Here is a 68,416-nt window from a genome sequence, read left to right as displayed (position 1 = left end):
TATTGATTGACAATTCGGCTATCCAATCTGAGACTGTGAGTCATCGCCTGTCTCCAAGTGTTCATTATTCCAGGTGATTGCCATGCTACTTAACTGAGCTGTGTCTCCCAGAACACTGCCAGACGTACATTCAGCTTGTGAGTTTTTTTTGCCGTTGACTTGAGTTCTGTATGCTTGATCTGTGGCCTGACCTTGGACCTCGTTTTCACCATCTGCCTGTTTAACCCCTTCAGCTCTGATCCGATATCCTCCTGGTAGTCTGACCTCGGAACGTTACCTTACTATGCTTTTGTCTCTTCCTCTGTTTACGACGTACCCTCCTGGCTTCGGACCTTGGACACCTTAACCATTCTGACTCACTGCTTGGCCATGAGACACACTCGTAGCATACAATATAGTATAGTGGTCAGAATGTATGTGTGGGTCTTATAAAGCTGGCAGTGTATTCACCGGACCAGACGTATGTCATTGCGGGGAGGTGGGGGCGTCCCTCAGGTGCAGACAAGCATTGCTGGTGACGTGGCAGGAAGTGGTTGTCAAGGTATTGGGGGAGCCCGTGCACCAGAAGTGCGTAGCTGTGGGCATCGTCATGATAACAGGGGACGCCTACGAATGGGTTGTGTTGTAAGGAAGAGGCGTAATGGGGGGGAACGTTACGTTGGTGACGGATGTTCGTCATAGCAATGTGAATCACACGTCTCTGAGTTGTAGAAGGGGAGCAGAGAAAAGCATATGGAGCAATGGCAGAGGGAGGAAGGGGTGGCAGGGTATGACACAGTGTGGTGTTTGGCCACGGAGGGTTTACATAAATAAGGTGTGATGTGTCTACTGGAGGGGGAGAAAAGGAGGATGGAGTAATAAAGGACGATACACTAGGGTGAGGGGTCTTAACGAGAGTGGGGGAGAAAGGGAGAGGAATAGAGCATGTGAAATTGTGGCAATGGGGTTACAATAAGGCATATGGAGGTGTATTAAGGGGAGGATTTATCAGGGTTGAACAAAATTTAAAGTTTGTACTATGATGAAGACCTCCAAGCATGGGAGAGGGAACTAGTGGATGAATTCCTAAAAAAGTGAAAACTAATGAATTAAGAAATAAAGACAATTTCGAATTGATGTGGAGGGAATTGTGACTTACCACATGATGCGGCGGCCATAGGGCGAATGGAGAGATGTCAACATGTCTAATGAAACCAAGAGAAATTATTGAGTTAACCAATCAATTTCCCTAGTTAGGCCTTCAGGAACTAAAGTTTGAAGTGTATGGATCCAGTAAGTTTCCCGTTATTTCAGTAGTTGTATGTGGTCACCTCCCCATCTTGGCCTTGGTACCTGTTTCAGTACCTGGAACCGCAGTTGTGAAACTGAGTGTTTAGCCTTGGTGAAGTGGTGTGGTAGTGGGAGCCAAGTTTTCCCACCACGGATGGTCGATTTGTGGCCTTCAATGCGATCCTTCACATGTTGTGTTGTCTACCCAACATATAGTAGGCCACAAGGGCATTTGACGACTTATATCACAAAAATTTGAGTCGCAAGTAAAGTAGTTTTTGATGGTAAATATTTTGCCTGTCCTTGGGCCAGTGACCTCACAGGCTTTGATTACGTTGGAACCGGAGGTCCAGTTGAGGCGCGGGAATGTGCCTGTCCTCCTGGTGGGAAGAGTTGGATAGGTAGTTTGTGTGCTGCCGATGTCAGCTCTTACTAGTTGGTCTTTGATGTTATGGGATCTTTTGGTGCACATGAGGGTTGGGATCCCCAGCAATCAGACATTTATCCCCTAGTCTGTGGGTAGGTAATACATGTTGCATATACGACAATCCCTTTAAATAAGTCTCATGTCCATCAATATTTTAATTTTTTTAAACCTTTTTTTTTTAGGATAGGACAATAGGCTGAGTGTTCTGGGTCTGTGAGAGTCATGGGTGGCGATGTATGAAATTCATCCACCATCGTGTGTCCTGTGTGACAGGATGGCTGACCGGCCTGAAGCGAAAGTGGGGAAAATTAATTCCCCGGTAAATAATCAGGGTTTTGGAGCGTGGACGGAACTGTCTACGTCATTAAATGGACTATAAAATATAATCCAGCTCCTGTGACCCAGCAGACGGGTTTTATTGTGCTGAAAGCAAATTTATGTTTTTTAAAAGTGGGCTGCCATCTTGTGTCCCTGAAAATTGCCATCATAGCTATGAATGGGACCCCCTAACTTCTTCATCAGACCCTTGCGTTCTCCCTAAAAATGCAGGTCTCTGCTTTCCCGCTCCTACTGACCGTAGCGTCCTTATAGTCCCAATCAGATACCATAAAGGGAAGCGATTAGTGAGTTCAAGCTGTTTATGGATCCATACCTCCCATACAACAGAACAGAGAAAATCACACATTCTTGAGACCAGCTCTTTATGTGGCTGACAACCAGCTCAACTTCCAGACTCCAAGAACCCCCAATCTTAACATAGGTGGGATCTCCCAGTCAAGACACATATCGATCAGACATCTATTTTTATGGTTTAGATGCGAATACACCTTTAAAGGAGACCTGTTACCAGATCAAAAGTGGCCAGATTTCGATCATATTTTATTCCTTCTGTTCCACTGAGTATTTTGCTTTTTTCCTTTTTAAAATCCATCATACGATTCCAGAGATATGGACCTTTTTATTTACAAATTTTTAGGGTCTTTATAAGTGGGCGTGGCTCACAGGTTGAGTTATGCAGAGCATACTAAAGACACGCCCCCGAGGAACAGACAAGAAATTTTAGCACTACATAAAAAGGTCCATATCTCTGGAACCGTATGACAGATTTTAAAAAGGAAAAAAGCAAAATACTCAGGGGAAAAGCGGGAAAAGCAAAACCTGAACATTTCTTATCTGGTGACAGGTCATCTTTTAATTACCAACTGGGCTTTTACAATGCCAGAGAAATGGCATTTCTTTATTTCTTTGATCACAGGCAGCTGATCCTATCACTTTATGTGAGAGACCCACCAGTGCTTGTGTGCTGTGCCCAGCTGTCCTCATATAGGAAAGGTAAGGGTTGAACAGGTCAGTGGGGCCAGAGGAATCAGCTGAGTTTCTTCCCCTTTGTTTCACTGATTGATTGTAGACTTTGGACCTGCCCCCCCCCCACTGATCAAAATTGGACTTCAAAAGTTTTCTTAACCTAGATTTACATCTCCAAAGCATCTTGGATCCGAAAGACTATGCCAAGATTTGGGGAGGTCAGCAGCATGTTCTGATCTCATCTCTATCTGCAATGGAGCCTTGTCCGGTGTCAGAATAATGTTTTATGGCTGATTGTGCACTATGTGGATATTATTCTGTCGTTGTTTGTTAATAATTACACTTCAGTGCTGCCCCCTAGTGGTTATTGTCAGGAATTAGGATTACAAAAATGTGTTTGGGAACAAGTGTTGTAAAGTGCTGCACTCTGCTGGTCTTAGTTAAGACCGTCAACCTAACTGCACTATTAGGAATGACTGCTATTTTCCTCAATATTCGACTATAGTGGTGTAACACAAAGCTTAGGCACCCCCATGTGACATTTATAACACTGGTGGAAAAACACCTGTAAACCAGGGTTGCATCTAGGTAAGCAGGTGGGGTATTTGCCCAAGCGAAGCCATCATGGGTGCACCTTTGGTCCTTCTGATGAGATGGTCCAAGGGATCTTCTCCAGTGGCTGCATTTTCCCGCCCCCCATAGTTGAATCACTCGTTACTGAGCCGGCTGTCAAGCTGACAGAAGGTGCAGTGCACCAGCATCCAGTGATCAATTATACCCGTCTCTTTCAGGCATGAGTACAATTGAAGCCCTGGCCCTGACTGCTGGCTCAGAGCGGCATCAGTAGCGTGATGAGGTCATGTGATCCCACTGCTGACGTGACTCCTCGGCGCTGCATAGGCGGCAGAAGTTTGGTTTGGTAAGTTCTCCAATGGAGCTGAAGACACCGCTGATTTATTGTAATTGAAATGGGGAAGAAATTTGAGCACACAGTATGGGGATAGATGGTGGTGGGAATGTGGGAATGTATGCGAACAGAGTATGGGGAGCGAGGGGGGAATGTACGTGGACACAGTATGGAGGCAAGCAGGGGAGAAATTTGAGGGCACAGTATGGGGAGTGATGTAGGATGGTTGTGGACACAGTATGGGAAGCTGGAGGGGGGATGGATGCAGACACAGTAATGGGGAGTGAGAGGGAGAGAAATTTGAGGACAGTATTGGGAGTGAGGGGGCAGGATGGTTGCGGAAACAGTATGGGGAGCAAGGGAAGAAAGGTGCGGACACAGTATGGGGATCATAAATAAAATGTTTGTTTTTTTATGCTAATTCTTGTCAGTACTGTGATTCCTGTATGGCCCACAGTATGATGATGATGACTGATAGCAACAACTCCCAGTATATCTTTACCATTGTTAAGGATGTACTGGAAGTTAGAATGCAATTTTGGTACACATGGTAAGTGAGAAAATAAGCTTACATACTGAGATAATACTCACAAATCAGCCCTGAACCATGGGAATGTAGGACATAAAAGGACAACTGCACTTAATGCAGAAAAAGCCAATACATGCGCAGTCAAGAAGTCCAATAAAAACACATTTTTATTCAAGATAATATAATAAAAGCATGGACACAGAAATGCATGGAAACAAGGGGAAGGGAAATACCGCATGCACAGATTGGCAAAGCGAAGCCGTGTAGAGCGCACAAACACACAGGCCCAGGTTAGCCCACCTGCACAAGATCACATAAAATATGTAGACAGTCAGGAAAAAATGTGTATAACACACAACCGGTAGTTCCAGAAAAAAATGACATATGTCATAGAGTAAAGAGCAAGTGCTCACATAAGAACCAGTTGCTGTGACCTATGACAAATGGTCACAGACAATCATACAACTCATACAACTAATGCTGGTGTTCAAGCAGTGCATAAGGGGGCCTTAGGCATGTAGACTTACCTTTTCATACTTGCGGTCACTTGACAACAAGCTTCTCTGTTTTTCACAAAACATTGAGGAAATTAAGAAGAGCAGCTCGTCGGCACGACTGTAAGCGTGCGGTCATCGGATTGGTCTTCTCATTCATATTTGGAGTGAGTAGTGGTCAATCCTGAGTGTGTAGTTTGAATTTGGAATGACTTTCACTTACCTAAATTTACTTTAGCCCTGCACCAGTTTGCACTTAAAGGGGAAGTTTAAAAGAAAAAAAGTATATATTTTACACACACATTCCTTTTTTCCCCAGAAATGGCATCACTACTGTTCAAGAACTGTGCATGGTATTGCAAAGAGCCCCATGGTTACATTGAGACTCAACATCTTTCTTCCATCAGATGGCCAACATCCATAAACCAAACTTAATGGCACTTCTGCTTAAAGGGATTGTTCACTTTTTGTTTCTTCTTAAATTTATCACATTCTCATCTTCAGGACCCAGTCAGACCACGGTATTGCTACCCTTGTTCCCCAGTGGTCTCCTTACATCCGCTTGTAGCAGGGGAAGTCACGTGTCCGAACTGGAAGAAACAACCTCCTAGCTACTACTTTTGGCTCAGATGGCACATAACTGCTGCAGCCAAAAACTAATCCTCAGTATAAAATCAGAGGCTGCAGAGATGAGGCGGTATTGAGGCTGCGCGCGAGACTAAAATGGAATTATACTTGGACACCAAAAAAAAAGGACAAGGTTTGGATTATAAAGCAGACATTAATGGAGACCTAATTAAATTTTGATAATGGTTTTAGGCAAGCCTGTCGTATGCCCCCCTATAATTGCCCATTACCGTGGCACAGACCCTTTCAAAGTAGCAAGTGTTTCTATAGGTAATTACAGTCCTGATCGTTCATGTAATCGCCTGCGCCCAAGTCACCTATTACCGGGTGCAGCAATGTACTTAACACGGACAGCTCGACATTCATCACTATGGCGGCTTCACCATTAGTCAGATTATCGGCACTTACTGTTGTTATAGGCATTAGCGAATTTACAAAAGAAGATGGCAGCAGGGAATGACAAGCGCAAATGGTTCCTATATCTATGGATATTACCTATTTTACACAAGGCGGGTATATAGGTCATTGAGAGACACTTCTAAAGGAGTTATTTATGAGCGTCTTAATAGGAAAACGTCTTAAAAGTAATTTATTGAAAATATCCTTTTCTGCTGTGTGCAGACACTTTAATGAGTTGGTCTCCTTCTCCCTCTGGAAGCTGACAATCCAGTCCCTGCTTTCTTCTCCACAGCTATACATATGCTACTTGAGGGGCTCGGCTCCTTTCCTAACAATCAGGCATAACATTGTCTCTTTTGCATGATCTGCAGCCAACAGCAGGATCACTATGCAGAGACTTTCCCGCAAAGAGCTTGATAACAGGCGGTCACACATGCTCAGGCAGCTGTGCACTTCTTTGTAGGCGGCTGCGTAGACTTCAGGAAGTCCTTGTCCTCTCGTTGTGATTTGTTTATTCCATAATACCAAGATCCTTTTTTTTTTTTTTTTTAAAGGATTACTTTCTAGTGCCCCAGGCTCTCTGCATATTTCTATGGTTTCGCCTCCTCCCTCACAGACTGCACAACTTTACTTTTCTCACAGTGGCTGCTGATTGAGGATCATGTGACCAGCCCTGCCCATCCGTCTCCTCCAATAGAAGAGCACCAAGCATAAGAACAGCTTTTTCCATTGGTGGAGAATGATGGGTGGGGCTGGTCACATGATTCTCCATCAGCAGCCACTGAGGAAGGAGGAGAACCTGTCAAACTTCTATATTCATATGTGCCACAAAAATCAACGTAACCCAACACATTTGTTAAAATAAAATGGACAACTCTTTAAAAAAAAATAAATAAAAAATAATTTGCATACATAAAACACTCCAAGTTTCAAAAATGTTGACACCCTGAAAATCAAAAACTTAATGACAACATCTGGACTCCTCTGTCCACTCACTGATGGTCCACCGATCAGAATATTGTCAAAGATTGGACAAACCACAGGAAAAAAAAAAAAAACAATAGTAACATAACATAGTAAGGCCGAAAAAAGACATTAGTCCATCCAGTTCAGCCTATAAAACTCTGTCAGAATAAATCCCCAGATCTACGTCCTTCTAAAGAACCTGACAATAACTGTAAGATACAATATTGTTACGCTCCAGGAAGACATCCAGGCCTCTCTTGAACCCTTCGACTGAGTTCGCCATCACCACCTCCTCAGGCAGGGAATTCCAGATTCTCACTGCCCTAACTAAAGAATCCTCTTCTATGTTGGTGGAAAAACCTTTTCTCCTCCAGACGCAGAGAATGCCCCCTTGTGACCATCACATTCCTTGGTATAAACAGATCCTCGGAGAGATATTTGTATTGTCCCCTTATATACTTATACATGGTAATTAGAACGCCCCTCAGTCGTCTTTTTTCTAGACTAAATAATCCTAATTTTGCTAATCTCTCTGGGTATTGTAGTTCCCCCATCCCCTTTATTAATTTTGTTGCCCTCCTTTGTACTCGCTCTAGTTCCATTATATCCTTCCTGAGCACCGGTGCCCAAAACTGTACACAGTACTCCATGTGCGGTCTAACCAGAGATTTGTACAGAGGCAGTATAATGCTCTCATCATGTGTATCCAGACCTCTTTTAATGCACCCCATGATCCTGTTTGCCTTGGCAGCCGCTGCCTGGCACTGGCTGCTCCAGGTAAGTTTATCATTAACTAGGATCCCCAAGTCCTTCTCCATGTCAGATTTACCCAGTGGTTTCCCGTTCAGTGTGTAATGGTCATATTGATTCCTTCTTCCCATGTGTATAACCTTACATTTATCATTATTAAACTGCATCTACCACCTTTCGGCCCAAGTTCCCAACTTATCCAGATCCATCTGTAGCAGAATACTATCTTCTCTTGTATTGACTGCTTTACATAGTTTTGTATCATCTGCAAATATCGATATTTTACTGTGCAAACCTTCTACCAGATCGTTAATAAATATGTTGAAGAGAATAGGTCCCAACACCGACCCCTGCGGTCCCCACTGGTCACAGCGACCCAGTTAGAGAATATACCATTTATAACCACCCTCTGCTTTCTATCACTAAGCCAGTTACTTACCCATTTACACCCATTTTCCCCCAGACCCAGCATTCTCATTTTGTGCACCAACCTCTTGTGTGGCACGGTATCAAACGCTTTGAAAAATCAAGATATACCACATCCAATGACTCACCTTGGTCCACATATTGCGAAAAAATTTTATTAGGAGTTTTTCTTTAAAAATTACAAAGGCAATGGCTGTACAAAGAGAAGACAACAAAGACATGGCAGCAGAGCAGGACGTAAGGAGATGCTGGTATGCACGCAATATACACGGCGGTAGCTCATAAATGGCAATAAAACTAAAAAAAGGAGGAAATAGTTTTACTTTCAAGACACAGGATTATTGGCTTCTAAACTGGAGGAAAAAAAAAATGAAAAAAAAAAAAACGACAATAGGAATGTGATCCAAGCAGCTCTTTATGAACTACAAATGTCAGCATGCAGCGTCGGTAGCTGCGGTTCCCTCCAAGGAGAGCGATGCCTTCTCCACTGACGACTTCTAGGTCATTCGCCTCCTATGGTCAATGTCTTTCTTGTGGAATATATTTATTGTCTTGTCATTTTATTCCATCTGTATCGTCCTTTCCTATCCAATGTACCCCACCCGGGGTTGTCCAAAATTACACAAAAAAAAAAATAAAAACATGGCTGCTTCCTTGTAAAAACCATGCTATTCCTTTCGAAACCTATACAGATTATATATAAACATGGATACACTGAAGGAAAATAACATTTAATCCCACATTTATTTCTTGTCGAGAGGTGTAATAGATAGTCCTTTCTTCACATTCCGGTCATATAAAATATAGGTTTATTATTTTAAATTATATTTAATTGATACACAATCTTAAAAAAATATTAATATATATTTGAAAAATATATAAATATATAATATTAAAAAATATATATACATTTTTTTTTTAAATATATGAATTTTTTTTATAATAAAAATTGTTTTCAATACAGTTCTAAAATATGAGTTAATTTTGTATATAATTCAATGTCTTCAAGACAAAACTACATGTGTATAAATAGATCATAGAAATTCACACATTTTATTACTTTAAAAAAGATGCTTAATTTCATAATTTAGATTTTTACATTTATTGAAAATATCTTTATTAAAAAATCCAGTATTTTAATAAGATTTGTATATATATATATATATATATATATATATATATATATATATATATATATATATATATATATTTTTTTATTTGATATTTTAGATATTTTTTAATGTTAAACAGGACTGTATCTATTACTGCTCCCAACAAGAAATCAAAATCAAATTGAAAGAAGCAGATTTTATATATACTGTATCTATATACCGTACATCTTTGTTATCAATTTCAATCCGTTTTGCTCATGTGAAGGCATGCTGAGAGTTGTAGTTCTACAATGGCTGGGGAGCCCTGCTTTACATTTGGGACAGGTAAGACAAGGACACACTGGAGAAAATGGTGACAATACCATTTCTGACCACATCAAATAATACATTGCATTCTTGACAAAAATAAATCTTTAAAAAAAAGGCTAAAAAAAAAAATACATATATTTTTTTACTTTTTTTTTTATATGGATGTAAAAAGAAACAGACCATGGCAGGATGTGCGGAGGCTGCACCATTCTGTGACCTGGGGGTGTTACTCTATAAATAAGAGTAATATGAGCGCACGCACGGGGAGACCCCGTGTATTTTCTATGGCCACTATGAATCCAATGACCAGTCAAATAACAGCTTGTATAATAAATATGAAAAAAACAAAATGTAAAAGCAGAGATTCGATTGGTCCTTACAGAAACAGGTGTATTAGATTCTTACAGGTGTTGTCTCCAAGCTGTGCCAAAAACTACAACTCCCAGCACCAGGTAATACATTGGAGTAAACTCATGGCAGACTTCAAAATGGGTTGTCTAGAGTTTAAAAAAAAATAAAAAATTCCCATAAGTTTGTGGCTGTAGATGGCAAGAGCCACCAAAGTCAGCGATTCGCTGCAGCGATTACACGAGCCAAATTCGTAAAGTCACCGCAGGCTTTGCCCCTACAGTCGGCTTTTCCACCAGTGTTTCTTCTCATAAGGGTGTAGTCAGACAGTTATTACTAATGAGAAGACGCCGCATCGAAATCCTCAGACTGGCCGACGGCTATTCTGACCTGAACGTGACGGCATGCATTTCTATGCAGCTGTCACGCTCGGGTCAGGTGAGGTGTGCCGACGGCCAGTCCGAGGATTTCGATGTGATCCTCGAGCGAGTAATACGGGCTTGAAGCTGGAAAAAAAAAAAAAAAAGGTCTACCACAGACCAGGTGTGCTGGGATTTGCAGTTTCTAGGATTAATTTTTTTCACAGTTTGGAGCTACACAAGCCACAGATTTCTATGACATGCGATACCCAAGTGAGGGGGGACGCGAGACACTGATGTTGTGATTTACTAGTCCATGTCTGGGATTGCCGTCATGTACGTCCCACATACGATGGGTCACATCGGCCCAGCGGTCTACCATTCATAAAGTGCTGACTGGGAGATCAGACCTGCGGGAGGCGCTGCACATAAATACGGCCGCTTCTTCAGTCTCCCAGCATACTATAAAATTGTCATTTTTGCCCCCCCCCCTCCCCCCCAAAAAAATGGCCTCATTAGGTCCCAAGTTAAAAGGATATCCATCGCCTCTCGCTTTCGCTAAGAGTTGCTGCCTTTGTAATGGGTATCGTTAGATTGGAACTAGAGAACAAGACCTGCCAAACGGCTGTCGACAGAACATCGGCAGCATTTCTCACCTCCCGACGCGGAAACTAGAGTAGCTGGCCAACGCCTTAAAGGGGGCGTTCTCCTCTATGAGCAGGACCTCCCTGTGGCTTTCCTGTCCTGGAGTATTGCTTCGTCTCTGGCTGACAACATGGCCAGTCAGCTGGAGTTTAGGTCACAGAATGGTAACATCCCTTATAAAAGGACTATTAGCTATAGAAGAAAACGTACACGCGACATCGGGAAAAACTGCACTTATTACACATTTTCTAGTCTTTTCTTGCCATACAGATTTTGTTATCAAAAATATATTGCGCAGTCTATACCTAGTTCAGAGATTCATATTTACACCTCGGTAAAGCAAGCGTCATCAAATACTTACAGAAATATGTTCAAAAAAAAAAAATATATTACTGAAATATCATTAAAGATAAAAATAGAAATGCGGCGAAACGTAAAGCTTCCACAAACTGACGAGATGACAACAGTTCTCAAGAGAAGAGGCTGATTACGTAGAAAATCCATCACTTTAGGTGACTCTGCGACATTCCACATCTGTACGGGGGAAAGGAGGAAAAAGAAAAACACGTCACACATGGGGTCATTGCCACGCAACAGATCAGCCACGTAGATGTGCATTGTGTGGGGACAAAACATGGCTGCTAACAGGTGATGTTTATGGGGGCAAAGTATTGATGCAAATAAAATCTAAAGGTTAAACGTTTGCAGCAGATGCAATAATAAATCACCTTCCCATCGGTGGGCATCAAACTGCTGGGATCTCCATATCTGCTGCGCTCCCAGGCGACATGTTTCAGACCTGCATGGTCCTTTGTCTTGACAAGAGACCATGCAGGTCTAAAACATGTTGACTGGGAGCGCAGAATGTCTTTCTTTTCTGCGCTGTTGTGTTCAACCATTTTCTTGTAACTTTTTTTTTTTACTACTGGATCAATAAAGCAATTCTTTTAAGAAGATGCGAATGCTGGCTAGAGTTTGGACTGTTGACCGATCTGCAGGACCCTGGTCTGACGTCCACATTGGTACGCTGTGGCAGTCGGATCTCAAATGTCGGAATCCTAGGAGGGGATCCCAGAGCCTCGTTCATGGGATCTTGAAGATCCCACTGGTCATATAATTCATCACCTAACTACTTTGCCTTTCACGCAATCCAACTTCGGTGGAATTTGTATTATTTTCTTGTTGATTTCCTCTGAGAACGCTGGTAAGGGAATCAAACTTCCTAGAAAATTTACACTATTGTGTGTGAACGTTGTCAGAGTAAATAAAACTAAAATAGTGAACCTCATTGGGCACAGGGCCCGATGTGTAGGACCACTACAATATATGATGGCGCTGTCTGAGGAGTATGAATGGAAGCAAATGGTCAGAAAAGCATCAGACTGATAAGAGTCTACGGAAAGAAAAAAAAAAAGATGCCGCCCTCAAACACCAGGGTATGGCAAAGGAGCAGCATCTAGAAGCTCAATCCTGTGTGTTGTGTCACTTGTATGCCTCATTTAGGCTCCTCCGTCTTATGAGACGACTCCGCTAAGCTGGACCCAATCTATAGCCAAGTGTAATGTGAGCTAGTAGGTAGACAGTGCCTGGACTAAAGCTCATCAGTAACTAATGAGGAAGACAATGAATGTCGTGAAGACAGAGGTCTCCAAGCTCTAAGAGCACTCATGTTTTCACTGGAGGCCCGTAAAGTAGTATTTCGGGAGTCGAGATATATAGAAAGGAGGAGCGGACAATGGTAATAGGATGCATAGACTGAGAAACCAGTACAAAATATGGGGAACCATTTCAAATTCATCATTAAAAAAAACAAAAAAAAAAAACACATCACTCCATTCCAAACTGATGCAAGATGGTGGCCATTTGCATATTTTAGACCTAAAGATGGTCAAGGGTTTGTCCTATTTGACTGGGACCACTAGATTAGCACATCAACCTAGATCACAGGGAACTATATTTCCTCCTTCAATTAAGTTGTCTGGGATTACCGCATCCTTAGGATAGGTCATCAATATCTGATCCGTGAAGGTCCGACTATGAGCACCCCCCCACTGACCAGCTGTTGTAAAAGGTCATGAAGAGGTCTACACCGCTCGTCCCATGCTAATGTGTCTCCATCTACCCAGTGGTGGTTGTGCCGAGCACGGCAGTGTTGCCCAATTGAAGCGAATGAGAATACTGCAATAACGTGCCCGTCCACTACAAAGTAGATGGTGTGTAGGTAAAGGTAGGAATGTAATCATTAAGACTGGAATGCCATGTCGTTTTCATACAGTTGGGGTAACGGAAGTCAGAAACCCAACTATCAGATACTTATGGCCTACACTAGGCTATCAGTATGGTGATCCCAGAAGACCTAATCTGAACCCAAGATGTCACATCGTACATTTCTATGGAAGGTAAAGTACCCGGTTACCACACCAGTCTCTAGAATAGAGGGCCTCTGTTCTCCTAAATGCCAGGTCTCTTCTAATATTTTGCATGTAGACCCAGAACCGTACATGGGAGGAACCTACTAGAAAGATCTCCGAGAGATCAAGAGCCTCAGTTATCAGATGAGCAGCACAGCCCCCTTAGTGTGGGCGTAGGCAAAAAAGCCTACCAAAGACTTCTTCTGATATGAAGACTTTGTGTGGTGCACCTTCCACAGTTAAGTAGCAGATGTTTGAGGTGCAACCCAAAAGTCTTAAGTAGGCAGACAGAGATGGATGGGCTCAATCCTATGTCTTCACGTGTTGCCCTGTGTCCATGGGTCACATTCGCACAATGATTGGACTGTTGACAACTTCCTAGTGCTGATCAACATCTGTATTGTCCAACGCTTTCTATAAGAAATTCACAAGAGATTCATGGTGCCCAGTTCTGACCTCTGGTCCATGTCTCTGTAGCAGCAAAGATTAGGCTACCATCGCTGACACCCTCTGCCCAACATCTCCTGGGTGTTTTCTAAACTCTGCAAGGTCGTCATGTTGAGAAAGGCCTAATGACTAGTCGTCACGTTGCGTGAGGCCCAACGACTAGTCGCCATGTTGCGGGGACTAACAAGCAACAGGAGATGTCGGTCCAAGGATGATGGCCGCGGATGTGAAGTCCAGAGGCCATCACTGGGTACTGCAAATCTTTGTCCTCATCTCCAAACACTACGAATGCTACAGAACACCAGGCAGATAAAGGACTTAGCCGTACTCAAAGCCTCAAAAGCACCCCCAGCAAAATTGCATTCGTCAGGAGTTTTAAAAGCTGGATCTGCCGTGATCAAGTGATCACAGTTGGTGGGGGCCTGAATTTTAACACCTGCTCTGCCGTTACTACAATGTCATAACAAGCAGTCCTAAGGGTATGTGCACAAGGCACAGTATAGAGTAGAGGATGCTGGTGGCTCCGCCACCACAAGAACTACGTCATGGCTGCCCTTGAAGCGGCTTCACCTGGGAAAACTCAGCGAGTGCCATGAAGTCTTACAAAACGCCATGTGCACATAGCCCAAGTAGTACAGACTAGTCCCACGCAACTCGGGAGGGAACAGGGTTAAAATGGTGTGGACAGAAGATACCAGCACCTGACAGACACTCACCAAGTTAATGGCTGCTTTGCCGCTGGACCTTAGGTCCAACACTTTGGATCTCCTCTTCTGGGTTGGGACGTTTGCCAGAAGACACCACAGAGTTCATACTGTTCCTGGCTGTGGGCAGAGGGGAAATAGGACATTGCTAAAAACAGATTGGCACAAACTTTTCTGCACAGAGGACTAAATCATCTGCATGACTGTGTATGGGGTTGGCATTGTACACTGTGTGCTGCACTTCTAGCAATTTCCTTTGGTCATTCAATAACTCTGGTTGTTCGTGATGGTTAACTAAGCCGGGTAGCGTGACAGTACTGGGAGTAATGTACTTCACACGTCCACCACCTGGGGGTCATCATCACAGTACAGGGCGGCTGGTGAAATCCTATATGTCGTTACACTGCGCAGAAATGGGGGCCTGGTGTCAACAGATTAAACTGGCAACTATTCTTTATTTCGGTGTTTTATACTAGTTTCAGCCATAAAAAACACAAACACAAAACAGTCTTTAAAAAAGGAGTTTCCCAGGACTTTTATATTGATGACCTATCCTAGGAATTAAAGAAGTGGGGTCCGACAAGTGGTGTTAAGCGTTTGCAAACCCCGAGACAACCGGATGTCAATAATGTAGATACTCTGTAGACTGTAGACATCTGGCCGGCTCAGGGTCTGCAGAAAGCTGATCGGGAGGTGCTGAGAGTCAGATATTGATGGCCTCTCTTTAGTATAGGTCCCCCATATCAGATTGAGGAGTGATAAAAGGACGTAAACGTCCCGGTCAACCCTCTTAATACTCGTGAGAAACTAGACTAGTGTCTTAGCACATGTTTGTCACAAATGCAATATATCAGAAGCACTTGCCAAGAGCTAGAAAAGCCTCACGAGAGGTTTTAGCTCCAGGTTGAGAGTTGATCACCATCGTCAGAAATGTAAGTACCTTGTATTAAGTAAGACTGCTGGCCGTCTCCTTGGTTGTAATGCAGGATACTGCTTCCCTGCCAGTAGCCTAGGAGAGATTACATTTCATTAATTTCTGATTAGACATTTGTTGCCCTCAAGTTCTGCTTCATAAAAGGAGCCAAATTAATGGCAATTTTATGGATTTCAGTGGTTCTTTATAGAACAGCCGCAAGACCACCATTATCAACTGCACAGGATACAATATACAACAGAGGCACATGGTGCCCTTGTGTCTGGTACGGGGACTCAGTGTTCAGATCGGAGCAGCCCCCTCCGTTTTATAAACGGAGCGGTATTTGTGTAGGCTCCTGAATGGATTAAAGGGGTTGTCCAGGCCCATTATATTGAGGACCTTCACCTAGGATAGGTTAAATAGCAGATCACAGAGGTTACCCACTTTCTAAACTGCTTATAGTCGAGGGACCCTTGTAAAAAAGCAGGCAATGAGCGTCTCCACCCGATCTCACAGGAACTTTTATATACGCATGCAAACATGACAGCAATCAGTCATTGCTAGGTACTAAACAATCACTGACTGCAGCAATCTGTCCGGAGCTGGAGATCCCTTCTTACCTTGAAGTCCTCCGTTTCCAGAATGGCCATCACCCTGGTTATTAGAATTGCTGGTAGAGTTGCCCTCGCCAGCTCCCATTTGAGATCCTGCAAGTAAGAAAGGTAAACATATTATAATACTCAGACCATCACATGCAATAGCATCTAACTATGAACACTGGAAAGTATTAGTCTGTATAGATTGCATTATAAGACGACCACGGCAAGGTGTGATCACAGCAATGGCATTGCACATGTAAAACACCGCTATCCTCTTATAGGCCACATGAGGCGATAAAACCTAGGTATAACCACAATATCCACACCCAGAACAGTTGCATCATTGCCACTTAAAATGTTTCCCAAGAGGGAGGAGGTTGGGTCTGTTTTTTTTCTTCCCTTTTTTTTTTTCTTTTTCATGACGGGGAGGAAATTGAATGTCGTGTATTTTTATATATGCAATGGAGATGATTTGAAAGCTTTGACTAAATGTAATTATAACGACATTTGAATATAATAAAATCTTTGGTTTAAAAAAAAAATGTTTCCCAAGCCTTCACATGGCGGTACATGAGCCTGCAGATGATGCTCTGCAGCACGGCTGTGTACAGGAGCCAATAGATAGGGCTTTAGAAATTGGACAACCCACCACAGCAAAGCAATAATGCATCACTTTATAACTTAGGAATAACACTTACAAGAAATATAGAAGCCCCTTAACTGTTTATTATGTGGCCACTTTACCTCCGTTGTTGCTGCAGCCTGGCATGTTGTCCCCGGGAGAATAACTCATCAGCCCACCGTTCCCGTTCCCATTTGGATTTGAAGGCACTGATGCAAGAAGCCCTAAAAAATAAAAAAAAAATAAAAAGTAAATCAAGGATAGATATCCCTTATGTGCAACACTCCACAAGGGCCCATTGTAAATCTAAAAAACAACTTTATACTATGTAGTATTTTTGCACAGGGGTCTTCTGTGGAGACGTGGACCATGTTCCCACTTACCAAGTCCTCTGTATCGGGAGAGCTGCTGGTATATCTGCTTCATCCGCTCGATGTTCAGACGACTGGCCTCTGCGTGATTCACCATTGGTTTGGGGTAATGTACCCCAATAATACATTTTGCAGCCTTCTGCACTCCTTCAGGAGCGTTCCAAGGGTCGTAAATATACTTTGGTGGGAAACCCTTCAAAATTGGTAGATATCGCCTTAAAAGAGGGAGAAAAAAAAAAAAAAATGAATGTTGCAGGGTTGCAGACCGTTACCCCTATCTGTCATTTAATCCCCTTTTCTCTGCTGCCTGGGCTCCAGTCTACACAGCAAAGCTTACAGGCAAGCTACAGGAAGTGTCCCTGGAGCACACACTAGACTGACATTTCCTGCTTGCTGTAGCTCACTTGTCAGCTTTGCTGTATAGACTGGGTCAGAGTTGGCACAGAAAGTTCAATAAAAAGGACCGCTATGTGCTGCTGAAGATTTAGGAATGACAAGATTGTAAACCTACATATGAAGGTAAAGGTCTGCAAACGTGTCAGTCTAGTGTGTGCTCCAGGGACAAGTTTGCAGACCTTTACCTTCATATGTAGGTTTACAATCTTGTCTTTCCTAAATCTTCAGCAGCACATAGCGGTCCTTTTATTGAACTTTCTGTGCCGACTCTGACCTAGTCTACACAGCAAAGCTGACAAGTGAGCTACAGGAAGCAGGAAATGTCAGGAAATGTGTGCTCTAGGTGCTCGTGTGAAAGTGGAATACTGCAAGATTGCTTTTCTTGCATGGACAGTTAAATTTTTCTTAAAAATAGGTCATTTTCTGATCATATTTTATGTTTAATTGTAATAAAGGAGTGGTTTTGTTTTATTTTTGGATAGTTACCGGATGTAATCGCCATTGGGGTCAGTTCGTCTTCCAAACCCAACTGGGCAATAGCAGTGGAAAAACTGCTGGAAAAAAGAGCTGCACGACAACCACATCCAGCTCCCGGCGTTCACGCTCCAGTCCGCGTCCAGTAACAGCTCCTCAAAGACCTGAACAGAAAGAAAAAGAAAAGCAAAAAACAACAACGTGAGTCATCTGCGATATGTGCCAACCCCTCAATAACACTCAAAGTCAAGAGGCTGTAATTAAAGGGATACGCTTGGTAACTTGCATAACTGGCCGGTTGTGCAGGTTGGGCGACATGACTAATACATACACAGTCTGACCAACAATAGCCCACAGGTGTTACTCTCATGGCTGCCAGGATCCACAGTAATATTCAGGTCACTGACATCTACTGTACTCATACTCATCTGTATGGGCACAGTGTGACAACCCCACGTCCCAATAGGAATATTACCGCCATCACCCACTCAGCAAGCAGAAAAGTGCAACTTCATGCACATAATTGGAAATCTAGAAGTCATGGTGGGGGGGCATCCTTGACTCGATCCATCCGACTATTTCAAGTGGGACAAATACATGCATAAGCAACACGTAATACTAAATATCCCCCCTACAACGGCCACTTGAGGTATAATAATCCTTGGCATTCAATGGCACTGCACCAGCAGAGAGAAGGTCCGAAGCGATCAGCGGGCACATTTTTTGAAAAATGCAAAAAAAAAAAAACACCATAAGTCAAAAGTATCACTTGTTCTTTTCTGAAGATTCTGATCCAATCCTGCAACTAGAGATCACTTAAACAGAAGATCTTCCTTAGAAGATAAACTAAATGCCATCAATACCAAAGATCGACTGCCAAGGCTCAGCAAAGAAACACCAGAGGACTGGAGACAAAGATCTAAGGTGACACAAAGGGAAGTCTATCCAGTAGGATCAAGCTGGACGGCCTGACCCCAACAAAGGTTCACAGCTGCAAGACTAGAAAGATACCCTAGAGAAGCTGAGGCCCAGAAGATAAATGCCCTATTCTCCAAAGAACCATCCAAGGAGTTCTCCCAACTAGAGTAACAGCACAAAGGCAGCAACTCCACCAACAGACTGAACAATACCATATGGGAGAAGGAAAAAAAAAAAAAAACACACAACACCAGTGCAATGTGAATGAAACACAGCCACCACCTAGAGCAAGAACCAGTCACCATTACAGAAGCAGACATCCAACAGTGGGTCAAGAACATGAAGCGATGGCCCAGACATCTACTGGCTAAAGAAATTAACAGCGGTACATGAACTGCAGTTCATGGCAAAGCACATGAACCAACTGCTAGAAGCAGGCCACCACCCAGCTTGGCTAACACAAGGTAGAACAGTGCTGATCATGAAGGATCCTCACAAAGGAATAGTTCCATCCAACTACCACCCAATAACCTGCCTTACAACATGGAAACTCATAGCCACCAAGCTACAGCAATGTTGTCCCAATTGCTGTGCTGCATAGGCTTGAACCCCCTCAGTCAGATAATTACAGAGTTCAAAATTGGAAGCACCATCAGCCACCTCCTCTACATGGACGACATCAGGCTGTATGCGAAAAACAAACGAGACATCACTGATCCACCTGGCAAGGATCTACAGTGAAGCCATCGGGATGTCCTTCAGACTGGAGAAGTGCGGCCGGTTGTTCATAAAGAGAGGCAAGGTAGTCAACACTGATGGAGTGGAATTACCAGCAGGACACATAGCAGATGTACAGACATGCTACAAGTACCTCGGCATCCCACAGGGATACGGTAACCATGATGAGGAGGCAAGGAAAGCAGGAACATCCAAATACCATCAGAGGGTAAGACAGGTTCTGAAGGGCCAGCTCAATGGGAAGAATAAAATCTGCGTCCTCAATACATATGCCCTGCCAGTTATCAGATACCCTGCTGGCATAGTGTGCTGGCCAAAAGAAGAGATGGAAGCTGCAGATGTAACACCAAAGCTCCTCACAATGCATGTAGGTCTCCACCCTAAGTCTAACACCCAAAGATTGTATACCAACAGAAAGGAGGGTGGTCGAAGCTTGATAAGCATCCAAGCCACCATCAAGGATGAAGCAAGGAGTATCCAGGAATACATCAAAAGAATGGCGCCAGAAGATGCTGAGAGAAAGCCTAAGGCACCAACAACAACAACAACAACAGATCTGGAAGGAAGAACAGGAACATGAAGCGCCATGGCAAGACAAGCCACTGCATGGGATGTACCATCAACAGATAATGGAAGTGGCTGACATGGAGAAATCCTACCAAATGCTGGAGAAAGCTGGACTCCGAGACAGCACAGAGGCATTAATCATAGCAGCACAAGAGCAAGCACTAAGTACCAGATCCATAGAAGCAGTAATCTACCACACAAGGCAAGACCCAAGGTGCAGACTATGCCAAGAAACCTCAAACCATCCAACACATAGTGGCAGGATGCAAAATGCAAGAACAGCGTATACCGAACACCACAACCAAGTAGTGGGAATTGTATACAGGAAGATCTGTGAAGCATAAGGGCTAAGCCCCCCTAAGTCCAGGTAGGAGACCCCAGAAAAAGTGGAGAATGAAAGGGATAAAATCCTGAGGGAATTCAGGATCCAGACAGATAAGCAGGTGCTGGCTAACCAACCAGACAATAAGAAATAGAATTGCCTCCATCAGATCCTCCTTCATAGATTACCTAAAATATGACCTAATAATTTTAAGGCCAGAGAACAACTTCTCTACACTAACTTGGGTTGGAGACAAAGTCGTAACCACATGGGCAACATCTCTAACAATTTCCGGGTATAAAGGAATTGCCTCATGCACAGTCAGTTTTGATGAACGGTTGAATTTTTCTTTTTCTTTGAGAGCAAAGTGAAACATTTTGCTGAAATATGGTCAATCTTCTAGCTATAGGAGACGGAGTGAAATCTTTTTCCTTGCAGCAACGCTTTGCCTGCTCCATGTCATCCAAATACTTGTCAAAGTCAAACTCCTCATCTGATGAGGATGAAGATATGGCAGCAGTAGCACTGTCAGGACCCAAGTCCTCTTGCAGGCCACTCATCCTAACTGCTACCTCAGTCAGAGCTTCTTTTCCTTTAGTAAGCTGTTGATCATCAAGCAATATACGATGATTGGGTCCACATAAACAGCTGCCAGAAAATTTTTATTTTCCTATAGCTGTGTCTCTCTCCGTTTCATTGAAGCAGAAATGCCATCTGCAATTAAATCTCCTCTTTGGGACAGGCAACATAGCAAGTTCTTCCACTCCCTTATGAAAATACCAGGAGTTAAATCCTCAACTTGTAATTTTTTAGTCACGGTAAATAGGTGATTAAGCAATTCCTTCAATTCAGCCACCTGTGTCCATTGACCTTCATTTAGGATTACCTGAGGGTTCGCCATATCTATAAGAAACGGTTTTAGCCAGGATCAAAACTGGGGGGGGGGGGGGGGGGGTGCAGAACCTCATACTGTTCCGCAGAATCTCATACTGCACACCCCTACACTTGAAAATAAACCTGCACCTTAAGATGTGGTGAATGCAGTCTATTTATTCCAACTATCAGTTGATGTCGATGTGTTACTGAAGACGAGCAATGCCTGTCCTGGGCGTCCTTTTGGGCAGCTATTAGGTGTACCCTTAAAAACCTTTCAGGTGATGCGGTTTTTTAAAAAGCTGATCTGCTTTTGCAGCTGAAAAACGTATCCTCAAAAAACGCAGCAAAAACGCTGTGTGTGAATGTAGCCTTAGATCAGGAATAGAACAGTCATTTATAGGACATTTCATAACTTTCCCAAATTCCTATGAAAAAATATTCAGCACATTCTGCATTGAACTACTGTACCCAATTTATATATTTTAGGAGTCGGACCAATTTATACCGACTCCACAGCCCTGAATTACTGGGAACAACTAAGATCCTGTGGAGAACCCTCAAACTGCCAGGCCTCTGGTAGAGGACCCAAGAATGAGGGAGGACAACAAAGAAAAAATATTATATATATATATATATATATATATTTTATATTATCAAGCCCTGGTAATGAGACATTAAAGGGACTGTTTAATAAATTAAAAAAAAAAAAAAAAAAAAAAAATAATATAAATATATATATATATATATATATATATATATATATATATATATATATATATATATATATATATATATATATATATATTTATATTTTTTTTTTTTTTTTTTTTAATTTATTAAACAGTCCCTTTAATGTCTCATTACCAGGGCTTGATAATATAAAATTACATTTGTTTTTATTATATGTGTTTTTAATTTCCTGAAGAAAAAAAAAAAAAAATTTGTTTTAAATTGCAAAATATATTTCATTTTTTCATGCAATATTATACAAAATTATATATATTTATGTAGTGTGTATATGTAACTGTATAATTTTTTTAAAACAAAAATTAAATATGTAAATTATACAAAATCCTCATGGGCCGCAATTGGTCGTTGAATTCAACCCCATTTACTTGAATTAGGCTAAACTGCAATACCAAACGTAGCCACTAGACAAGAGCGTGCTGTATCATTATGCTGAAAACCTCGCCTCTGTAACGATCAGTGTCCAACAAGTAGGTCAGGTAAGACGTCACACATTTCGTCTCGCCGGCTGTTGTGTGAACGCGACGAAAATGTCAAAGTATAGAAATGTGTGGGAAGCTCCTAATCCCAGTGAGGATATTAAATTCCATGAGAGGTCCGGCCGGCGTCTAATTTAGGCCAGACTGGAAATAACCCGACCTTCGTGAACGATCTGCCTACGTACATATCCATTGCATGGTAAAGATATCGGGAAAAAAAAAAAAAAAAAAAAAAAAAAAAGATAATCTCCCCCCCGACGCGCACAAAATACCCTAAAAATACCACCACCCTCCTCCTCCACCCAAAAGTAGGTGGTAAAGAGCCCAAGACCCGGTTTTCAAGTTTGCCGAAGGAAACGTAATCATGTTTTCCTCCTCCGCAGGCATGATCTGTGCTTTTCTAGGTTACTCCCAGCCTGCCGTGTCCGATAGAGACATGTTTTCAAGGTCACGGCATACTTGAAGGCAACACTCAGCCCTAGCAGTACATAACTGGAGTAATTACAATTCAACTTTTGAACATATTAAACAGGAAAACTGAAATCTGAAGTAGGCGCTGACCTTTTAGTATTTTCTACAGCAAGACAAATATAGAATATATAAATTGACCCCCCCTCAGGTCAATCAGATATCCTCATGATCGGTTATCATCAGTAACAAAGGTTGGACAACCCCTTTATGGTTCATCCGGCTAATATATGGTGGTGGTGGGGTCTTCTGACTCTACCCTGAGATACTATGTCAGTAAGGGGGGGTGGGGGTGGGTATAAGGATCTGGCAGGGTGAAATTTAAAGGTCCAGTCCTTTTGCTCTTCAGGAGATAAAGCTGCTGGCAAAAAGGTGCCTGGCAGTGGCTTTTTCTGCAATGAAAATACAGGAACACTCTGCAGAGCCGAGCGTCCATGTGTACGGGGGAATCTGAAGAGGCAGCCATCGCATTATCATGGCCGGCTCTATAGAGCTGTGATAATACTGACCATAAGGGGAGGCCTGCCAAACCTAACCATGATATAAAAAAAAACAAGACAAAACAAAAAAAACCCTAAGTTACTCCCCATCAGATTCACAACCCCAAAGACAAACCCTTTAAAAGATGGAGGAGGAGAAAAAAAAAAAAAAAAAAAAAAAAACCTTGTTTTTTTTGGCATCTGTCAACCATCCTGTTTGTGCCTGTTTGTGACAGTTTGCCTTCTGTTATATTTAAAAAAAACATGGCTATTTGCTTTCAAAAGGAGCTCCAATCTAGACCAATAATAGACAACCCTTTTAAGCACCTTCTTGGTATTTTTCCAAGAAAAAAACACGGCCGAACAAACCCACCACATCCGCTTACCTTCATTCCTTCCTCCCAGCTTATCCACAGATCTCCTCTAGTAAGAAAGCAAGCCACGGCGTGCCGCGCCAGGTGATGGATCCAACCTTCCTGCCGCAGCTGTGTCATAATAGCATCGATCCATGGAAAGCCCGTCCTCCCCTCGGCCCACTTTGCTAGGGCCTCTGGGTTCCGATCCCAGGGGATCTGAACGCATATGGGATTGCCCTCCATTTTATCAAAGCGTGGGTTGTTTGTGGCTGCGGTGTAGAAAAACTCTCGCCAGAGAAGTTGCCCGTAGAGAGACAGAGGCGGCGAACTGTTCTTCTTTACCTACACAGAATGTAAAGTGAAATAAAGGAGGAAAAAAAGGGGCAAAAGGTAAATATAGAAAAACACATCAGTTAAAAATAAAATTGCATAGGAAAGTTTGTTTGTTCGGGGGCAGTGCTGGTCTCTGCTCACTTGATCTTAACTTGGTCTGTGCAGTGACAGTGCGCTCGGTTGCCAGCTTGTCAATCCTGATCAGAGCTGGAGAGAGTGCACTGTCACTGTGCACGGAGAGAGAAACATGACTGCAATTTCTGAAAAAAATTTGAAAGAAAAAAAAAAAAAAAGACTTTCTGCACAGTGTACTGTTCCTTGTGCAATGCTGGGACAGTTCCATTGTCAGAAATAGCCTCCATTTCACCTACACACTTGTCCCCGTGATCAAAAATCAACATAATTGACAGTCTGAGCATTTTATTTGACCCACCTTTTTGTACAAATCCGTTAATTTGAAGTAGAAGAGACGACAGGAGAGACATCCGAACCGCAGGTAAGGGCTGAGTCCTGTGGTGCTGGCCAGAAGGGAATTGGCATTCATACGAGGCCTTTCAAAATTTGCAACCCATGCCTAAACAAAAGGTAAAACAAAAAGTTAATGCCTGCATCCATGGTGGTCTAGGGCAGTGACAGCCTTAATGTTGCAACTCCTAGTGGTTTATGGCAACCAAGTGGCCATCTGAAATTTTTTTTATATAAGTTTTATCGGAGGCTCCCGTGCCTTGGATTTTGTCCCTCTTTTTATAGGAAGCTAAACCCCGATGATTCTGCTCCCAGTTTCCTCCCTGCGCAAACAAGTGAGAGGTTGCTGGTGTGCAATCAATTGGCCCACACTGAAGGTTTAAGGACCCCCTTGTTCTAGCAAATACTGGGGACTCCCAGCATTTGGACAGTTGAAAATTGGTGATTCTAATGGAATACACCATTAAAGGGTAAGTGTTACAGGGTGTTTATCTACTGTACATAGAGATGTTATCATTGCACAGGAGGGGGAGGAGGTGAGCTGTGACATCACCTATTGTGAATGGTGGATCCTGTGTTATCTACTGTATAGAGAGATGTTATCAGTCATTGTACAGGAGGAGGAGGGGAGCTGTGACATAATTGTAAATGGTGGATCCTGTGTTATCTACTGTATAGAGAGGAGTTATCAGCAACTAATTCATTCTGAGGCGATAATGAGACTGCTGAAAAGTCTTCTGTACAGAACCAGAAATTCAGCATAAGATCTAGTGGCGAGTGTGAATATTGCATGACCAAGATCAGCCTTTGCCATCTTAATTTCCATTTACCTTTCTTTCCAAGTGCCTTTCCAAGCGAGTCAGTGCCTCGGTTTCTCCTCCGGGCCACACGGCAGACGGTAGCCCCTCAGTATCGAAACCTAAACAGACGACCACAACACAAGACGTTAGATCCTCCCCTACCTGGCTCGCCGCTTACATACAACATAACGCGATGCATTATTTAGATACAGATTGTGTTTTGGGGTAAAATATATATTATATATACTGTATATATATAAATAAATCCATAGAGTGATTTCGATTCTTGCTAAAATTGTCAAATACTTTAACTCCTTGGAGCTAGCGGTCGAGGCAATTTCCATTTCCGGCAAAGGGACACACGCTGACAAAATCTGACTCCTGGCACGAAAGGATCAGAATTTAGAGCAGATTTGTTTGAATTGGTCTCGTTATAAAATGTATCTGATTGTCTGAAGCGTGAGGAAACAATAAAATAAAAGAGCAGCAATACCAACAGCAGCGAAACAATAAAAGAGCAGCAATACCAACAGCAGCAAAAGGAGACTAGTGTGAGAAACAGCACAGACAAAGCACATACGCACAGACATTTAACGCTATTCAGGACTTTTCAAGCCAAAAACATCATAATGGGTATCGCAGTCCACAGCGCAGCCTTTCTTTTGGCTAAGGCATGTTCACTAGTGATAAGCGAGCACGCTCGTGTGCCAACAGAGTGTCTTCGGCGTGCTCGAAAAATAGGTTTGCATTCCCACGGCTGCTTGACAGCCGCAACACATGCAGGGACTGCCTGATTGGTATTCCCTGCATGTGTTCACGAGACATACAGCCACGGGGACTCAAACATATTATACGAGCATGCCGAAGATACTTGGTTAGCACCAGAGCATGCCTATATAACACCTTATCCCAGCAGGTCCGCTCATCGTTCATGTTCACATCTAGTATATATGAATCCATGCAAAGAGAAAAGGTCGCACTCATCGAGACGGAAGTTTCACTGGTTTATTGACATATCATGAACATGTCAAGTCGGGGGAGTGACATAAGGAGTGCAAGGAAGGCTGACAACGGCCGTTTCGCGCTGCTCGGGCGCTTCAACGAGCAGCGCGAAACGGCCGTTGTCAGCCTTCCTTGCACTCCTTATGTCACTCCCCCGACTTGACATGTTCATGATATGTCAATAAACCAGTGTAACTTCCGTCTCGATGAGTGCGACCTTTTCTCTTTGCATGGATTCCCAGGATTGACTGTTTCCAGGTCAGGCACCCGAGATTCCCAGCTGTTGGGCTTCTGCATGCCGCACATCATTTGAAGATACACGGTAACAGCGGTGCCGTCCGCTTTTCATCTTGAGTTTTGTAGTATATATGAATATTTAGTTTTTGTAGTATATGGATAAGCTTTCTGCAAACCCAACAGAAGGCAGTTGCCAAAAATTCCGGCAAGTGTGAACATGCCCTTCAAATTAGTTTCTATAGGCTGGATCAATGAGGCCTACTGCATTTATCCGCTGACTTGCCTGTTAAAACCCTGTTGCAAATGCCCATCCTAAAAAAATCATCCAACGTTAGTCCTGAATAGGGTTAAGATGAGATTGTATAGTTACATTTTAGGTTAGAGGAGGAATCCAGGCGATCAGGCTGAGAACACAGCACCGGTTATATAACAAACCCAAAAAAGGTACCGCCGTCTTCACTGCTCTATGGGCTTACCCCGTAGGTCCACACTGCGGCACAACACGCGGTGTGGTGTAGACGTACAGGCTATGCCCCGTTTTCATTTTAAAAAAACATGAACGACCCCACCTGTGACCGCCTTCTCGCTGGGTATTTTTTCCCGCAAACCATGAAACCTCCTTTGCAAACGATTCCGGAAGGGGGGGAGGGGGAGGCAGTTGGCATCACCCGATCGCTGGGAGTCAGCGGAAAGTGATGCAACCGCCCCTTTGTGACGACGTCTTGAAGCCAGTCAGTAACCCACAAGTTGTCGTACTGCAGCCTAAGGGCACCGGCCAGCGCACCCTGTCTAAAATGGAGATTCCTGGCAAAAAAAACTTGGTAAGAAATTTAAAAAATAAATAAATAAAAGTGTAGCCTTGGTTTTTCTAGTTCCTGAAAGAGAAGTTAAAAAAAATAAAATAAAATTCGCCCAAACCACTGGAGGTGAAAGTTTTTATACTGAGTGAAACTCTCTGCCATGTCCTCAGGATGGAGTCAAGAGAATGCCTCCAAGATTTTGGTAACTTTTTTTTTTATGCAAACTTTAGTAAAATCACTCCAAAATAAGTAGAATTTTGCACACACACTATGGATATAATTATTTTTCTCCCTCTTTCTTATACAGGAGTGAGATTTTTCTTTCGGACATGCATCCCATTGCTGGTAAATGTGGCACCAAAGAGTTAAAAAAAAAAAAAAAAAAGAGAAGTATATATTAGACATCTGCAAGATTTCTTATATTTGAGTATAGTAAGATACATGTGTGCTCTATAGTGTCTATTTGGGCAATTATGACGTGAAGGGAGTGACATGTCGCAGAAAGACCAGACATAAACCAGAACAGTCACGCTTCATTCTAATCCACGATGAAATCAGCCTGTGGGGCCATAAGAGAGATAGAGAAGACCAGGATTTTGGGTGGGAACAGTTTATATGTTCCAAAAACTGGGGGTGGGGGAGGGGAGATAAAGGTGCAGAACAGACTGTACTTATTCACCACCTCTCAGCCGAATAACTACATGCGAACGCCAAGTCGATACTCATCTAGACTGACGATGTTGAGGACTGGGTGAACTTGATGCATGGGGAGGATAGATCAGGCATACTGTATATCAACATGTTCTGAACTTAGAGCACTTGACCTTCAGCTATCCGAATTGTATGGGCACCTTTAAATGGATCAATTTTTTTTTTTTTTTAGGTAAAGCCCTCATTCATGGGTTGGGTCTGATATAGTCAAATCCGGCAGATGTATCTCATGGTCACCAATATGCACAGGGGCATACCATGACACCTGTCAATCACTGATTAGAAAGGTCGGAGACAATGGAGCTATAACCTAACCTGCTATAGTCTCCAATTTCTGTGCCAATCATGACACTATTGTGAACACTGCTTAAAAAGTACATTCTGGGGAGTGAATATTTTCAACAGATACTTAGACTTGCAGTTCTTCACTATAACTGCAGATTAGACTTGCAGTTCTTCAGTATAATAACTACAGATACTTAGACTTGCAGTTCTTCACTATAACTGCAGATTAGACTTGCAGTTCTTCAGTATAATAACTACAGATACTTAGACTTGCAGTTCTTCAGTGTAACTGCAGATGATTAGACAAAGGCTTCCGAAACGCGCGTAGGGGTGGGTGCATGGACGCCGTGGATCCGAGTTTTGCAGCACATGCTTCAGGTCCATTTGCCCAATAGGATTATGCGATATCTTTTTGGTTTATGCCACCATTACTTTCATTATGGGCCTTTTATATTTAGGCATAATACCTTTCTGCTGCATTGACAGTAGTTTGCTTTACCTGGTCTTCTGCATACCCCTTGACCACATGGTCTGGATATTTTGACTGTCAGTTTTTTTGATATGTCTACAATGTATTGTCATTAATTTAGCTATTTAGTCATGTAACCGATTATTTTTTTATTGATCCACCGTGTCCTGCGCCCCTTGAGTGTTTTTTGCCTGTTTTTGTGTTCCCATCCTTTCCTTTATTGTGCCCACTGGCATTTTATGGAACCTATTAATTTTTTGATACTCTAATAAAATTTATACATTTCATTTAGACTAGGTTATCGTCTTGGTTTTTCTCCTCTTTGAGATGATTAGACTTGCAGTTCTTCAGTATAACTACGGATTACACTTGCAGTTCTTCTACACAATAGAGGCTGAATAATAGTAAACCCAGGCGAGATCTACAGACACCCAATCCCACACATTCAGTGTCAAAACCTGATCCTAGCTACTTAGAAGATCAATGTGTTACCAATAAGTATATGATCACATACCCAATTCTTCCAGAGAAGGGACTCCGTATTTCTCATCGTGGTCGTCTGACACAGGGGTTGAGCACTTTCCCATGACCTCGGAGGTGATTGTCTCTACTGGGATCTCCAGCGGCTCCATTTTACTGATCAAGGTCTGGAACCTTTTGTAGGTTAGGGGCGGCTGCCCACCATTCAGCTCGATAATCCTAGTAGATGGGAACCAGATATGAAGATGTTATACTGGACTCCCAAATTGTAATTACACCGACCAGATTGCCAGAAACCTGATGGGTAAATGTGAAGGTCTCGGTGGGGGGGGGGGGGCTCTTGAAGGACCAAGACTTTAGCTTTGGCATCTACAGTCTACCATTGAATGAGCAGGAAGAGAACACCAAAACCCACTCACCCCCATGCCGGTAAAAACGGGCGACATATCAACAGGATATCTGAGCTTACTAATCATTTGGGGGGTTACAATGATCAAAAGAAGGGGGCCCTTGGGTTCCCCGTTCTAATGGTGGGATGGTCCCACAGAGATCACCTATTCTGTGGATAGGGAATATTCCAAAGCCACTTACTTGTCCAGTTCATACAGGGTGTGTGAAATGCGTACGATAACCTCCACGCCGGCCTCACTCGCCAGTTTCTTGATTGCGGCATCCCGCTCTTTTCCGAATGGCTCCGAATCATACTCAATAGACAATTTACTGATCTTCCATTCCTGGGGAATAGCAAAGAATAAAATGAATTTAAAAAAAAAGCAACGAAACACAGCGTGCCATTTATCTACAAGTACAAATCACCGTTCCACATAAATATTTAGGCAACAAGTTGATATACTATGACGGAAGACGCACTTTGAAGAGCCGAGGAAACACGTCGGCCGGCTGTCCACGGATGACAAACAAGCGGGAGTTTAATTTTCGAAGATTAGCATCCAGGTCCTCCAGACACTGCAGCAAGAATCTAAAAGAAAGCAAAAGAGGAAATTAAAAGTTAATGGGGAAAAATAAAACCACTAAAAGGCTACACAAAAAAAAAAAAAAAAAAAAAAAAAAAAAAAAACACAACACGAAACAAAGTACATAGACGGCGAGTGGAGGAGTTAGGGGAGCGCTCCCAGAATCACACCCGGTCACCTATCCAGACTATGTGATCCCTGGGGGACCCACGGAGGTAGACAGACCATTAAGGCATCATCACCATCCAGTCCTATAGATAGAGAATGGATCGGCGCATGAGCAGCTGCCAGTCCGTTCCAAGTTCACACGAGTCCTGGCACCACCAGTCAAGATCATCTGCCTTCATATATTCCCTGGTAATGGGGCTACACCGAGACTGCCCCGCTAGGAGATAACTCTTTGAGGCTTCCTTGAATACATGGCAATATGGATGTTATATTTTATGTGGGCACGGATGTGAGAAACCATTAGGGCTGGTAATGTTAGAGTTATATGTTGGCACAACAGATACCTTTGGGCACAGAAGTGTTGTTTCCTTGGCACTTGTCCCACTTTCCATTGTGGTTTATTTCTACTGATCATGCCAGATATTCATTAGTTCTCCCTGGTAACGCCCGGCCGCTGAGTACACATCATACGTCAATAAAGAGGAAACAATAACACTCAGAACCTCAATGCCATGTACAGCACAAAGATGTGACAGACGCTGCGCCGTTAGGAGGTAGAGGCGCTGGAGTGTCTAGAAGATGCTATATCAATGGGTTAAACTAGCAGAAGCTCTGGAATGGAGCTGAACAGGACACATGGGAGGAGGAGTCAGTGTCCTGCAAGCAATGCCTATTGGCTGAGAGAAAATGAGTGACAGCAAAGTCCTTTTCAGTTGTATGCCAAGCACAGCATTCGCCCCCTCCAAACCATAGCGGGGAGCTATTAAATTGCCAATTTATCTACTTATGGACATTTTATCGATTACTTAAGATTTTTTTGATTTTCCCAATTTTGGAGAAAAAAAATAAATAAATAAAATAATACAACACCACCGAGCTGCTTTACGTGCCCTCAACAGGTCCGGCGCAGAGTCTCCATCACTGCTCTCAGTGTCTGCAGCGGCAATGTCATCGATACAGCTGTAGCCAATCAGCTGAGCTCAGTTATTGGCTGCAGCGCCGGGGGATGTGATGTCAACGCTGCAGACAATAGTAGGCACTGGCAGAGACTCTGCTTTAGTCACCCTCCCTGGGACCAGTGCGGTTTAGAAGAAGGAAAAAAGAAAAATTACACACAAGAAACTGTAAACCACCTTCAAATTTGCAATGGCCAGAAAACCGCAGCAGACGTTACGTGCGTTTTTGTTGCACTCAAGGGGAAAAACTGCACTAAATGCACTGAAAGAACACACAAAAAACCCCGCAAAATTGCAACAAAAAAAAAAAAAAAAAAAACAGAACAAAAAACACCCAAATGAGATTCTAGAAGTCAGAACTATAACCTGATTGCTCTGACTGCTACCAAGTATAAAACGTGAGCACACGGGATCCTCTAGTCTGCGTACAACAGCTTTTTAGGAACTCCCCCCTGCAATGGCGAGACGGTGACCCCAATCTGAATATTTCATTAAAGGAAGACAAGGTTGGAGGGTGTCAAAGGAACGATCCAAAATTACCCACTACAAACGGTAGTTCCGACAGACAGTCTGACCTGAAAACCCAGTTATTGCGATAGTCTGAGGGGATAAAAATCTGCGCAGCACAATGATTAGTAGCCCGGCGGGCGTACAGGCTGTCTGATATGTGGATTAGACCTGTCCGGGACATGGATGTTCTCTAGCGACGTCACCTTGTCTTAGGAAAGCCCTAGTTACACTCCCCAAGCACACACACTTCAGAGGGGAATTACGATAATATATATTATGCACACCCTTATTTCCAGCAGATCATTTATGGGTTACCAAACACATTCAGCATCTGATGACCTCTGTGAACACCCTCCTCCATAAAGAGGCACACCATCTATTAATGAAATATCACTGGGATGTGACACCTCCGGGGTCTGCAGCTACCCCCGCGGTGACGGGAGAGCCCAACTGCTGATCTCCACCAATCCCAAGTATGGTCGGAGTGCCCATCTCTGGAATCATGAGAATGGTGTGGTGGGATGTCCCTCTTCTGCGATATCCATCAAACCAGAGAATTGTGGGGGTGCCATCTCTGTGATATCCATCAAACCAGAGAATGATTTGGTGGGGGGGGGAATCCCACCTCTACGATATCCAAACCAGAGAATTGTGGGGGTGCCATCTCTGCGATATCCATCAAACCAGAGAATGATTTGGTGGGGGGGGGGGGATCCCACCTCTACGATATCCATCAAACCAGAGAATTGTGGGGGGTGCCACCTCTGCAATATCCATCAAACCAGAGAATGATTTGGTGGGGGGGGAAATCCCACCTCTGGGATATCCATCAAACCAGAGAATTGTGGGGGGTGCCATCTCTGATATCCACCAAACCAGAGAATGATTTGGTGGGGAGGGAATCCAACCTCTATGATATCCATCAAACCAGAGAATTGTGGGGGTGCCATCTCTGTGATAGCCATCAAACCAGAGAATGATTTGGTGGGGGGGGGGGGGCGCGGAGGGGGAAATCCCATCTCTAGGATGTCCATCAAACCAGAGAATTGTGGGGGGTGCCACCTCTGCAATATCCATAAAACCAGAGAATGATTTGGTGGGGTGGGGGGGGAGGATCCCACCTCTACGATATCCATCAAACCAGAGAGTTGTGGGGGGGTGCCACCTCTGCAATATCCATCAAACCAGAGAATGATTTGGTGGGGGGATCCCACCTCTATAGCCATCAAACCAGAGAATTGTGGGGGGTGCCATCTCTGTGATATCCATCAAACCAGAGAATGATTTGGGGGGGGGGGGGGAAATCCCACCTCTAGGATATCCATCAAGCCAGAGAATTGTGGGGGGTGCCATCTCTGATATCCATCAAACCAGAGAATGATTTGGGGGGGGGGGGGGGAATCCAACCTCTATGATATCCATCAAACCAGAGAATTGTGGGGGTGCCATCTCTGTGATAGCCATCAAACCAGAGAATGATTTGGTGGGGGGGGGGGAATCCAACCTCTATGATATCCATCAAACCAGAGAATTGTGGGGGTGCCATCTCTGTGATAGCCATCAAACCAGAGAATGATTTGGTGGGGGGGGGGGGAAATCCCACCTCTAGGATATCCATCAAACTCAAGAATGGTGGTGGATAGGGGGTATAGGGGCATCCCACTTCTGGGATATCCATTAAACCAGAGAATGGTGGGGGGGAGAGAGCCCCACCTCTGTGATAGCTGCTATACTCGAAAATGGTGGGAGTCCCACCACCTCTAGGATATCCATTAAACCAGATAATTTCCAACTTCTGGGATATCCATTACACTCGAAAATAGTGGGGGAGGGAGGAAGGAGAGCCCCACCTCAGTGATGTTCATCAAATCTGAGAATGGGAGGGGTCCAACTTAAGGTATATCCATTGGGAGGAGGGGGGAGGTTCCCTTCTCTGGAGTCCTGAAGAAATGAGGAAGGGGTTTCAACCAATGTGATTTCCCACTGATCCTGAGAACGGTGGGAGTTCTGTCAGTAGGATTGCCACCAATCCTAAAAACAATGGGAGTCCCATATATAAGATCTTTACGGATCCTGACAATTTTGCGGGTAAAGAACCAATTTAGCCCTGTGTCCCCTGCAATCAATCTCATCAACTTATAGGGTTTCGCTCATGCGGTCCTCAGGAGCTCCCCTCCCACCTAATGTGTATAATCACCTTTATATCTTCCTTATGCCCAAACTATCACATCGGAGCCGCTCCTGAAGCCGGAGGAGTCACGTGCAGGACTATAGATAGCCTGGGCAGATTACCGGGAGGATAAGACACATTTGGACACAGGTATAAGGCTAATTCTAGGACAAGGGAAAACTCCACAGGCGATTAAAAATAGATGGGGATTGTGTCAGATATAGACATGATTTACAGTGCTGGATCTGTGATTAATCCCCTTCTAATTCTGGAGGGGAGAGAAGGACGGCCTGAACACTCAACTGTGAACTACAAGAAAACGTGGTTGGGATCCCCCTTTGAATGAGTCCCAGAAGAAACCAGAAAATAAGATCATTAGATTCATGGGAACCTTTGACAAACAAGCTGGAAATGCAGTCAAGTTCATACAGAGGTACTGGCCAATTCTGAAGGAAGTCCCATACGTAGGAGAGGTGATTGGTGAATACCCTAGTGCTACATATAGGAGGGGAGGAAAAAAAAAAAGCCAAAAGAACATCTGCTCCATAGTCATTTTATGCCAAAAGTTAATGGCAACCATAAAAATTGGATGGAAAAAGTGCAAGAGGGTTCACGTCCGGTGGGACAGGTAGTTTCTGAAGACGCCCACCAAACATGAAAAGACTTCATTGATCCTCACGATGGCAGACAATAAAGACCACATAAATTGTAAAACCAAAAAGGGGTTAAGTCATTGTGTACCCCAGCAAAAAAAATTTAGGTAAAACTCTGCAGGCACTAAAGAGAAAATTACCGAAGCCTGTAAGTTCTATCAATATGGAGGTGGATACCCAACCATCTACCCACACGAGAAGGTGTCATCCTATGGACGCAAGAGTATGGGGAATAAGACACGCGACTCTGGGTCCAAGAAAGGGTGACTTGGATTAAGTTTTGCTACAAGAGGAGGCAAAATTGACGTTTCGTCTGAACTCTAGAAAGCTCTATAGGCCTAAATGAGGGATCCACATTTGCTGCTTTCCGCTACAGAAATATGGCCTTCTGTTGTCTTATATCATGTATATAATCGTATTTTTGGATACGTTTGACAATTTGGAGGGGGAAGAGCACTGTTTGTGGATATACTGTTGAGAGTTGAATCCAGACTATAGGATTGGATGACCTGTGGAAATGATGTAACAAACAGAGGTATTAAAAAAAGGTCTTGTTATGGCATCAATCCCCTGAGGACGCCGCAAGGCGAAACATGTCGGGGAGGCCAAAGGCTGCTAAATATTATTAGCATATAATAGTGTAGTGCACAGAATATGTTGCACCGATAGAGGATAGTTTGTGCTATAAGTAGGTTAACTAATAGATGACTTTATGTTTAACCTATTAACCTATGAAAGGTGATAAGTTGCAGCCATGAGATCCCTACATACTGATTTAGGGTGGCTTCACATTAGCGTTTCCAGCAGCAGCGTCGGCCTGCGCACAGCCGCCGCTAAGCCCCGCCTCCTCTGGTAGCTCCGCCTAGGGGCGCATGACGCTGCATGCGACCTACGTCCCCCATCTTTAGCACTGGGGACGCAGGCATGCGTTTGGCTGCGCATGCATCCTTTTGACAGTGCGCCGAGCGTACCACATTGTGCGCCGCTTAGAAACCCGACATTTACCTTAGTTACCAGCACGCTGATCGCTGGTTTCCCGCCTGTCACACGCAGCGATGCATGCTGGCCAGCGGGAGACCAGCGATCAAAAAAATGTCCTGGCCATTCCAGGACGATCAGCAATTACCGGCAGGGGGGACCGGTCGCTGGTCAGTGTCACACACAGTGATCTCTTGTGACTCAGCAGCGATCTCGCTAGCAAGATCGCTATGTGTGACGGGGCTTTACGATATCCCAATGGTGTGAATCCTCTGACAGGGGATTATAACAGTAATAGGTGGTGGTTTACCTGCCATGAACTGATGTTTGCGGGAGAAGTCAAACAAGCTTATACACATATAGCATAAACCGAGGCTCTAACTGCCCCTGCAATTAATTAGCACTAGCACTTTATATGAGCAATTGGAACTAAGTCATCCCTAGTTTCCTCACCAGAATGTGTGTTTCTTTGCAAGTTAAAATGAAAAGTTTTACTTTAGGGTCCTTAATGGGGATCCTCATTTGCCTTAGGCAATTTGGGTGTTTTTGTACAGTAACCCTATGCCGATCTATGCCGGTTTGGTTGAGAACTGGGAGGATTAGAGACTTATAAGGCTAATTCTAGGACAAGGGAAAACTCCACAGGTGACTAAGAATACATGGGGATTGTGTCAGATATAGACATGGAGTACTGTGCTGGACCCGTGACTAATCCCCTTCTAATTCTGGAGGGGACAGAAGGACGGCCTGAGCAGTCAACAACAAGAAAACGTGGCTTCCAAACCTCAAGGTGGTTATATCACCCCGTACGGCCATGTGCACACTAGGCAGCATTTCACAATGGTGAAAGACCCAAAAATAAACAGTGCCAGGAATCAGACTCTACAAAGCCCCACGTGAATGGAGGAGGCTGAGCATTCGCTCCGATGCTCTGGTCACAGTTTATGGGACTGCTGTAAAAAGAGTGTGGTTCTCTTTTCGGCAGTCCCAGACAAAGAATTGGCTGATGGAGGTGCACATGCTCGACGAGCCCCCAATCTGGGTGTCACAGCAGTCCCAGAGGACTTAAATGAGCTGCAAAAACAGACACGGACAAGAGTGGCGCCATTATTCTTTTTCCAATCTGAAGTGCTCATGCACCAGGTTACATGAAGGCGTCACCTGCGGCTTACATCTCCCGCCCACGCACTATCTAGAAGAACTTGTCCTAGAACTTATAATTTGTATAATGATGCCTGTAATTATACCGCTAAGGTGAAGATTTAGGATTTGCAAAAGTACAAAAAACAAAAATAAAACATTGTGAAGCACCCCATGTGCCAGCAGACTGCTACGTGTCCTTGGCAGTCATACAATTAGCAGATGGCAGAGAATGATCTGCTGACAGAGGCATGCCCTCATGATGCCAGGCAGTGGCAGGAATCAGGGTGGTACTGGACGGCTCTGCACGTCATTGGGAGTCACGGGGAAAACCATTTCCACTCTGTGCATATCATATGTAATTGGTAGGCAAGTCTGAGCAGCACCGGCCACCGCTCCTCCAGGCTTCTGTGCCACCTTTCCATTATGAAATAGTAAGCAGGAACCAGGACAAAGGGCGGCCGGTACCTGGAACTTGCTATTGCATTGTGTGGGAGACAGGCTCCCTTGCGCTCTTCCCTCTCTCTCGTGAGAGAGTTTCTCAGCAGGTTTTTGCCATGTAATCTGAAAGCAGCATGCTGTAGGGGCGGAGACCCCAATTCCAGTGATGGGTCTCTTACTGGGCTGCTTGAAGTTTTGATACAATCAGTTTTCTGCTCTAGATGTAGCAGTGGGAAGAATATCACCCCGCCCACACCACTGATTGGTAGTTTGCTAACAGTGCACTCAGAAAACTGCCAATCAGCTGTGGAGGCGGGGTTACAGATTATGTGGCCTGCTGTGCACATGACACCTAGTCCTGCAGGGATAATCTCCCACTGATAAAACACTGATTGTATTGAAACTACCACAAGTGACACATTGCTGGAATTAAGGTCTATGCCCCTGCATCATGCTGCTCTCAGATTCAATACTAAAAACCTGCTGACCGAGCCCCTTTAAATGTGGAGTTGGATTAAATCACTTGGTAGTAACCAGTCCAGCAGCGACGTGAGCAATACGCCTCTTACCTGCCAGCATTTGCGCCTCTTTTTATTAGCCGACCTAGCTGGGTGATCAAAGAAGAAAGATGAATGCTGGCGGGTAGGAGGTGGTTTGCTTGGCTCCTGATAACTTTGCAGACCTTGAGATAAAGTTTGTACTCTAGTACTTTGTCCAAGTAGCTTGGGGGGGGGGGGGGGGGGGGGGAGAAACAAAAAAAAAAAACAAAAAAGGTAATACACACAAATAACTACCAGCAAAAATTTCTAACAAAACCCGGCGTAACACACCTTGCCCCACTTGTCGAAAAGAAAAGCCGGGGCGCTCACTATGGATCCAGATTACAAGGACAGGGCTATTTTCTGCCACTTTATAGTACGAAAATAACTTTAGCAAGCCCAGATTTAGAAGGGGGGAAAAAAATCTCCAGGAACCATATGTTGCTTTTCTTTTTTGACTATGTCGACATGTTAAAGCAATTTCCAGAAAGTAGGTCATCGCTCAGAGCAACCAGCAGGGGGAGTCGGCGGCTCCGTGACCTACTTCGCAGCTTACATGAGAACGGCGCGTTACATTCTTCATTATTTTCACTTCATTTTCATTTGCACAAGACAAAAAGGGATCGGTAAGGGAGACAAAGTGTCCCCGAAGATTTGACTGCCCTGAAGGAAAGGTATTCAGATAAGGCCTTCCTGCACGGTGGGCACGTATGGTCATCTGTGCCGCGTGGACTGGTGAATTGGGCCAAGAGCGAGGTTTGCGTAACGGTATAACAGCTAAAGAGGTCAGATGATTAAGCAGCCGGACACCCGGGAGGAGGGAAGAAAACCTACGCAGTCTGCAAGGCTTATACTGCGAGAACAGCAGAAACAACGAGAAAACAAAAAAAGGAAAATGTATATTTTTTGCAACCACAATTTGCAGACACAGTGGAGGGGTATCACCAGGTGCAGGCAAAACTATGGCGGAGGGGGACCACCAGGTGCAGGCAAAACTATGGCGGAGGGGGACCACGAGGTGCAGGCAAAACTATGGCGGAGGGGGTATCACCAGGTGCAGGCAAAACTATGGCGGAGGGGGTATCACCAGGTGCAGGCAAAACTATGGCAGAGGGGGGTATCACCAGGTGTGGGCAAAACTATGGCAGAGGGGGGGTATCACAAGGTGCGGGCAAAACTATGGCAGAGAGGGATCACCAGGTGCAGGCAAAACTATGGCAGAGAGGGATCACCAGGTGCGGGCAAAACTATGGCAGAGAGGGATCACCAGGTGCGGGCAAAACTATGGCAGAGGGGGTATCACCAGGTGCGGGCAAAACTATGGCAGAGGGGGTATCACCAGGTGCAGGCTAATATATATGTTAGCGCTATATAAAAATAAAGATTATTATTCTAGCAAAAAAAAAACAAAAAAACCTAGTTGCTGCTGGCTGCTCGGGTCACCTGCAGCAATGTAGGATTGCATGTTAACGGTGTTGATTTTTGGGATGGGATCCTCCTAAGTGAACTCTTAATGCCTATATACAGGTTCTTCTCACTAAATTAGAATATCATCAAAAAGTTTAATTTATTTCAGTTCTTCAATACGAAAAGTGAAACTCCTATATCATATAGTTACTACAAACAGAGTGATCTATTTCACGTGTTTATTTCTGTTAATGTTGATGATTATGGCTTACAGCCAATGAAAACCCAAAAGTCATTATCTCAGTAAATTAGAATAATTTATAACACCAGCTTGAAAAAATGATTTTAACATCCAAAATGTTGGCCTACTAAAGTAAATGCACTCAATACTTGGTCGGGGCTCCTTTTGCATCAATTACTGCATCAATGCGGTGTGGCATGGAAGCCCAGGTCGCTTTGATAGCAGCCTTCAGCTAGTCTGCATTGTTGGGTCTCGTGTCTCTCATCTTCCTCTTGACAATACCGGTCAAGGTCAGGCGGACCTTGGGGACATCGGGGAGAGTGATGCTAATGTGTGCAAACATTGTCAGCTGATCGTGAGAACTGTAGTGCAGGTGACCGCCGGAGACCGAATTATCTCCAGTGGTCTTTTACAAGCTCTGCTGTGTCTGGGTGTCAGGCTGAGTGGTGGCATAATGCCACCATTCAGCCAAAGGCATCCAGATGTAGCAGAACTGGACTCATCATGGGACAGTATGTATATCTTCTCAGCGGACAGGTAAGGATATTCTTTTTTATTTTCGAGGGTGTCGGTGGAATAGGCGATGCAGTAAGTATGGTTTAATTAAGATCTATTAAAAGGAGTCTTGGTTATTATTACAATTAAAGAACTTTATTCTGGCTGTGTCTTTATTTACCATATAACTATAGGATTACTAATGGATAGGTGATGTCTCCGGACAATACAAAGGTGACATCAACCCCACAAATATTACCCCACTTGTGACCGCTACAGGGCAAGTGGGAAGGGCCGGGCAAAGTACCACAGTTGGCGTATTTTTGGATGTGCCAATTATGGGGCCGCTGCAGGCTGCTATTTTTAGGCTGGTGAGGGCCAAAATCAATGGGCCTTGCCAGCCTGAGAATACCAGGCCGCAGCTGTCTGCCTTTTCCTTGGCTGGTTAACCAAAATAGGGGGACCCCACGCCATTTTTTTTTTTTGGAGGGGATCCCACTATTTTTGCTAACCATCCAAGGTAAGCAGACTGCTGCAGCCTGGTATTATCAGGCTGGTACGGTTCATGGATATTGGATCCTTACCAGCCTGAAATTCCAGTTCCAGTAGTCTGCTTTACTCTGGCTGGTTAACAAATATAGGGGGACCCCCATGCCATTTTTTTTAATTATTATTATTAAAAAGGAGGGGACCTCTCTCTTCTCTGTGCTTTCCTCTACTTTCTGCATCACGTACTTCCGGCTGTGTCACAAGATTCATCATTAAATTAGTACACATGCGTAGTAAGCTGCATTCCCGCACTTAATACACATGTGATTAGGAAGATAATGCGGTTTTACTGCATCTAATGAAAGTGCATGAGTAATTTACGCAGCGGAGACTGAGCGTCTCCACTACATAAATTGACATGCTGCGATCTGGAAAGATGCACCGCATGTCTATCTCGGCAGGTGAGCCGCGGGCATTGGTGCACACATAGTGGCCATGGGATTCCTTGAAATCCCATCCACTATGCTGTGACATCTGGCCGCTGGGGATGTACGTAGCATCCAACCTGCAGCGATTACTGACCATGGGAATATAACCCTATATATCTGCAAACAGGAAATCACTTTTTTTGCCTTCCCAGAAGCCAACTTTCAATTAGCTTTATTTCAAGTGACAAAAAAAAAAACGCATTACAATGAAAAACCGCATCAAAAACGCATGCGGGGAGAAAAAAATGCATCAAAAATGCAGGTGACCTACCAGTGACCTCAGATGCAGATTTGGTGCAGATTTCACCTGCGTCAAATCCTGAGCCACTCCTGATCGTGTGCACATACCATACCCTTACCGGCGGCAAGGTCTACAGAGTGTGATATCACATCGACAATGCTTCAGTAGTGTTCAAGAACATTCAGCTGCCTCAAATTTGCTCTCTTCCATTCAGATTCCGGCCTTGTCAGTTTCACAACAATTCTGGACAATCAGACGGTCCAGATTATCAACTACTAACGTTAAAAGGAATTAAAAAAATTGGCATTGTGAATGGATAGGAGGTCTCAGTTCTCAGATGCTGGGATGACGACACATGGGCACTGCTGTGGCCGGTGAATACATCAGGCACATGGCCGCCCAGACTAAATAAGACAGTATGGAGTCCGGTGGGGAACCTGGGCAAAAAAAAAAAAAAAAGACGGGCCATGATGGTAAGAGGAGTTTTATTTTTAAAAAGCATGTATAGAAGGTGCACAGCCCCTTTAAAGGGTTATTCAAAACTCCAGAAATGGGTATTGCCTTTGGAGACAGCAGAACATGCTCAGCGCTCACAAGCTCTTTTCTACTGAGCTTTGTAAGCACGGTTTTGAAGCGCCCAGTTTCCTTCTAATCCCGGCCTCCTTCAGTGGTCGGTCTCCTAGGTAATGAGCTATTAAAAAAAAAATAAATAAAAAAAAAAAACGGATTGTCCAGGGCTTAACATCGTTAAGATAGGTCATCAATGTCTGATCGGTGGGAACGTGACACGCGGTACACCCCCGCCAATCAGCTGTTCCCTGCGATGACTAGAAATGCTCAGTTACGGAGCTGCACAGCACAACACAGTTGATGGTTGGTGGTCGTGGCTGGGGACAGATGTGCAGTACCGGGCCATGGACACAAGTCAGTTGATGGAGCTGTGCAATTCGGTAACTGAGCCATTCCAGCCGCCACTGACTACAACTGATCGGTGAGGGAGCCAGGTGTCGGATCCCCACTGATCAGACATTGATCATCTATTCTTAGGATAGTTCATCAATGTTAAAATCCTGGACAACCCCTTTAATATCTTAAGGGTATCTACATTTTTAATCAGCAGTAAATTATAAAAGTGCTTATTATCAACACTATGCAACAATATCCATCTATGAAAATGGAATAACACTTTCAAGGGCAAGTGTCCTTTCCAGGTCACTTGAGAATAGACACATTATCACTGGCCATTATATGACTTATAGGCAGCAGAGGGGAAACTGGTAAAGAAGCCTATATCTTTCATTCTCAGCTGACTGAGCTAGTGGGTAAGAGACTAGCCGCTCTTATATACAACACTCAGGATTCCTGCTCTCCTATCTCTATGTATCACATATTCAGAAGCAGCACGGAGGACATAATACAGCAGTACTGAGCAGTGTAGCTGCAAATCCAGCTCTGGAGAGGTTGAGAAAATTCTTCACTGCTCTCTCCTATAGATGGCTGTAATATGTTCCCTCATTGAGTCTGGTTTTGACCAAACTTGATTCTGATGGGGAGGAAAAGAAGTGGTTCATAAGTGAAGGAAAAAAGGCATATTTCTGTGATCTGACAAACCCCCAAAAGTTTCTGGCATCTCTTGATTTACGCAGCGTTAAAATGACAAGTGGCCAAAATGCGTCGGTCTTAACTGCAGTATTTACATTCTATTCATGAATCAAAAGGATCAGGATGAACACCACTACTCAAATGCAGAATTGTGGGAGGACAGGATACCGCTATTCGTAATTATGGGGTATCGGAGCAGTCTTGTTGACTACAGCGGCAGATCTGGCACTTGGGGCTCCATCTGCCTCACATCCCCACGCCGTACATACAACCTACGCAGATTCCACAACCCTTCAATGTTTTCCGACCAGGGTTACCGTGGCAACTAAACATCAGCGCATGTACATAGCCCATAAAAGCAGGTAGACCGTCACTTTTAAAGGGCCGGTAGGCCTCCACCGCCGTTTGCTTTAGCCTTACAGATCGTTAATGGCTGCATCTTGACACAAGACATTACTGTGGGTTAAGACGCTGTACGTAAGCCATTAATCACGATTATGTAAGGTCCACGGCTGATGAAAGCCCTAATGCTGAAGTTATAGTTACAGCTCTGCCTTCACTGCAAGAAAAAGCAGAAATCCTACAGTATAAAACCACGAGCGCCGGGGATACAAAGAGATCTCACCATAGCCAGCGATTGAGAATGGAGACTCTTCTCGCCGTAGATTCCTTTTAGGCAAATTCTTTTCTCAAAGTGAGAAAAATGGGTCAAAGCTTGAAATATGAGTGAGTGGAGTCGTCATATAAAATTAAACTTTAATTCAATATTTCTGCAACTTTTTGTTCAGAACTGAATTTCTGGCTGCAGAATGAGTCAACTGAGAATCCTTCAGGGCATTACGGCGGGGCTCGGTAGTTAGCACTATATCCCTGCAGCACTAGGGGGAAGTTAGCTGGTTTCCAAAGGGGAGCATAGTGATGACTAAAACACGTCAGTCAGCTATGACAATCTGAAGGGAGATTTCTAAATTTTCTCTTAACTAAGCACCTCAGACAACCCCTTTAACAAAGAACATAGATTCCAAGACGCTATTGCTTTAAAAGGATCCAATTCACCCCTATTTATTTCTGCAGATTACCGGTAGTAATGTTTTACAGATAAATACAGCAAAATGTAAAAATTCATGGAAGGTCGGGAACAAAACATCATTAATAAAAACAATTAACAACTTGAGCGGCTTTCGGAAGGCTCTTGTTATGACCGTATAGTATGAATAACTTGTTCTGCTCGCCGCAGTGTAGACCAGGAAATAAATGCATGAAACGCGCTGTTCAAACCGCGGCAGACTGAGAACCGAAACAGCTGTTCGGGATCTGAATATAAAGTGACATCCAACTCCACAACAAGCACAGGACGCCTTCTCTCCTAGGATATTCCGAAACCACCGGCCTCTAACTGTCCGGCTCCTGCAGAAAGAAGTGCAAACCGAGCCGAGCGCTCCTGCGTATAAGGGGCGCCGTATAGTATGGCCAACCGCCATGATCTGGATGATCGCTGTCTACTGTGTATGGGGGGGGCTTACGCGCTTTGAGGCAAGGAGGTATCAAAGCAGATCGTTACCAAAACGCAGCTGTTCTCCATGCAACGAGACACTTTTCGATAGGACGACCTCTGCCCAAAAACAAGCGCCTATTGACTACGTAGTCTGTTGACATAGTTGTCAAACAAATTAATAGTGTAGACAATCATTTTGTTCTTAAAGCCACATACTTGTTGTTGGCAGCATATCCCATTTTCCTGGGGTAATGTGCTGCCGACATTAAATTTTCTGGTCAGCCACTGACTGAGTTGATGGCATGTTAGTACGTTAAGTGGTATTCTCCAAGGATATTAATGTCCCATCTTTAGGGTATCAGACGGGGGTGGGGTGGAGGTTCTTGTGCCGTTAAAAAGGCGTGTGGGAATAAACAAAAAAAAAAAAAAAAAAAAAAAAACAACTTTCGAAAACAGAGCTACCCCCGATATTGGGTGGTGTATGCAGCTTTGCAGCTCTGCTCCATTGACTTCGATAGGGCTATGCTGCAATAGTAAGCAACTTATGGGTCAAGGATGGTGCGGTTACTAAACTAAAGCCTCCATGTTTATTTCACCATGGACAACCCTTGATACTCAAGCATGGCAACATTTTCCCTCCCTTTCATGTCTCAGCAATCAGAGCCGACCCAATGACTCTGGGCTTAAATCATCTTGGTAACAATATAGCCATCCGGGCCTCCTGCTGGGGAGAAGCCCATTTGGCCACCTTTGGGTAGCATGACTGAGCTATGAGCATCTAAAGGCTTCTTAGCGCAGCATCAGGAACACCGGGTGTGAATTAGTGTTAGGAGGAAGGCAGCAAAAACATCTCGGCAGCTCTTCAGGGCCAACTAAACACTGACCTGGCCATCAGGATCCCCATCTCCCTGGAAGAGTTGAGAGGGTAACCATTCATTCCTTACCTCCACATCGATCCAACTGAGGAATGGCAAGTCACGTGAAGGTAGAAACCCTCTACAACGCCGACCAAAAATATTCACTGAAAATGACAAATATCTCTCCTTACTCAGAAGTAAAGCTCCGAAACTTGCACCCCATTATCCAACGCGAGTCTCCTGGGGTAGGAAGCCACCCATGCTTCACTCTCGCGTGAAGACAAGCTGAAGACTGTGTGCTTCACAGCTGAAAGCCCAAGTCTGCCGGGGAACAAGATGACTCACTGAACGATCACACATTGACATTTATGCCCCATTTACATCGAAGGACAAACCGCCGGTGGACCAGACGGGAGCCCTTCATGCACCCCAAACTATGAAAGTGCAAAAAGGTGCATTACCTGCATCTCACAAGGCTATAATGGGCTGATAACAGAGTACAACAGACAGCACATGCACATTATGACTTCCATGTCGCTATTTTCCCTCATCAGCCCACAATATCTAGGTATGAATGAAGCCAACGGATACGAACAAATACATGGAGGAAATATACGAAGCTGCCAATCACAGGCTCAGCGTTGGTGGCTGAAACCCCCAACATCTCCGCACTGCAGTCGCAGATTTCACCAGCTCGCCTTGTCTTCTGGAACGCACCCGGCAGTGAGAAAACTATGCCTTTAATCCCACTGTCACGGATCTGCAGCTGTATCAAAAGGACTCCAGAATAATCCTCCAGTTTCCAACGTATCGTCTAAGTATCAGGCTGCAGAAGCACTAGGATCATTCTGCCGGAGCTGTGCTCATCCCACAGGAGGAGTCTCCAGCGAGTGCCAGCTCCTTTGTAAAAACTTTCCATACACTGGTCACCAATCCCAGTGCAGATTGCAGCAATAACCTGAGTCGGCTCACATTCTGTCCAGCTGCGCTCCAGAGCCTCACCTATACCACCATGTACCTGCAGTCTGCCCATAGACACCAAGGGACAGATCACAATGAGCACTAAACTTCTGAAAAAGTTCTCCCCAAATATATTTTTATCTTCTGGAAATAAAGAGATCCAGTATGAGAATAAAATATCAAGTTATATTGAAAAAAAACATTAAAAATACTATAAAATTACAAAAATGCCCAGCAGGGACCCCGGAAGAAGCTAGTGTGAAACACGTGTTGGGGTGAAGGAGGTTGTGTCATTCACCAGAGACCTGGCATCAGCGCTTTCATAGATTACCCATTTTTCCTTTATGTTGAACCTTTGTGGATTTATGCAGCAATCCTCTAGTACTTTCTCAGCCGTGATATTATTTAATTGTGCTGCCATTGAGGTCATTTATTTTTATCTGCAGCAGATATCAGACTGGGTTACCATCATTCAGGTGCAATTTAATGTGGGTTTCCATTACATTCAGAGTGAGTTGCCTGTAGTGTTGTCGCAGATTATTTCCACACAGCATTTTTTGATCCTTTGAGGCTTTATGCAGCAATCCTCTTGCACTTTTTCAGCTGTGATACTATTCAATCTTGCTGATATTGAGGTCATTTATTTTAACCTGCAGCATATATCAGATCGGGCCATGACCATTCAGGTGCAATTTAATGTGGGTTTCTAGTACTACACTTTATTTTTTTCAGCCACGATATATTCAGTTATTTTGACACTGAGGTTATTTAATTAAGTTACCGTACATATATCGGGCCTGATTTATAGTCAATATATTTTTTAATACTGTGGTGTGAATATTCTCTATATCTCCAACCAGGAATTAATCCGCACAGCAAGAAAATGCATTCATTGTGCACATGCTTGTGTGAACTGCCGCCTAAGAGTGCATGCAGCGTGAGAAGTTCTCCATAGACCGGGGTGCCACTCCAAAACAATAGGCACAACAACTTCACCAAAAAAGAAATACAGATGGCACGCACCGGTTAAAATCTTCTTTATTCTATTTCTTTAAAACATCGACATAGGGAGGATGGGAGCAGGAGTGGAGATGACAGCTGTTTCGCACTGCAGTGGCGCTTCTACTCTTGGAGTAAATGGCGGGGGTGCTGGATGTCGCACCTCCACCGATCAACCATGGATGACCTATCCTAGGCCATTAATGTTAAAGTCACAGACAACCCCTTTTAAAAGAAGGGTTGGACAGTAACCATGTCACCAATCAGGGCAGACTAGATGATAAATTATGAGCATTGGGGGGCTCAAAAGAATGGAGATTCCTCATATTAATAGTTCACAAAAATGGAGGGGGGGGGGTAATTCTACTGCTTATTGTCCAGGCTACGGTCCAACCTACCAGAGGTTTCCCGTCACCCAGGAAAAAGCTGAAGCACTTAAAGTCTTTGCTGTAGAGCTTGTGAGCACTGCTACAAAGCCATCTAGATTCACTGGCCAGCTCCAACGCTGCAGATGACGCTAACAGCATGTTCGGACACAGGACCCACATTTCAGGCATTGGTGGGACCCCCAGCAATCAAATTTTCATTGTCTAATATTTGGATAAAAGGTGAAAAGTGTAGTTTTCTTTTAAAAGCAAGTCAACATGTTTATTTTTGTTTCAAATTAAACTAATCATAATATGGATGTAGAGGTGCTTTCCCCTACCCAAGAAGAAAATATAAAAGGTGCCTTTTTTGTAGAGATCGGATATGCCATCCATGAGAAGTTTATTGTAAGAGTCAAATTAAATCATTGCACTTGGAAAATGCAGTCCAAGTGCACAGATCCGCCCCAGCTGCACTTCCAGGCTCATTTACATATGGCTTCTACACTAAATTTTTCATGATTGGCACATCAGATCTAAAAAAAATTTTTTATATATATCTAATATATAAAGCTCAAGTGTGTGTGTGTGTCCGGGATTGGCAACCGCACTGTCGCAGCTACAGCCACACGTCTGGACCCCGAGAGTGTCCTAGGCTATGTTGTGAGGCGAAATTGTAACCCGCGCGTTCCAATTCACCAAACAATTTTGCCCCTATCTACATAATGGGGAAAGAGTGTGTGTATCAAGCCCCGCCCCTCATTATGATGTCATAATGGGTGACTATGGGATGGAGGATGTGTGATGGGTATACGGGCACGGGACTATGGGATGGAGGATATGTATGATGGGTATACAGGCACGGGACTATGGGATGGAGGATATGTATGATGGGTATACAGGCACGGGACTATGGGATGGAGGATATGTATGATGGGTATACAGGCACGGGACTATGGGATGGAGGATATGTATGATGGGTATACGGGCATGGGCCTATGGGATGGCAGATATGTATGATGGGTATACGGGCATGGGCCTATGGGATGGCGGATATGTATGATGGGTATACGGGCACGGGCCTATGGGATGGAGGATGTGCGATGGGTATATGGGCATGGGCCTATGGGATGGAGGATAATTATAATTTGCTATAACTAACCAGTTAGTTACTATGCCCGGGCAGCGCCGGGCTCTTCAGCGCATATTAATTATATATATATATATATATATATATATATATATATATATATATATATATATATATATATATATACACACACACAATTTCCCTTTAAATTAGCTTTGAACTGACAGCTCCGCAAAGTGACTACAACACTCAGCCCCAGGCAAATTGCAGTTTTTACTCCAGCTATTTTTATATAAACTCATCATAAACCTCGTTAGCCGCAGATTCAATCCACCACAATCTAATCAGAACACTGCGCAGAGCTCAGAGCACGGACATGTTCCTGCGATAATGTCATTTATTCTGCACTGAAATACGCCACACAACAGGAGGATGGGAGACCATGACCGGGAGGCTATGTGCACTAGTCCCAATCACTGCATGTGGCGCCGGTGTCTGATCTGCTGAACAGCAGAGCCATAGGAAAGGCTCCGCTCACACGTCAAGTTATCCAATATAATAATGGATCCAATAAGTTCTCCGATGCAAACTTTGGTCAGAGTCTTAGTTTAACAACAGAGGTCATGCCACGGGTTGCAGATCGCAGTCAGCGCAGATTCAATCTGACACACCAAGTCCAATGTAACACTACGAAAAGGGACAACGACTGAGCGACCAGTGAGTGCAAAAGAAAAAGTTCTGCACACCGTCCTCACTACACCCTTTTACATAACTCTGCCTGACTCTCCGCATGTCACAGTGGGAGTAGCTCCAGCACAACCCAGGCCAACCGTACGGACTGGATGCGTTATAAGCTGCAAAGGGTTATTACATAGGTGCTGAATGCCAGGAAACAGCACACACCTAGATACTCCAGGAGCAAAGGAACACGATGAACTGCCAGCATGGGCTCGGCTGACCTACATTGGCATCATAGCCGCTCTAAACTTTTATTCTGAAGCCATCTGGTGGCAAAAATGGAAATCTCCCTCCCCCATCCTCCACATTATATAAAAACACAGCCATCTTTATGCAAACGTGTTAAAAGCCAAAACACACACGCAAAAAAAAAAAAAAAATAAATAAAAATAAAATATTCATATATCCTAAACAACTAAGAAAATCTATAAACAGCATAAATACAATTAAATCATGGAAAGAGAGAAAAAAGTATGAATACAAGAATACATATATTTAGAGAGTCGAATAAAAAAAAAAATATATAATATATATATATTACAAAACACAATATTATAAAGAGATACTCATTAATAAATAGTGGAATCAGGGATACTCAAGACTTACTGATTAATGTCATCTACAGCCAAAAGTTGACCCTTACTAATAAGTCAGTAGGAAGCACCTACCCCTAAGAAGGGGACCCCCCATTTGTCATGACTTTCTAAAACTCTGACATGTATTAAAACCCATCGATTTAATAGCTAATGGGTTACTTGAACATGGCCAGGGTTTACGGGGTACCAAATTGATTTAGGGTGGTCCTAGACCCAAGACCTCTAGCGATGGCACCTCGCCAAATGACAAGTCGTACAAAGATCTAGGGTGGTCCTAGCTAGACCCATGATCTCTAGTGATGGCACCTCTTTAAATTACAAGTCCTACAAAGATCTAGAGTGGTCTTTGACCCATGATCTCTAGCAATGGCACCTCTCTAAGTAACAAGTCCTATTGAGTAAGATCTAGGGTGGTCCTAGACCCATGACTTCTAGTGATGGCACCTCTCTAAATGACAAGTCCTACAAAGATCTAGGGTGGTCCTAGACCCATGACCTCTAGTGATGGCATCTCTCTAAGTGACAAGTCCTATTGAGTAAGATCTAGGGTGGTCCTAGACTCATAACCTCTAGGGATGGCACCTCTCCATATGACAAGTCCTACAAAGATCTAGGGTGGTCTTAGACCTATGATCTCTAGTGATGGCATCTCTCTAAATGACGAGTCCTACAAAGATCTGGGGTGGTCCTAGACCCATGACCTTTAGCGGTGACAAGTCCTACAAAGATCTAGGGTGGTGTTAAACCCATGATCTCTAGCGCTGGCACCTCTCTAAATAACAAGTCCTACAAAGATCTAGGGTGGTCCTAGACCCATGACCTCTAGTGATGGCACCTCTCTAAATGACAAGTCGTACAAAGATAAAGGGTGGTCCTAGACCCATGACCTCTAGCGATGGCAAAATGACAAGTCCTATAAGAATGGAAAACCCCTTTAAGTTACTTGGGCTGGCGATATATGCGCCTTACCTCCACCTGTTGATTCCCACATTGGATGATCCGGCGAACCAGGGGTCCAGGATGTAGACGCAGCGGACGGTGTCGGCCCCCTGGATACACTCCTTCAGGGCTGGGTTGTCGTGGAGCCGGAGCCCCTTCCTGAACCAGTGCACTGCATTCACCCCCATTGGGCTTCTCTGCTTTTTTTTTTTGGAGGGGGGATTAGTTTTGACTTTTGCACCCCTTATCCAGTACAGGCTGCTTCTTCAAGTTGATGGAGTTAAGTCCTGCTCAGGGTCATGGTGTGTAGCAGAAGTGATGGTGGAAGGCTGTGGGGGGAGGGGGTGTATTTTCGGGGGTCCTTAGCCTCTGCGACCCTCCTCTGTAGCCAAAATACACAATGGGGGACCCGCCTGAATATTAGAATGTGCCAGTGGTCTCCCTAACATTGTGTGCGCAGAGGAAAAGTAACTCCCTAACACTAAGTACCCACCCTAAAAAACAAACCTCGACCACCACCTCGGACCGTCCCCAGCCAAGTGCGCACTGTTCTCTCAGCACACCGCACTGCACGTCACCTAAGCCCCGCCCGCTGCTCCTGATTGGCCGGACGCTGATCACGTGGCTCCCAGCGCTCACGTTTCTCTAGTGTGTTCGCCACACAACTCTCGCACTGTAACAGCGAATCCCTCCGCCGGTCACCCGCGGCTTGTTATTATCACTGTTATGGTAATTTACCGGGAACCGAGGCTTAACCGCAGCACCAGCGGCAGCCAAAGACTCCGTTTTACCTCAGTTTATGTTCGTCTGTTATGGCATGTGACGTCAGGAGAGGGAGGAGCTTATTAAGAGTGGATTGGTCGCGCTGGAAAGTTCCCGGATGAGCACGTTGACTAGAGGAGGACTTTTTTTTTTTTTACTGCGCATGCGCTGTAGTGCAAGTGCTTTATTTTGGGTGTTAGTAGGGGTGACCTGTAGATAATAGGGGGCAGCAGAGCTCCTGGAGGCACCCCTCCACAGAAATCCTGTCAGACACCCAGTATAATCCCCTGCCTTGTTGCTATTAGTAGCTGCTGCCAGGCTGGAGGTTATGTAACCCCCTCAGGCTGCCCTACTTACATCAGCCCAGTCATAAACAACAGACCTGTAAGAAAATGTCGCATAATTTACCCCCAAAATGGTAAAAAAAATAAATAAAGCCCTGAAAACGGTTCACCGCTGCATTATCTGCACCCGTGAGCCTGCGTCGGCACCAAAGTGGCGCAATAGCGTAATGCAACCATTTCGGCATCCATGGCGGGGGTGCTGTTGTGTTGCCACGGTAACCCAGGACCTACCGAAGACCCCCCCCCCGCCGCCGTGTCGCCGCCATCTTTACACTTTCACGACGCCCTGCCTCAGATCGTCACTTCGGTTACATACTGCAGTATTCTATCTAGAACACAGTTCAAACATCTGAGGGAATAAAGAAGAAAAAGCGAAGAAATGTAAAAAAAAAATATGAAAAAAAATGTACAACTTGTAATTACTTTAGCCAGTTTCATAAAAATGAAAAAAAAAAACCATGGAATTAAAAAAAGCGAGGAAAATGAAAAAAAAAAAATTATAAAAATGATCAAAAGAATTGTAAACGTTATAATTACTTTCTTTACCCAGTTCCCCCCGAAAAAAGAAAGAAAAAAAAATTCCGTATTGCAATGTCAATGAAAGTCTGGTCTGACAATTTACTTATTAAAGGTAAAGAGGAACCTAATAAAAAAAAAAAAACGAAATGTAATTTTTGGGGAATCGTACATCCCCCCCCCCCCCAAAAAAAAAAAAAAAAAAAGTGATGAAAACATTGAGTGTCACCAAAAAATGGTATCGCTAAAAACTACAGTTATCAAAATAAAATAAAAGGCCTAATAGATTCCATTCACTAAAAAAAAAAGACACAAAACATTTTTTTTTTTAAACTCCCACGTACTCAGCCCTGGGATTTTAAATCACACAGGCCCATGCCGTCCCCGTCCCTAAGCACCAGATGGGATACACTTAGGTCCTTAGGATAGGCCATCAATATCAGGTCAGTGGTGGTCATGATCAGTTTGAAGGCTACATGGCGGCCGTATGTACACAGTGCACAGATCCCGGACACCACAGCTCCAAACACAATGTAGTGGCTGTATTGGGGTACTGCAGCTCAGCTCTTATTGAAGTGAATAGAAGCTGAGATTCAGTACATGAGAACGCCCACTGCACAAGGTATGGAGCTACACTGTCCCAGCTCCAAACACCATTTACCTCTGGAACCTGCAAACATCTTACAGGTGGCGGTGCCAGAGGTTAGACCTCCACCCATCCTATGCTCCACATACGTCTTTTAAACTTAAACAAGTTGTGTTAGAGAAATGCTTTCTAGGTTTCCATCAGTGAATCTATACTTTAAATATCTTTACTTCTTGTAGTTGGCCTTGAGTAAAGCTTGATTATTATTATTATTTATTATTACAGCGCCATTTATTCCATGGCGCTTTACATGTGAGGAGGGGTATACATAATAAATACAAGTACAGTAATCTTAAACAATACAAGTCACGACTGGTACAGGATGAGAGAGGACCCTGCCCGCGAGGGCTCACAATCTACAACGGGATGGGTGAGGATACAGTAGGCGAGGGTAGAGCTGGTCGTGCAGCGGTTTGGTGGATCGGTGGTTACTGCAAGTTGTAGGCTTGTCGGAAGAGGTAGGTCTTCAGGCTCTTTTTGAAGGTTTCCATGGTAGGCGAGAGTCTGATATGTTGTGGTAGAGAGTTCCATAGTAGGGGGGATGCGCGGGAGTAATCTTGTATGCGATTGTGGGAAGAGGAGATAAGAGGGGAGTACAGAAGGAGATGTTGTGAGGATCGGAGGTTTCGTGCAGGTAAGTACCGGGAGACTAGGTCACAGATGTACGGAGGACTCAGGTTGTGGATGGCTTTGTATGTCATGGTTAGGGTTTTGAACTGGAGTCTTTGGGTAATGGGGAGCCAGTGCAGTTATTGACAGAGGGGAGAGGCCGGGGAATAGCGGGGGGACAGGTGGATTAGTCGGGCAGCAGAGTTAAGAATAGATTGGAGGGGTGCGAGAGTGTTAGAAGGGAGGCCACAGAGCAGGAGGTTGCAGTAGTCAAGGCGGGAGATGATGAGGGCATGGACTAGGGTTTTTGCAGATTCTTGGTTGAGGAATGTACGGATCCGTGAAATATTTTTGAGTTTTAGTCGGCAGGAAGCAGAAAGGGCTTGGATATGTGGTTTGAAAGAGAGATCAGTGTCAAGGATAACCCCGAGCAGCGAGCTTGTGGGACTGGAGAGAGTGGGCAGCCGTTTACTTTAATGGATAGGTCCGTTGGGGGGTCACGTGAGATGGACGAAAGATGATTAATTTTGTTTTGTCCATATTAAGTTTTGGAAATCTAGCGGAGAAGAAGGATGAAATAGCAGACAGACATTGAGAGATTCTGTTTAGTAGGGAGGTGATATCTGGTCCAGAGATTTAGATCTGTGTGTCATCAGCATAGAGATGATACTGAAAGCCATGAGATTCTATGAACTGTCCGAGGCCGAAGGTGTAAACGGAGAAGAGCAGGGGCCCTAGGACTGAACCTTGCGGGACTCCGACGGATAGGGGGCACGGTGAGGAGGTGGTGTGCGAATGGGAGACGCTGAATGTCCGGTCTGTTAGGTATGACGCATTCCAAGATAGGGCCAAGTCTGTGATACCAAGAGATGAGAGGGTCTGTAGTAATAGGGAATGGTCCACTGTGTCAAAGGCAGAAGACAGGTCCAGGAGGAGGAGGACAGAGAAGTGTCGCTTGGCGGCTAGTAGGTCATTGGTGACCTTAGTTAGGGCAGTTTCAGTGGAGTGGTGTGGCTGGAAGCCGGATTGCAAGTGGTCAAGGAGGGAGCAAGAAGAGAGGTGGGAGGATAGTTCAAGATGGACGTGTTGTCCAGTAGTTTTGAGGCATGGGGGAGAAGTGATATAGGGCGATAGCTAGATATAGAGGATGGGTCAAGAGAGGGCTTTTTGTGGATAGGTGTGATTGAGGCATGTTTAAAGCTTGAGGGGAAAACACCAGTTGTTAGTGATAGGTTAAAGAGATGGGTTAGGGTTGGGATGAAGACTGTGGTGAGGTTTGGGATGAAGTGGGATGGGATCAGGTTAAGTGCACAGGTAGTGAGATGTGATCTTGAGAGTAGAGTGGAGAGTCGATCTTCTGTAATGGTGGAGAAGTTGGTTTTGGGGGAGGAGAGCAGGGCAGGTAGGAGGAAGGGCACTGGGGGTTGTTGACCAAAACTGTCTCTGATGTTATCAATCTTCTCCTTGAAAAATGAGGCAAAGTCTTCAGCTGAGATGAGTGGAGAGGGAGGAGGTGCTGGGGGGGTGGAGGAGAGAATAGAAGGTGTTGAATAACTGTTTAGGGTTGTGAGACAGGGAGGATATGAGAGATGAGAAGTAGGTTTGTTTTGCTGCAGCGAGTGTGACCTTGAAAGTAGTGAGGAACTGTTTGAATGTGATGAAGTCCTCATTGGAGTGGGATTTTTTCCATCTCCACTCAGCAGCCCTGGAAGCTTGCCTCAGTTCTTTGGTCAGACTGGTGTGTCAGGGCTGTCTGTTGATTTTGCGAGCTTTGGTATGTGTGAGAAGGGCAACTGATTCCAAAGCTACATCAATTGAGGTGATATATAGAGCGGCAGCGGCATCCGCATTGTGTAGGGAACTTATGTCTGTAAGAGGGAGGATGGATTCAGAGAGTGAGTGTAGATTGAGGTGTTGAAGATTTCTGCGAGGGTGTGCGAGTTTTTGAGGTGGGGATTGTGGACCTGGGGAGGAGAGGGAAGAGAATGTAAGTAGGTTGTGGTCAGAGAGAGGAAGAGATGAGTTAGAGAAGCTAGATAGGGAGCAGAGGCGGGTGAAGATCAGGTCTAGTGTGTGGCCATCTTTGTGAGTGGCTGCAGAAGACCATTGAGTGAGGCCGAAGGAGGAAGTGAGAGAAGTTTAGTGGCAGCTGAGAGGGAAGTGTCAATGTTTATATCCTGTTATCTTTTGGCATCATGAAGCATATCGAGTATCAGTGGTATTGAAGTCTGGGGCCTCCTGATGAACCGTTACACCGGGGAAACGCGTCGGGGTGACTTTGACGATAAGTAGCCACCGGGTGGTGTTCTAAAAACTCTTTATTCATTTGTTTATTATGGAACAATACTACATCATGTTTATTTTTATACACCATCAGTGGTTTCTTTATCTGCATTAACAGAGGCGATTATCAATTGCCATATACTGCTAATTTATTGCTGGGACGTGATGTCCTTGTCTGCATGTTTATCTTATTCATCATGCTGGTAGCAATTTTCTGGCTCATTGGTTTATTGTTTATCAATAGGCAATTTTAATAGTTGTTCTGTGAGGGCTATTGTTAGTAGCCTTTTTCTGGGTTACCTTTATTATCATTATATTTGTGGGCTTATTGCCCTGGTTACTCTTGCATTGTATTCTATGTATGCTAAGGTTTTTCCCTTCCTTCATATCTTTTCTATCTGGCATTGTTTTCCCACCTGTGAAATTAGGGTGAGGTAGGGGAGACAGGGTCAGACGACGTTGATTGGGGGTGCCAAACAACCGTATCTATTAGGGTGCCAACCTCCACGGCAAGGAAGGGTGCAGATAGTATATTGTAGCCTTTAACAGGGCTTTTAAGGAAATTTATTGATTATTTACTCACGGTCATAGGTGTTTTTTAATTTCTATTGAATAAAATTAAATTTTATGGGAATACATGTTCACCTCAATATTATGTTATATTCCTTTTTTATAATGATTTTGTGGTACCTCAATGGGGATGTTGAAGTCGCCCAAGATGATAGTGGGGATATCAGTGTCAAGGAAATGGAGTATCCAGGTGGTGAAGTGGTCAAAGAAGATGGTGGCTGACCCTGGAGGGCAGTATATGACAGCTAGTTGGAGGTTGGAGAGGGAGTAGATGCGCACAGAGTGCACCTCGAAGGAAGGGAGGGTAACAGAGGGTGGCAGTGGGATTGGGGTGAAGGAGCAGTTATCTGACAGGAGAAAACCAACTCCTCCACCATGCTTGCTGCTGGGGATGTGGGAAAGGTGGAATCCACCATACGAGAGTGCAGCAGGAGAGGCTGTGTCAGAGGGGGTGAGCCAGGTTTCGGTGATGGCGAGCATCTGCATCTGCTGTTCTTCTCACAATATATTCTGCATGTTCCCCTGTATTTATAAGCGCTATCACTTACGAGCTTCTGATTCACAAATGCTAATTTGTTGGCATTGGTTATTCTGCTGAGCTGCAGGTAAGCCTCCGAAACATAATTTCCTGATGACCCACTCCCACACAATGCTGATTAGTTACTGTCCTTTACCTGGTGGTTGCTCCTCATGTTGGTGGGTTTGCTATACGTAAAGATGGACAGCTAGATGATAGATAGACAATAGATAGATAATGGACAGATTGATAGATAGATAGATAATAGATAATAGATAATAGATAATAGATAGATAAATAGATATTAGATAGATAATAGATAGATACATAATAGATGATAGATAGATAGATAATAGATAGATAATTGATAGATAGATAATAGATTGATAGATAGATAATATATGATAGATAATAGATAGATAATAGATGATTGATGATAGATAATTAATAGATAGCTAGATAATAGATTGAAAATAGATAGATAAATAGATAATACATATAGGTGATAGATAACAGATATATAGATAGATAATAGATTGATAGATTATATATGATAGATAATAGACAGATAATAGATGATAGATAGATAATAGATAGATAATGGCCCACTGGAGAGCTGGTAAATCCTTCGGTGGGCCCCAAAACCAACAACTTACCTATTCTGCATCATCCGACTTTCCTCTAGAGGTGCACCTTTGCCATCTTTAGGCCACGTTCACACGTTCAGTATTTGGTCAGTATTTTACCTCAGTATCTGTAGCCATAATCAGAGGAAGAGGATAATGGAAACCCGTCAGCACTTCTGCATTTATCACCCGCTCCGGGTTTTAGGGTTAAATGTTACATGTGCAGAAGGATCAACTCCACATTAATGTCTAGAATGGGAGGACAGAAACCCTCCTATAGGTGTAATGTGTAGGGGGCACATACTTTTTTCCATGTAGTCTATATAGATAGATATTAGACACATACAAGATACATAGATATGTGATAGAGAAATGGATAGATGGGAGGATAGAGAGATAGATACAACTTTTTTCTTCCCAGTGAGCAGCAGCAGTAGGACCCCTCAGCGATCAGTAAGGTTTGTTAGATATACCGTAACCACCATAACATACTATGGTGGGGCTATACAGTATACCCCAAATAGCGCCACTCATGGTTGTGTCTTGTATTGCAGCTCTGCCCCATTTGCTCTCCGCTGCGCCTTGTGTAGATTCTCCTTCCGTGCTGTAGAAGAGCTACGGGTGCAGATTTGCTGCCTACGTTTTTACGACCGTCCTATACTGACATACTCTGTCACTGACGGGGTTAAGGCCATCACTATTTCATCTGTTATGTGGCAGTGTGACTCAGTAGGATCATCTCCCGTTACTAGGAAACTCTGTATATCAGACGATTACATTCATGGATGTGTTACGGAGACAGCGCCTTCATCAGATAGAAGTGGGCAGAGACGTTATTGAATAACTCAGTCGTCGATGACCAGACACAGATGGATCCGGCACAGCGGGGCTTTATCTCCACTACAACCCTTTCCAATTAAAACCCGTCCTGTCGTCAATCCGATGAATGCCCTGGCTCCTGTCACCCCCAGTGTCACCCAGTATTGATGGAGGATGCAAGATGGTGCCTTTATGGTTGTCATATTGGGTGTATGAATCTTCATGGTCGCAAACTGCAGCAGGTCTGTTACGCCCAACAGTGGCGTAAGTGGATTAGTGGACCCACTGTGCCACGGGACCGGGCATGCCCAAGATGGGGCGTAGCTAAGTGGCTACCTGCTGTTCACCGGCGCTCCTGATGGTGGAGACAGCCTGGGCTGCCTCCAGGTACCACTCCTAGGCAGATCCTGATACTGCAGTCCGCTGACATGGACTAGGGCTATGTTCAGACACACCGGTCTAGGATACTGGATCAGGGGACAAAGTTAAGGCACTGGCCACACTGGAACCAGGGGACTTTGGGAACAGGACTGGCTGCACTAGGACCAGGAGACTTCAGATACACCACTGGCCACACTAGCACCAGGGATTTGGGTTTAGGGAAGTCCGCATCAGGACCACCGATACGAGTTCCAGGCACTGGCCGCACCAGGACTAGGGATTTGGGTTCAGGACAGTGGCCATACCAGGACCAGAGATTAGGGTTCATAATCCCGGCCACACCAGGACCAGGGGACCTCACATCTGCATTGGTAGAAAACCACACTACCTAATGACTAAAAGCATTGCTTGGCAATTTCCTTAGGAAGAGGGAGTATTTTAAACAGGATGGCTCCCAGCTATCGGACAGGTGGACATAATTACTCTAAATGCCTCTCTGTAACTGTCTGAGGGCATATACCAGAATGTGCACGCTGCCCATTTAAGGCAGGGGAGCGCCCATGCACAGTAGGCGTGTTCTACAGAGAGAAGCAGGAACACGCCGGAGACCACGCCGCGGGGTATTAGTATACCCAAGTCTTTTTCACATGTGCTGTTGCTTAGTTCTATTCCTTCCATTATCCCATCCCATACTGTAGACAGATGGATAATAGATAGATAATAGATAGATAGATAGATAATAGATAGCTAGATAATAGATAGTTAGTAGATAGATAATAGATAGATACATAGATAGGATAGATAATAGACAAGCGTCCCTGATCTGCCACTCATGGCTTTCTAGATCATACGATCTTTATGGCCATATTGATGATGCATCACGAAGATAGGCCATCAATGTCAGATGGGATAAGACTCCTCACACCACTGCCAATCAGATGATTGAAGAGACAAATGCGCAAAGGGATTCGGCACAGCGCCATACATTGTGTAGTGGTTGTGAATGGTACTGCAAGTTCTTTCTCTTAGAGGTGAACGAGAGGGAAGGTAAACTTACTGTACCTTTCTCGGCCATTACACAGAGCACTGAACAGTGACATTTCCGATACTCCATGGACGCTTTAAGCAGTAGTGTAGTTTGTGAAGCGGTTAAAAGACACAACAAAATAGTGATCTTGTGCACAGCAATGTCGTTTTTACATTGCTGCGCATTATCGCCATTATTTGCAGTGGTCTTTCTGCGCTTTTTCAGCCGCATTGTGGATGTGGGTCACCCTCCTAGGGCTGTGGGGTACTCGGTACCGAGCCCGATGAGCTTCAGTGGGAGATGTCACGGCAGCTGGGACCCGGCCCGTGGCCCTGGGCGCCCATTGTAAACAGGGGAAAGTTTATGAATGATTTGTGACGCCACCTGTGGTGTTCGGCAATGAAGATGTAAGCCGACGCTGCAGACAGATCCTCTGGGACAGATAGTGTGGGGCAGCAATGATGTTATAGCCCTCCACAGGCAGGGCTGTAGTCCCAGGGCAGAGTAGGTGAAGTGATGCTTAGATGGTGTAGTGTCAGGCGCAGGGGATGAAAACACAAACGCAGACAGAAAGACAGATTGAGCAAACGATGGGGCCCAACTAACTAAATAGGAAAGGACAGAAAAGATGTTGGCTGCAATCCGCAAAAAACCCTACCAAAAATGTCCCAACCGTCTGATAGGGAAAAAAGCCCTGAAGTCGCTAGACTTCAAAATCACTATATCAGCACTCAGGTATACAGTGGGGAAAAAAAGTATTTAGTCAGTCAGCAATAGTGCAAGTTCCACCACTTAAAAAGATGAGAGGCGTCTGTAATTTACATCATAGGTAGACCTCAACTATGGGAGACAAACTGAGAAAAAAAAATCCAGAAAATCACATTGTCTGTTTTTTTTTTCATTTTATTTGCATATTATGGTGGAAAATAAGTATTTGGTCAGAAACAAAATTTCATCTCAATACTTTGTGATATATCCTTTGTTGGCAATGACAGAGGTCAAACGTTTTCTGTAAGTCTTCACAAGGTTGCCACACACTGTTGTTGGTATGTTGGCCCATTCCTCCATGCAGATCTCCTCTAGAGCAGTGATGTTTTTGGCTTTTCGCTTGGCAACACGGACTTTCAACTCCCTCCAAAGGTTTTCTATAGGGTTGAGATCTGGAGACTGGCTAGGCCACTCCAGGACCTTGAAATGCTTCTTACGAAGCCACTCCTTCGTTGCCCTGGCGATGTGCTTTGGATCATTGTCATGTTGAAAGACCCAGCCACGTTTCATCTTCAATGCCCTTGCAAGATGGAAGGAGGTTTGCACTCAAAATCTCACGATACATGGCCCCATTCATTCTTTCATGTACCCGGATCAGTCGTCCTGGCCCCTTTGCAGAGAAACAGCCCCAAAGCATGATGTTTCCACCACCATGCTTTACAGTAGGTATGGTGTTTGATGGATGCAACTCAGTATTCTTTTTCCTCCAAACACGACAAGTTGTGTTTCTACCAAACAGTTCCAGTTTGGTTTCATCAGACCATAGGACATTCTCCCAAAACTCCTCTGGATCATCCAAATGCTCTCTAGCAAACTTCAGACGGGCCCGGACATGTACAGGCTTAAGCAGTGGGACACGTCTGGCACTGCAGGATCTGAGTCCATGGTGGCGTAGTGTGTTACTTATGGTAGGCCTTGTTACATTGGTCCCAGCTCTCTGCAGTTCATTCACTAGGTCCCCCCGCGTGGTTCTGGGATTTTTGCTCACCGTTCTTGTGATCATTCTGACCCCACGGGGTGGGATTTTGCGTGGAGCACCAGATCGAGGGAGATTATCAGTGGTCTTGTATGTCTTCCATTTTCTAATTATTGCTCCCACAGTTGATTTCTTCACTCCAAGCTGGTTGGCTATTGCAGATTCAGTCTTCCCAGCCTGGTGCAGGGCTACAATTTTGTTTCTGGTGTCCTTTGACAACTCTTTGGTCTTCACCATAGTGGAGTTTGGAGTCAGACTGTTTGAGGGTGTGCACAGGTGTCTTTTTATACTGATAACAAGTTTAAACAGGTGCCATTACTACAGGTAATGAGTGGAGGAAAGAGGAGACTCTTAAAGAAGAAGTTACAGGTCTGTGAGAGCCAGAAATCTTGATTGCTTGTTTCTGACCAAATACTTATTTTCCACCATAATATGCAAATAAAATGAAAAAAAAACAGACAATGTGATTTTCTGGATTTTTTTTTCTCAGTTTGTCTCCCATAGTTGAGGTCTACCTATGATGTAAATTACAGACGCCTCTCATCTTTTTAAGTGGTGGAACTTGCACTATTGCTGACTGACTAAATACTTTTTTTCCCCACTGTATTCTGAAAACAGAGCAAAGAGATAAACTGATCAGAGACAAAAATGGAGCTCAGCCCGTCCCAACAAAGGCAGGCTGAACACAAAACACTAAGCAAACAGACAAAATCTCATGGAAAAATAAGAGAGCAAAAACTTAGCTTTCAGTAGACAGGACTAACTGGTTGCAAGAGCTCAGAGCAGAAAGGATCACCAGCACCCCTGTAGGGCGTCAGCTGCCTTATATCCACTCAGTGATTACGGGTGTCCAGTCAGGCTCCACCTGTTCAGATGACAGGTTCTTCTCAACCCAATCAATTTCACTACCTCTCTTCACCAGCAGAGGGAGTTCATCAGACATCAACGGTGAAGGGGAAAATGAACTCACAACACCCGGCCTTGTGCTGTGAACTTGGGAAGGGTTCTCTCTTCCAACCCTGATCCTTAGTCCTCCTATTCTCCTTACATTCCATACTAATCCTTCTTCCCAATGGAGAATCAAGCTTCCTTTCTCTGTCTCTTTCCTGTGCCAGCAGACCCAGATCACTGTGGCCTGCTGCAGCACTTCCTTCTTCCATCCCTCTCCCGGGGATCTTCTCTGTCTCTCTCTCTGTCCTTCTACATCCTCACTCACTCACTGAATGACTGAACGACTGACTCAACTCTTCCCGCTCTTTTATGCAAACTCAGCTCCACCCACCTCCCAGCACGTTTCATGTTCCAAGCAGGGAACCACCAAGGGGTGCTATGCTACACTCCAAGCAGGGAGCCGCCGAAGGTGCTTTGCTACACTCCTTTGTGGTGTGGGGTGCAGGTGTTCAGGTGTCTCCACCTTACCTGGATGGTGGGGTACCACACCTCAGGAGGAGTTGTAGTACCTCTGTGGCGACTGAACCCTCAGGGGCGCCACATACCCCCCCCCCCCCCCGTTATACACAGCACATCCGCGGGCTGCAAGAAAACAGAAGTTGACAAATACAGGAACATACAAAAATTTTATAATGCTAATAAACAGTTCTTATCTAATCTCAATATGAGAGGCACTGTTTCTTGAACGTTGCAAACAATTTTAACTAACTATATCTTACTACAGGTCCTAATTCAAAGTGCTATTTCAAGCATTATCATTCATCACTTCTTCTTTCACATTTTCTACTTTCTTTTATTAACCTTAAGTGACAACCGCTGATGCCTGATTCATCACCTGCATTTTTCCAATCTTCATCTTTATTCAAATTTCTTTATTAAAACATTCCTATTAGTCATTGCTATTAACTAGGTTCTATATAAAAGCTATTCTCTATTAATACTTGCATAAGGCACATTATAAAATACTTCACATCAAAACTTCAATAATTCTTGTAAGTGCTGGACACCGCTCCCAGCCGGGATCTTTTGCAGTGTCCTTTTGGTAGGAGCCTTGCTCCACGATGAGGTAGTTCTTATCCATAAAAGGGCTATGTACAACCAAGAAAGGGCACCTAAAGAGGTGCAACTATATACATTAAAGTTCTGGATCATTCAGTGTCCATGATCTCCACAGTTCAGTAAAGAAAACGCTGCCAATAAAACTGGGCAACAAAACTGGAAAAACATGATGAATACACAAAAATAACTTTAAAGCACAATGGTGCAAATACCCTCCTGGGTAACAAAGTTAGTTTTTGGTATTTCCTTTAATGTTGGTGGGCCTCTCCTGGGGTACTGGAAGCTGGTTGCTTGGGCTGCTTCCAGGGGAGATGCTCTGGGTGTCTTCTACAAATTGCAGATACTCCTTTGATCCAGGTGAGGGATGGGTTGCCACTGGCTCAGGTGGAATGGCAGCGATTGTTATTGCTACCGGTACGGATTGCACATCAGCTGTTGCAGGTGGTTTTTCTGCTGCCAACAAGTCAGCAAGGGCTGTAACCAGTACCGACAGATGCTGCTCTGCGATCCCAAGTGGTACCACAGTTGGCGGTACTACGGCCGGTTGTTGTGGGCTGGATGCCATTGGAGTGCCACCACTCATGGTCCGGGTAATCACCGGACCATTTCTGTCCACAGGCATGGCTCCTAGTACCATGATCATGGCAGGGGCGGCGACCATACCTGGTGCTTCCCGGTGATGTTCTGACTCCTGCTTAGGTACCGGGTGGCGAATGATGGCAGCCGCAACCCCTGGAGTGGATTGATGAACGGCCGGTCGCTGCATCTGTGTCGGCACAGGACTGGGGCATGCCGGTAAAAGCCTGCGCGGCCGCGCCAGATCCGGGCTGGGACTCAGCTCCTGTCCCACAGCCTCCGGAACCCTCATGTACCTTCTCCTGGCAGGCCACTTCCAGTGACAGCACCGGCCTGGAGGTGGTGGCGGCCGCTGTAAAGGGTGTCACAGCGTCCGTATGCTCCGCGGGTGTTGCTTGGGGGAGGATGGCTTCTCCCCGCCATTTTCTCCTGGCCTCCGCGCTCCTTCCATCATGGTGTTCTCTCTTTTCTCTTCCTGTCTGGCCTCTTTTCCTGCCACCGGTTCCCGGTCCTCCTTCTGGGGGCGGCGTCTTCTTCCTACTCCTCCATACCATGCCAGTATACAAACCCCTCGGGGGGTGAGCCATGTTGCTGTCGCATAGAAGTTCAGACAGGGGAGGCCCAGGACAGTTCGCCGTCTTTTCTTAGGACCACCCATATCGTCACGCCCTTCTTCTCCGCGCTGGCGGCCATTTTTAGCATTCATTTTACAGTCTATCAAATTGGGTCTTTTTCACATTTCCACAAACTTTTAAGTCCAATAAATCATAGGCACACAGAACCCGGTGGCACCGGGCTTCGTCATCCTGTTTGTGACGCCAAGTTGGGTCGCCCTCCCAGGGCTGTGGGGTACTTGGTACTGGGCCCGATGAGCTTCAATGGGAGATATCACGGCAGCTGGGACCCGGCCCGTGGCCCTGGGCGCCCATTGTAAACAGGGGAAAGTTTATGAATGATTCGTGATGCCACCTGTGGTGTTCGGCAATGAAGATGTAAGCCGACGCTGCAGACAGATCCTCTGGGACAGATGGTGTGGTGCAGCAATGATGTTATAGCCCTCCACAGGCAGGGCTGTAGTCCCAGGGCAGAGTAGGTGAAGTGACGCTTAGATGGTGTAGTGTTGGGCGCAAGGGATGTAGCGGTGCTGGGCGGGTTGGCGCAGGAATAAGTGGAGGACACCAGGGCATGTAGTTCCAAAGCTTTACTCACAGTCTGTTGCAGGTACAGGTGCCCGCATCTGTGCTGTGTCCCCCAAGTCAGGAGCTCAGCCAACTTCCAGGCAAGATGAAGTACTCCTTTCCAACACTCCGCCAACATATGTGCCTTTTCTGAACATCTCCTCTTATAGCGCCTTTGAATGAAGTACTCCCAGTACTGAGTTACACTGGAGTTCCTCCTGTCAGATGTTCCTATGAACTCTACTTGTACGGCAGACAGCTGTAGCCTGCTTCGGGGACTCCTTACTGCCTAGTCCCGGCTCACTATCGTTGCAGTTGTGCCCCCAAGTCTTGTGTGGGAATAAAGTGGTGACAACTTCTATTCCTCCGGTGTCTGCTGCAGGACCATTAGTATCCATACAACCTCGGGGACCGGACCCCGGCCTTGCGCTGTGGACTTGGGAAGGGTTCTCTCTTCCAACCCTGATCCTTAGTCCTCCTATTCTCCTTACGTTCCGTACTAATCTTTCTTCCCAATGGAGAATCAAGCTTCCTTTCTCTGTCTCTTTCCTGTGCCAGCAGACCCAGATCACTGTGGCCTGCTGCAGCACTTCCTTCTTCCATCCCTCTCCCGGGGATCTTCTCTGTCTCTCTCTCTGTCCTTCTACATCCTCACTCACTGACTGAATGACTGAACGACTGACTCAAGTCTTCCCACTCTTTTATGTAAACTCAGCTCCACCCACCTCCCAGCACGTTTCGTGTTCCAAGCAGGGAACCACCAAGGGGTGATATGCTATACTCCAAGCAGGGAGCCGCCGAAGGTGCTTTGCTACACTACTTTGTGGTGTGGGGGTGCAGGTGTTGGAGCGTGGTCAGGAGCCTCCAACCTACCTGGATGGTGGGGTACCACACCTCAGGAGGACGTGCAGAACCTCTGTGGCGACTGAACCCTCAGGGGCGCCACAGATGGAATCTGCCTGAAAAAAAACATGGCCAATGGTGACCTGATGTTCTAAGGATAGGTGTTCTGGATTATGGCACTCTGTGACGTGCCTTACGTCTTGTCCTGGGTGCCTTATGCCTTTATCACATTTTTATGTTCATTCCGGACCCATCTTCATTTTTTCTTGTCCTGCCGTGTGTCATCATGTGTATCACAAACAAGCTTGTGTCTTGTGACATGTGAAGTGCGGCCCTCTGAGGAACTGACGCCCACGTCCTACACACTTGTCATTAACGGACTTTGCAGGATGATGAACCTTGTGATTCGCAGACCTCTAAATACAGAATATTTCATGTCTTTCCGTCAGCATTGTAGTGTCTTCTTTGGAAAATGAAAGGTTATGTAAGTTATTAATATGGGAAGATTTATTAAGGAGTATTTCTTCTCAGATTACTAGCCATCACTTAAAGGGAATCCGTCACAGGTTTTTGCTATGTAATCTGAGAGCAGCATGTTGTAGGGGCAAAGACCCTGATTCCAGCGTTGTGTCACTTTACTGGGCCGCGTGATGCAGTTTTCATAGAATCTCTGCAGCAGATGTAGCGGTGCTATGAATGCTGAGCATTCATGAAGGAAACAGGTCAACAAATACATGGAATCTCAGGAGCACACAAAACATCAGCCTAGAGACTCAATCCCAAGACACAGGTGTGCGTCAAAATGGATCTTTAGCAGGATTAGGGAGATGACATCATCAACTTAGAAAACCCGACGTGGAGCGCAGCAGAGGGCAGCAAACCCAAGGGAAGGAAACAGCCCGGAATATGAGTGTAACACAAGCAATTTTGTAATTTACTGCTTATTACAATTTTCAGCTGTTCTTGAGATATTAATACTTTTCATTTGCTTACAGCTCGTTACCCTGGAGACCGACCACCGCTGATAGACAGCAGACCATGCGCAACGCTTACAGGTTCTTTTCCATTGAGCTTGAAAGCACTGTTTTGAAGCTGGCCAGGATCACTGGAGAACACTGCTGCCTCTTAATTCCGGCCAGCTTCAGAGCAGCGCGTACAAGCTGAACAGCAGCGGTGGTCGGTCTCTAAGGCAACAAGCTGTAATGAGAAGAAACGTGCTAAAATCTCAAGAAGGGCTGCAAATTTTAAGAAGCAATAAATCGCAAACCTGCTTGGTTTTTGCAAGCACTCAGCACTGAGAAGTGGCGCCAAATTCATTAAGTGGCGTCCAGCACTGAGTTCTCTGCTGTTGTCTGTTATTGTCAGCGCTGCAACCTATCAAAGCTGAGCAGTTGACGGCGAGATCCGAGATTCACCTGTGGCTGTTGACCATTTAAATGCCGCTGTCAATCACTGACAGCGGCATTTAACAAGAGAGGGGCGGACACACATCACAAGTCCCACCTCTGTCACGTGATCACGGGGCGCCGATAGGCAGTCATGACAGCCGGTGGGGGTCTGCAGAAGGTGTTGGAGAGGGCTCCATATTGCACAGCATTAATCCCTAATTTCTATTAATTACTCATTAATAATAGTACTACTAAAAGACTGTACAATAATTATAGCTTTAAAATGATGAACTAACTAATAAGCGAGCTACCGCTGCAGATAATCACCGAAGAAAAGTTATTCCAAAGGGATGATTTGTGATAAAAAAAAATGAAATTTGTGCTTCATCTGTAGCCTGGAGCTCTTTCTGTACGTTATTTCTCTGTGCCCACCACTGACATTATAAAATATGTCCCGTGTGCCCACACTGAATTGGTAACTTGGCCGGTGACATCCCCACCAGCTCAGTGCACAATGCGGCGTGGCTTTGGGCAGACGGTGCCGATGCCTCCTTGCTTGTTACACTCAGCGCCATCACTGACTTCACCGCTCGGTGACTCACGGAGCCTTTGTTGTACCCATCCCATCTGATTTGCTAGCGTTTGACTAATCTGATGTACTGAACAAAAAAAAAAAAAAAGTCTCGCAGCGACTACGTCTCA

At 44.6% G+C, this 68,416-nt stretch overlaps 1 protein-coding gene across 2 annotated transcripts; it reads right to left on the bottom strand.

The window, feature by feature from the left end:
- Positions 1 to 8,238: 8,238 nt before the first annotated feature.
- CRY1 (cryptochrome circadian regulator 1) lies at positions 8,239 to 51,655 on the bottom strand. 2 transcript variants are annotated; one of them, XM_073567818.1, is made up of 14 exons: positions 50,906 to 51,655; positions 30,215 to 30,323; positions 29,936 to 30,078; positions 29,379 to 29,563; positions 25,391 to 25,479; positions 24,529 to 24,669; positions 23,793 to 24,104; positions 17,825 to 17,976; positions 16,955 to 17,157; positions 16,694 to 16,795; positions 15,971 to 16,057; positions 15,375 to 15,443; positions 14,447 to 14,554; positions 8,239 to 11,406 (listed from the first exon to the last, which is right to left on the bottom strand). In XM_073567818.1, exons 1-13 carry the CDS (start codon positions 51,061 to 51,063, stop codon positions 14,451 to 14,453), a joined length of 1,854 nt encoding a protein of 617 aa, XP_073423919.1. In that variant the 5' UTR covers positions 51,064 to 51,655; the 3' UTR covers positions 8,239 to 11,406; positions 14,447 to 14,450. The 2 variants fall into 2 exon arrangements, with proteins under 2 accessions (XP_073423919.1, XP_073423920.1); XM_073567819.1 differs by lacking the exon at positions 14,447 to 14,554.
- Positions 51,656 to 68,416: the final 16,761 nt, after the last annotated feature.

Source organism: Dendrobates tinctorius, unplaced genomic scaffold, assembly GCF_039654945.1.
Source record: "Dendrobates tinctorius isolate UK_male_01 unplaced genomic scaffold, ASM3965494v1 ptg000020l, whole genome shotgun sequence".
In the NCBI taxonomy this organism is placed as follows: domain Eukaryota; kingdom Metazoa; phylum Chordata; class Amphibia; order Anura; family Dendrobatidae; genus Dendrobates; species Dendrobates tinctorius.
Note: the sequence above shows the minus strand (reverse complement) of the source record. Positions and strands in the feature narration are given on the sequence as shown.

Coding starts and splice junctions, on each gene's coding strand:
- CRY1 (XM_073567818.1), bottom strand. CDS start 51,063: ATGGGGGTGAATGCAGTGCACTGGTTCAGGAAGGGGCTCCGGCTCCAC. Junction 30,324..50,905: donor GTGGGAATCAACAGGTGGAG/GTAAGGCGCATA, acceptor GCTTTCTTTTAG/ATTCTTGCTGCAGTGTCTGG. Junction 24,670..25,390: donor AAAGGCACTTGGAAAGAAAG/GTAAATGGAAAT, acceptor CCTTTTGTTTAG/GCATGGGTTGCAAATTTTGA.